The 72,089-nt window shown below is 34.7% G+C and overlaps 6 protein-coding genes across 12 annotated transcripts; 3 read left to right on the forward strand and 3 right to left on the reverse strand.

The window, feature by feature from the left end:
- Window positions 1-11,543: 11,543 nt before the first annotated feature.
- Window positions 11,544-14,615, reverse strand: LOC112696154 (pentatricopeptide repeat-containing protein At2g30780). 4 transcript variants are annotated; one of them, XR_011862203.1, is made up of 3 exons: window positions 14,083-14,615; window positions 12,413-13,810; window positions 11,544-12,031 (listed from the first exon to the last, which is right to left on the reverse strand). XR_011862203.1 is itself a non-coding variant. In XM_025748770.3 (3 exons), the coding sequence occupies exons 1-3, from the start codon at window positions 14,500-14,502 to the stop codon at window positions 11,970-11,972; spliced, it is 1,398 nt and encodes a 465-aa protein (XP_025604555.1). In that variant the 5' UTR covers window positions 14,503-14,592; the 3' UTR covers window positions 11,544-11,969. The 4 variants fall into 4 exon arrangements, 3 of the variants coding, with proteins under 3 accessions (XP_025604555.1, XP_025604554.1, XP_025604553.1); XM_025748770.3 differs by having other exon boundaries at window positions 12,895-13,810; window positions 14,083-14,592; XM_025748769.3 differs by having other exon boundaries at window positions 11,544-12,034; window positions 12,895-13,810; window positions 14,083-14,592.
- Window positions 14,616-16,123: 1,508 nt separating this feature from the next.
- Window positions 16,124-21,458, forward strand: LOC112696155 (LEC14B protein). Of its 3 annotated transcripts, none has more exons than XM_025748772.3 (10): window positions 16,124-16,368; window positions 17,210-17,723; window positions 17,935-18,054; window positions 18,508-18,585; window positions 18,787-18,963; window positions 19,553-19,630; window positions 19,875-20,050; window positions 20,354-20,512; window positions 20,702-20,762; window positions 20,941-21,458. In XM_025748772.3, the coding sequence occupies exons 2-10, from the start codon at window positions 17,295-17,297 to the stop codon at window positions 21,130-21,132; spliced, it is 1,470 nt and encodes a 489-aa protein (XP_025604557.1). In that variant the 5' UTR covers window positions 16,124-16,368; window positions 17,210-17,294; the 3' UTR covers window positions 21,133-21,458. The 3 variants fall into 3 exon arrangements, with proteins under 3 accessions (XP_025604557.1, XP_025604558.1, XP_072052880.1); XM_025748773.3 differs by having other exon boundaries at window positions 16,171-16,676; XM_072196779.1 differs by having other exon boundaries at window positions 16,171-16,368; window positions 17,247-17,723.
- A 1,284-nt stretch (window positions 21,459-22,742) lies between these two features.
- Window positions 22,743-24,529, reverse strand: LOC112696157 (uncharacterized). Its single transcript, XM_025748775.3, has one exon. It carries the CDS (start codon window positions 24,255-24,257, stop codon window positions 23,079-23,081), a length of 1,179 nt encoding a protein of 392 aa, XP_025604560.1. The 5' UTR covers window positions 24,258-24,529; the 3' UTR covers window positions 22,743-23,078.
- Window positions 24,530-28,244: 3,715 nt separating this feature from the next.
- Window positions 28,245-30,762, reverse strand: LOC112696158 (receptor-like cytosolic serine/threonine-protein kinase RBK2). Of its 2 annotated transcripts, XM_025748778.3 has the most exons (8): window positions 30,634-30,762; window positions 30,084-30,462; window positions 29,707-29,958; window positions 29,482-29,636; window positions 29,247-29,326; window positions 29,016-29,151; window positions 28,688-28,840; window positions 28,245-28,598 (listed from the first exon to the last, which is right to left on the reverse strand). In XM_025748778.3, the coding sequence occupies exons 2-8, from the start codon at window positions 30,442-30,444 to the stop codon at window positions 28,491-28,493; spliced, it is 1,245 nt and encodes a 414-aa protein (XP_025604563.1). In that variant the 5' UTR covers window positions 30,445-30,462; window positions 30,634-30,762; the 3' UTR covers window positions 28,245-28,490. The 2 variants fall into 2 exon arrangements, with proteins under 2 accessions (XP_025604563.1, XP_025604561.1); XM_025748776.3 differs by lacking the exon at window positions 30,634-30,762 and having other exon boundaries at window positions 30,084-30,619.
- Window positions 30,763-33,443: 2,681 nt separating this feature from the next.
- LOC112696159 (probable LRR receptor-like serine/threonine-protein kinase RKF3) lies at window positions 33,444-35,888 on the forward strand. Its single transcript, XM_025748779.3, has one exon. It carries the CDS (start codon window positions 33,570-33,572, stop codon window positions 35,574-35,576), a length of 2,007 nt encoding a protein of 668 aa, XP_025604564.1. The 5' UTR covers window positions 33,444-33,569; the 3' UTR covers window positions 35,577-35,888.
- Window positions 35,889-68,251: 32,363 nt separating this feature from the next.
- On the forward strand, window positions 68,252-70,609 carry LOC112805337 (protein FAR1-RELATED SEQUENCE 5-like). The gene has a single exon (XM_025847728.1). It carries the CDS (start codon window positions 68,252-68,254, stop codon window positions 70,607-70,609), a length of 2,358 nt encoding a protein of 785 aa, XP_025703513.1.
- The last annotated feature ends 1,480 nt before the right edge of the window (window positions 70,610-72,089 follow it).

The raw sequence follows: 72,089 nt of genomic DNA on the forward strand, positions 1-72,089 counted from the left end.
TTGAGTGATTACAGTTTTATAGGAAACTGAAATTTAGCCAAGTTACATTCGTATTATGGTAGCAGCAGCTAGCAATCAGGAAACAGAGAAATGGCAGATCGAAATGGAAGGTATATGATCTGTATGTGTTATTACCTGGAGCTGGAGGCGATGAAGAGGATGATCTGAGAAGGAATCAGCAGCAGCAGTTTGAAGCTTAGGCAATGAAGAGGATGATCTTAGCTTTTAGGGTTTTAATGGGACTAGGGACCAAATTGGGTACAAAATTCAGATTTGTCACATCAGCTAGCCGTTGCTGGCTCCAGCGTGGCATTGGAGGTGCCAGATCATCCCTCCGTTTGCTGACTTGGCGCCGGAAAGGGTTGAAGGGCAACTATGGGTCCCGGAGCTGAATGTCAGGGATACTGTTAGGGAATTTTGAAAGTCAAGGACAAGTATGAATAACTCGCCCAATCTCAAGGACTACTTTGGGGTTTTAGTCCATTTTATACCTAAAATACTCTCATTTTAATTAATTAATTCCAATTTTATCCTTTATGTAAATTAAATTAGAGTTTTATTCTTGTTTCAATTTTTGTCTCTCACTTGGCACCAAACAGAATACTAAAACTTATCTCAATCTCCATCTCTTAATCTCTGTCTCTCAGTCTCGGTCTTTCAGTATCTGTCTCTCCACCAAACGCTACCTAAGAGAATGAAGATGAAAATTGAGTGTTTTGGATTATGTTTATTTTGTTTTAGAGATAATATTTATAATTATATTTTGAATTATGTTTATTTTGCTTTGGAGACAAAATTTATAATTATGTTTATTAGATATTTATAATTACAAAGACTTTAATGTTTGTAAATATAAACTTATAATTTTTTTATGCATTTATAAATTATAAGTTTATTAAAATGATTGTAAAATTATATATATTATTTAATAGATAATAATAAAAAAGAAGATTTAGCGGGTTTAGTCCGTCAACCTGCCAATCCGTAATTAAGCGGGACGGAATGAGATTTTAGGACCGCCTCATTAAGTGGAGTGAAACGGGACAGGACGGAGCAAACTTTCCCACTTATCACTCTAGTTTATACAGAATCAAAAAAATATATAGTATATAGTATAAATATATAAAAAAAATTCACAAAATATAATTTATATATTTTTTAAATATTCTCAATATTTATCAGAATAAGTACTATAAGAAAAAGGTGTTGTGATTTGTGAATAAGCTTGGATAAAGTTAAGAAGGCAAACATCCAATAGTAACGAATGGATACTTTATGAATTTAACTAACATATATCCTTATATATTTGCTTTGTATTCATTAAACTAAAAAAGTTTTAAAAAATATACTAGTAATAAAATCCAGTTAAGATTTACTATTTAGAGAGTCGTCCCTTTTTATCGTTTTCATTAACCGCAATTGAAAAAACAACCAACCACGAAACCTAACTTTTTTCTAACCTCTTTAACCTAAAGTGACATTTGTTATTTGTCAATTTTTTTTTGGTGACATGTTATTTGTCAATTTAATTAGTTAGAACTTTTAAAATTTCATGTAAATATTTTTTTTCCAGTAAACCAACAGGGTCAAGCCCCAAAAAAGAAAACTAAGCTATTGTACTTGGGGTATCACTTCTCCCATTTACATCCAGAAAGATCCATTTTCCCAGTTCATATAAATATTAGCTAAATAAAGTTTTAGATTATAAGAATCATGTCAATGAGTGGGCAAGGCCCCCTTGTTTATTAAACCAAAAACACACTAAAATCAAGGAGAGATAAAATTATGATTAATTGTTCATACATTAACCCAACGCTAAGATCCAAATTCAAATAAGATAAAAAAGTCCAATTCATAGATTGGCCTTCCCCTGTAATCGACCTCCTCCAAAGAGGTCGGGTTCAACACAAACATCACTTCAAGGAAGTTGGGACCAAGGATCAGCTGGCAGATAACACTTATTCAAATAGGCAACTGTCCCTAAAATCTCTCAATCCATTTCCATGAGTCATATCTCAACTTTCCTAAAATAAAGGGACGATTATCCTCCTTAAAAGATAGAACTACTCCAACGGTGGTTATTGGTTCACCACTATAAATACACTGACACCCCTCAGGTATCACTAAGTTCCAATATTATCTAAACCTGCTTAGGCCCCTACTGACTTAAGCATCGGAGTGTCTTTGCAGGTACCACCCCCCATTCCTTCACACACGCTAGTCGGACAGAGGCTCCCTGACGCTCACCAAGTGGGAGACTTCATTCTTCAGACGATTGGGCCAACCCAGCGAGTCCAGCCCATTAATCTCCGGTTACCCAACGTAACATTGGTGCCGTTGCCGGGGACCCGAGAGATCAACTAGTGATGGTGGACAATTCACCCAAAGATGGCCACACAGCGTCTGATTCTGAGTAAGAGAATCTGGACATTGGGAACAACGACGTTGACATAGCCACCCACCAAGGGGTGACCAACCAACATAGAGAGGGTACCTCTGGGTTTAAAGATCCAAAGGTAAACTCTTCTGCGAGAGTCGGGAAAGAAAGGGCAACCCCATGCAACCGATTTTATGGGATTGTTTCATGGCCATCAGGGGCGCCTGGAGCAGTTGGAACAAGAACTGGAACGTCAGCGAGAGGCAGAGAGAAATTTGAGAAACGAAATGGAGCGACGAAAAGAGCTAGAGGAAAAGCTCTTAAGGCTGGAGTCCGCTTTTAAAAGTCGAAGTTCTCGCAGCGACCGAGAAGAATTTCCCCTGGGAGGAGAAGATCCGTTCAACGAGGACAACATGAGGACAAAGGTTCCAAGTAACTTCAAAAGCTTTGATATGACCTCTATGATGGGACTTCGGACCCGAGCATCATTTAAGCAATTTTAAAAGTCGGATGTATCTGGTCGACGCTTTTGATACTACTCGCTGCAAGGCTTTCCTGACCACCTTGACGAAAGCAGCAATGAAGTGGTTCGATAGTCTTCCTCCAAGGTCGGTCACTAGCTTCAACGATCTCTCGTGAATGTTCCTGATACGATTCTCCATCCAGAAAGACAAAGTAAAGCACGCACCGAGCCTCTTGGGAGTAAAACAGGAGGTCGGAAAACCTTTGAGGGACTACATGGAGAGGTTCAACAAAACGTGCTTGGAGATTCATGACTTGCCCGCGGAGGCAGTGATTATGGGTCTAGTAAATGGACTCCAGGAAGGCCCTTCCTCACAGTCCATCTCGAAAAGGCATCCGGCCTCTTTGAGTGATGTACAGGAAAGAGCTGAGAAGTACATCAACATGGAGAAAAACGTCAGGCTTTGAGAGCCAAATTGGCGACCCGGGCACTCTCACTCGTCAAAAGAGAAAGAGAGAGAGCCCAAGAAAAAAGAGGAAGTCGGCCCCGAAAGGCCTAGGAGATATCACTCCTATACTCCTCTGAGAGTTTCCTTAGTTGATTTCTACAGGGAAATTTGCCATAGTGAGAGGCTACCTCCCCCCAGACCCATCAAAAACAAAAAGGGGGGAAGTCGTAGCGACTATTGTGAGTACCATAAGATATATGGTCACTCAACGAACGAGTGCTACGACCTAAAAAACGTGATAGAAAAGCTAGCCAGAGAAGGTCGATTGGACAAATATCTCGTCGAAAGGTCGGATCATCATAGGAAGAGGAAGCGAGATGATGAGGAGCGAAGGGACCCATCGCCACATACCCCGAAAAGACATATACATATGATCTCGGGAGGATTCAGTGGAGGCGGCCTCACAAAGTCATCTCGCAAGAGACATCTGAAAGAGGTCTACGAAGTTGGGGTGAAGCTCCCGACCTCCCCACTATCTCTTTCACTAAAGAAGATGGGCAAGGCATCATCCTTGCCAATGCCCATCTCCACAGAACCCCGGTGGATCAGGGAAGCTCAGCCGACATCCTGTTCAAACCAGCATTTGATAAGTTAGGACTGGACGAAAAGAAGTTAAGAGCTTATCCCGATACTCTGTATGGGCTGAGGGACACCCCAATAAAGCCACTGGGATTCACACCCCTCCACACGATTTTTGGAAAAGGGGTGAAATCAAAAACTCTGAGCATCGAATTCATAGTCGTCGACGTGGGGTCAGCCTATAACGCTCTGATAAGCAGGACCACCCTAAATCAGTTCAGAGCAGTGGTTTTCACCCCCACCTGTGCATGAAATTTCCAACGCCAAAGGGGATAGCCACCATCAGGGGAGACCAAAAACTAGCGAGAAAGTGCTACAACGAAAGCCTGAACCTGAGAGGAAATAGCAAGGAAGTTCACACCATAGAGCTCGGTGAAATTAGAGCCAAGGAAGAATTGCGACCGCAACCAGGGGGAAAAACTGAAGAGGTACAGGTGGGGAAAGAGGAACGAAAAAACACCAACATAGGAGCCAGGCTGACGGAAGATTTAAAACAAGAACTTATAAGGCTCCTACAAGAAAATTCCGACCTCTTCTCCTGGAAAGCCTCTGACATGCCAGGGATAGATCCCAAACTCATGTTACATAAGCTTTCAGTGTACCCTGGGTCGTGACCTGTTCAGCAAAGAAGACGGAATCTCGGACCCGAACGGGCTCAAGTGGTGGAAGAACAAGTACAAGCCCTTCTAGAAGCCGACTTCATCAAAGAGGTCAAGTATCCGGCAAGGATGGCGAATGTGGTGCTAGTCAAAAAGTAAAACGGAAAATGGCGGATGTGCGTCGATTACACTGACCTGAACAAGGCGTGTCCCAAAGACCCATATCCACTTCTAAACATTGATACCTTAGTAGCCTCCAGCTCAGGGTATCAATACTTGTCTTTTATGGATACATACTCGAGATATAATCAAATTCCGATGCATAAGCCGGATCAAGAAAAAACATCCTTCATCACGCCTAGAGCAAACTACTGCTATGTGGTCATGCCCTTTGGGTTGAAAAATGCTGGAGCCACATATCAAAGACTAATGAATAAGGTGTTTGCTCCTCACCTGGGAATTTAATGGAAGTCTATGTGGACGACATGCTAGTAAAAACCAAGGAGGAGACCGACCTCTTGACGGACTTCTTGCGAGTCTTCAACACAATAAGGTTGCATGTGATGAGGTTAAATTTCGCAAAGTGCACCTTCGCAGTAGAGGCTGAAAAATTACTGGGATTTATGCTGACACAGAGGGGGATTGAAGCAAACCCCGACAAGTGCAAGACAGTCTTAGAAATGAAAATCCCGACTTGTCTAAAGGAGGTCCAGCAGTTAAACGGCCGACTTGCAGCTCTCTCCAGGTTCTTGACAGGATCAGCATAAGATCCCTATCACTTTTCTCCCTACTAAGGAAAGGATGCCAGTTCGAATGGACACCTGAATGCGAAGAAGCATTTTAGGAGTTCAAAAGATTTTTAAGCCAACCTCCCATTCTAACCCGACCTCAAGTCGGGGAAGAACTCATCCTGTATTTGTTCGTAGCAGACAAAGCTGTAGCATCAGCTCTAATACGAGAAGACGAGGTCGAGCAACATCCTGTATATTTCACCAGCAAAGTTCTACAAGGTCCAGAACTAAGATATCAAAAATTGGAAAAGTTTGCGTATTCCTTAGTAGTAGCCTCACGAAGGCTACGACCTTATTTTCAAGCCCACACTATAAGGGTACGAACGAACTAGCCCATGAAGCAAATCCTGCAGAAGACGGATATTGCGGGTAGAATGGTTTAATGGGCAATAAAGCTATCTGAGTTCGATTTGAAGTACGAAACTCGGATGGCAATCAAAGCCCAATGCCTCACCGACTTCGTGGTAGAATATGCATGAGATCAAGAGGAAGCCTCCACTACATGAGAACTATATGTAGACGGATCCTTAAACAAAGTCGGAAGCGGTGCAGGCATAATATTAGTCAACCAAGAGGGAACACAAATAGAAGTCTCCCTCAAACTTGAATTTTCAGCTTCTAACAACCAAGCAGAATATGAAGCTTTGATTGTAGGGTTAAAACTGGCAGAAGAAGTCGGCGCAACTAGAGTAGTTGTGTGCAGCAACTCTCAAGTGGTGACCTCCCAAAAAATGGAGAGTATCAAGCTAAAGATCCTAACATGAAGAGGTACCTAGACAAAACCTTGGAGCACCTTAGGCGTTTTGCAGAGATCGAAGTTAAGCACATAACTCGGGATCTCAATAGCAGAGCAGACACCTTCTCCAAGCTAGCTAGTACTAAGCCAGAAAGGAACAATAGAAGCCTGATACAAGAAACTCTCCAGGAGCCCTCTGTCTCAAAACCAGAGGCCAAACAAGACATCCTTGAAGTATCCGGATTGGACCTCGGGTGGATGAACCCACTAATTGAATATATAAAATTCACATCCTACCCAAAGAGGAAAAAGAGGCCAAGAAAATCCAGAGGGAAGTATAAAACTATACCTTGGTAACAAATATCCTCTACAAAAGAGGGATATCTACACCTTTTGTTAAAGTGGGTCCCAACCTCAAGGACAATAGAAGTCTTGGAATAGGTTCATAGTGGCATCTGCGGAAACCATCTCGGAGCAAGGTCGTTAGCCAGGAAAGTAATCCGAGCTGGGTTCTACTGGCCGACCTTGCAGAAAGATGCCACATAATTTGTGAAGAAGTGCCAGCCATACCAAATGTATGCGAACTTCCACGTAGCTCCCCGCGAAGAGCTCATTAGTATAACTTCTCCATGGCCTTTTGCAAAATGGGGATTGGACTTATTAGGACCCTTTTTCCAAGCGCCTGGACAGGTAAAATACCTAATAGTGGGAGTAGACTATTTCACGAAGTGGATCGAAGTAGAACTATTAGCCACCATCACCGCCCAGAGAAGCCGGAAGTTCCTTTACAAGAATATTATCACAAGGTATGGGGTACCTCACTCCATCATCACTGATAATGGCATTCAGTTCACCGACTCTACCTTCAAAAACCTAGTAGCCAGTATAAAGATCAAGCACCAGTTTACCTCGGTAGAACAGCCACAAGCAAATGGGCAATCCGAGGCGGCTAACAAGGTCATATTGGCTGGGTTGAAAAAAAGATTACAAGATGCAAAGGGAGCATGGGCAGAAGAACTCCCTCAAGTACTATAGGCTTATCGGACTACACCTCAGGTTGCCACAGGAGAAACACCCTTCCGACTAGTTTATGGCATAGAGGTCATGATACCAATTGAGATCAATGAGCAAAGTCCAAGGGTAAGCTTCTACGACGAGGTCGAAAAAATACAAGGACACAAAGAGGAACTTGAGCTACTCCCTGAAGTTCGAGAACAAGCCCAGATAAGAGAAGCATCATTGAAATATAGGATGACGAATAGATATAATAAAAAAGTCATTCGAAAAAGTTTCGCTCCGGACAATCTGATCCTAATCAGAAACGATATTGGAGTTAAAAAATCTGGAGATGGAAAGCTTGCTGCTAACTGGAAAGGACCATACAAAATTCGTGAGTTCTTAGGAAAAAGGCTACTATAAGGTGACCGACTTAAACGACGCCAAGTTACCTAGGTCGTGGCATGCTTGTAATATGAAAAGGTACTACAGTTGAAAGCAAACTCCACTCCCTGATGTACTCTTTTTCCCGACTTCATGGTTTTTTTCCCAAAAAAGAAAAAAGGATTTTCTTGAAGGGGGATTTAACGAGGCATCAAAATGGAGACTAAGGGGCGACAATTCCTAAAACCTCTTAGTAGCAAAAGGTACCTATGCAAATAAAAGATCTTTCTTCATTTTATATCTCTTTGCAAATTTCATTAAGTTATTTATTTCTACGAAACGCGCCGACTTAAGCTCAACAAAACGTGAAAATCCCATGACCGACCTACGCGGTCATCAGGATAAAACGACGAGGTATAAGTCGGTGTAAAGATGTTATAAAAGCTGATCGTGTAACTCGGACAGATAATGACTAACAAGTCGTAATACCGAGAAAAACGAAATGTATCACGAAAATAGCCTAAGTTAATCCCAATTCAAATAGAAAAATTTGAATTCACAAGGAATACATACAAAAAGAGGTAAAAGAAAGCCATCAAAAAGGCAAGCTGTCTCACGTTTTTTACAAAATCAAAGATAACTCATAAAAAACACAGCCTGCCAAGAGACAGGAAGCTTTCAGCAAAAAAGATAAAAAATGGGTTTTTTTTTTCAAAAAAACCTGAAAGCTAGAGCGAAAAAGCATGCACAGACCAGATATAATTTAAACCTCTTATCCAAAAAAGGGAATAAAAATTAAAGGCATTTTTTGTTAACGATGACAAAAGGCCAGAAAATATCAAAGAACCAACCACCACAGCACCAATAAAAGTGTTTAAAAATAAGGGGCCCACAGGCCGGGCCCCGAATAGCCAGATTCATTTAGAGGGAGGATCAACACCACCAGCAGAAAGAGGACCACCACCACCAGGAGAAGGATCAGCAGGAAGAGAAGTCGAGGTAGCAACAGGGGAGGACGAAGCAGGTTGCTCAAGACCTGGAGAGGGAAGCCCTGAGGAACTCGGAAGGTCCCCTTGTCGTGGAGGAGACTCTATTATTCTCTACCCCCGAGTCTTCAAGTCGGAGTCAGTCTCAGGTCGGGGAGGAGAGACAATGACACCATCCACTATGATCTTGTCAGGATCTAACGAAGAAAGGTCTAAGTTGGGAGCAATAACTCCGACTTGTTCCTTAAAGATCCTCCAGGCCTCCTCCGCACCCTCAGCTATCGAATCCTCAAGATCCTGAAAAGCATCCCGACATCCACACAGCTCCTTCTTCAGATCAAGGTTCTCCCCAAAGAGCCTAATGTAATTCTGCTCCGCCTTTTCCTTAAGGCCCTCCGCCATAGTACATTGGCCCATCAACTTCTTCTCCCTCTCCCGAAGCCGATCCCTCTCCCCCTTCAACTCGGCGACCTCCTCCTTCAGCCTCTTCTCTTTCTCCTGATAAAGTAAAATCCTCCCCTAAAGCTCCTCAACCTTTTGGGCAGAACCCAAAGAGTTAAGGAGAGTCTGTTCCAAAATATCAAGAAGTTTGGTACACACTCCAACCGCCAGAACACTACCCTGAACTATAACATTCAGATGGTTCCTAACCATAGCATCCTCCATACTGATTGATGTATAGGGAAATATATGGTTCCGGACAAATTGCAGACCATCAAATGTAACAGCCCCAGAAGAAGAGCCAGAAGTCTTACGCTTCTTCTTCTCGGGTTCAAGGGAAGATCAGGACGGAGGGGGAGGAGAAGGAAGAGAAGAAGCAGAAAAAGAAGATACCATGATGTGATGAGAGGAGGTCCCCAAGTTGTGAGGAGGAGGAGGGGGAGGAGGAGGAGGAGGAAGAGTGGCAGCAGCCCTTGCCGCGTCCACCCGCGCCCGAGCCCTCTTCTTAGCGTCTTGGACTTTCTGGTAGGAGGAGTTAGAAGCTTTCTTCACCATCTCTGAAAGAAAAGAAAGCAAAGAATCAATTCACATATCAGAAGAAGTCAGAAATAACAACTCATAAAATATTTCAAAGTCGGAAGCAACAAAATCAAGTCGGAGAAATTCAAGAAACAAAAAAGTCTACCTATTTGAGTCCAAACAAAACTCGAGGACCCCTGAAGGAATTTCTTTGTGTCCAAATAAGGGGCCCTCCTCCAAACTTCTCGGAAGAACCCCACAACAAGCTTCTCAACCTCGTCTAGATCATCCGGACCATACTTCTCCACAGGGGAAGCCTCTAACCAATAAAGGGGAAAGCGATGAGAAGAAAATTGATCCAGGAAAAAGAGGTGGTGACCCTCTACGACTTGAACTTTGAAAAAGAAGTTTTTAAAATCATGGAAGGACTCATAAAAAAGGTTGAAAATTCTCTGGCCTTGAATGGCTCGGAAAGACACCCACTGCTGCTTATTGTTTTGCCCACTAAAGGGCTTGGTCATATGAAAGAGATAAAAAAAGAGTTTCAAAGAAGTTAGGAAATTGAGGGCTTGGCTGACTAGTTGGTAAATCTTCAGGAAACCCCAAGATTGGGGTGAAGTTGGGTAGGAGCGACATGGCAGTGAGACAAAACAGCCATCTCAAAATCAGAAAAAGGTAGAGAAACTCTCAAGCGAGTAAAAAGGCTTTCATACATAAAAAAGAAATGAAGGTCCGCATCAGAAGCCCTCCCAAAACAAACCCGGTCTTCTGGACCCGGGACAGTCAATTCATATTTTAGCTCATCCTCATCAAAAACACAGATCCTATGATGGGTACGAAGATCAGTAAGGTAGTCGGTATCTACTAAGGGGTCTTCCCCAAGAACAGTGTCATCCACCCACTGTGAAAGAGACTCTAAAAAAGACATCTTTTTTTTATAAAAGGATGACAACCTACAAAGAAAAAGGGAAAGGATCAAAAACAGGGTCTCTAAAGGGTCTAAGGTAAGTTCCTCAATAAAACAGAGTCACTAAGCCTACTGTCAACACTCCTATAAAAAATATGGAAACAAAAGCTTTCGTAAGAAAAGAGAAGGAAAAAGAATTGATCTTTCGTTTACAAAGAAGGTAGATGCAACGACAACCAAAACGCTCGAAGAAGGAAGGAGTCTTTTCTTTTCGAAGAGAGAGTGCAGACGGAAAAGCTTTCAGAAACGAAACAAAGAAAGAGAGGAAAAAGTATTTATAAAACACGCCAGGGCCATAGTGGTAAATCGACATAATCATTAAAGAGATGCGCCGTCACCAATGTAATTGCTCCCCACGTGTAAATACGAAACCCCTAATGGACGCGACGTTTGATTAGACGCGACTGTTGAGAAATTTTGAATCACGTCGGTTCCTCACCATAGCGCTACAAGCCCGAGTTCAAATACTCGAATCCAACTCTTAGACAAAAGAGATCGGATTCGAGTAGGGACACTGTTCATACCCTGACCCAACGCTAAGGCCCAGATCCAAATAAGATAAAAAAACCCAATCCATAGATTGGTCTCGCCCCGTAACCGACCTCCTCCAAAGAGGTCGGGTTCAACACAAACATCACTCCAAGGAAGTCGAGACCAAGGATCAGCTGGTAGATAACACTTATTCAAATAGGTAATTGCCCCTAAAATTTCTCAACCCACTTCTAGGAGTCATATCTCAACTTTCCTAAAATAAAGGGACGATTATCCTCCTTAAAAGGTGGAACTACTCCAACGGTAATTATTGGTTGGTTCGCCACTATAAATACACTAACATCCCTCAGGAATCACTAAGTTCCAATACTATCTAAACCTGCTTAAGCCCCTACTGACTTAAGCATCAAAGTGTCTTTGCAAATACCACCCCCATTCCTTCACACACGCTAGTCGGACGGAGGCTCCCTAACACTCACCAAGTCGAAGACTTCCTTCTTCAGGAGATTTGGCCAACCCAACGAATCCAACCCATTAATTTCCGGTTACCCAGCGTAACATGTAAAATGTATTTTTTTTCAAATATATAAATATTTAATAAAATATAATGATTGTCTTAATAGTTATTCATAATTAGAAAACAGAAGGAAAGATTAATGAGGAGGAAAAAGTATGACTGGCCAGAAGATTGGAGACTAAGAAACATAGCACTGCGAGGAGTCAAAAATAAGTATATGCAATTCTCTCTTATACAAAAGAATAATATCAACCGTCTGGATTAAATATTTTTACCCTAACCATTTATTACAAGCATAATCTGCCCATGAATTCAGGACATCTACAACAAAATTTAGCTGACAAAAATTTGCAAATTTTAGCTTCGAAACAAATGGCTTTGAAGGGGATAGCCATTCAAAGAATTGATTGTTTGGTGCATGGTAATGCAAGCTCCAATTTCATGAATATGTATTAAATAAATAAAGGATGTTGCCATATCAACTTCTTGCTCTTCCAAACTTCCAACATGGTTTCACAAGTTGTAAATAGACTCAGCATAAAGATCAAGAGTTGCACTCTTCTGTGTATAAGTATCAAGAAAGTGCTATTCAAACTTTGCAAACACAGCAGCACTCAATGTGTTGGGGACCCTTCATCTCCCAAAGACTGCACATGTACAACACCATCTGCAATAACTACTGTCGTAAAGCAGAAAATGTAAGCAATCATTTTGTATATTACCTAAATGGTTGGATTAAAAAGGAGTATCCTGCTATGTTATATTATAAAGGCTATATATTGTCAAACTATCCAGACTTGCATAACAAAGCATAACTTCAAATCATGCATCTTAAACAAAGTATCCTTGTGCAGAACCAGTTCCAGAGGCACCACTCAAACAAATACCACCATCAGAAAATTTCAGAATTATTATTGTTAACAATAGAGGAGTGGTAAAATGTTCATAATCAAAACCCAAGCATGTATCGATTAACATTATTAATGGCATGACAGCAAAATAAGTAATACACCAGAACAAGAATATCTTAAAAGAAGCCTCAAGAAAAGATGCATACCTACAAATTATTTAAATGACAAGCTGCTGAAGATGTCAGTTGCACTAATTTTATTTTTCTAATATTAGTGCATGCTGCCATGTGCAACCACTGGTATAAAACTTGAATGATTTTCAACATAGAACATATGCAATTAACTGCAAGTTCCTTCGTTAGAATTCTAGACAAGTTCAGCTTCGGGCAAGAGTAAGGAACAAATTTTGCAATAATCTGCTGAACCAACATGCTTACAATAACTGAAACAGGTGATATGAATGACAATATAATTTATGATGGAAATGCATGCAAGGGGACTTCATAACCATGCTTGAACATTTGTCCCAGTATTTTCAGAACCATGGATCTCTGACCATGGTTCAGGTAAGCTTTGTACATTATCCACAATGTTTTTTTTGTGCAATTAATTTTAACACCTTCCATTTCATCAAAGACATAACGCATCTCATCAATACGATTATGTGATCCATATAAGACAAGCTTACAATGATACAAGGACCGACAGATTCTCCACCCACCACATTCAGCACGTTTCACAAAATTTTCTAGCCTTTCTATTGCATTACACCGATAATAAGTTGCAGTAATGCATCTCATAGTACTTGCTGAGGCTATCCGGGTTCTGCACTCAAAAGCCTCATTAATTGTAATCTCCATTTCCTCTAACCAGTCCTCCTGGGAATAGAGCTTAATCAACAAGGCGTTCAACCATGGTCTGTAATGTTCTTGTGGAATAAGCTTCAGCAATCCCTCTACCTTCTTCACTCTATCCGAATCTGAACTTTTACAATACGCACATATCATGGCCCTGATCAATGGAATTTCTTTTTTGTTTACATGATCCCTTACTAGAGAATACATCTCTTCCATCTTCTCCAGATTACCTGATTGTCCATAGCCTCGAAGCATTAGCAGGTGGGTTTTCAAGTTAGGCTTGACAGGGCCTCCCTTCATCATTTGAAAAACTCTCTCCATGTCATGCCACATCGAAGCCGAGATATATCCAGCAATCAAATAATTATAAGTATTCTCACTGAGTTGGAGGTCCGACTCTTTTATCGCCTGGTATGTTTCTTCCATGTAATCCACCAGCACCAAGCGAGAGTAAAGAGATATGAGAATATTGTATGTGGCAATTGAAGGAGGACAAGCTGCATGCTTCTTCATATCACAGAACAACTCGTGACACATCTTTGCAAGACCATTGAACATAAAAGCACTCATCAATGCATTGTAAGTGCTGGTCGTTCTCATGCCCTTCTTCACAGCGTCTCGAAAGATCTCAACGGCATGATGAACATCTTTACATCTACCTGCAGCTTTTATGCCCTTAGAATACTCATATACACTCATTGGGGAGTCAACACCAGAATTCTTCTTCTCCCTCCTCCAATCAAACACCTAAATCATGAACCAGCCAATCTAATAAGAAAAAGGGATTACCTTCCATGTCAAACAAGTGCTCTCTGATTCCTTTAACAAACACTACTCCTTCATAATTTATAAAACTGTTTAGGTAAGATTCCAAGAAGAAAAATCATAAAATAAATAGCTTTAGCTTATGAAAAACATTAATTATAGAAAATTCAATCATAACATAGGATTGCATTTTTGTTTTCCTCATTTCAAATTCGAACTTAACACAATCCAAGTTGGGAATCTTTGCAATATACCTGAAGGGCCAAGGAAGGCCACGAATCCAACTGATTCAAGAGCTCGAGCAGCACAGATCCACCTACATGACTTTCAATCAGTGATCCAGAGTTCTCATCGAGGATCTCAATTACCCGATTGGAATCCGAGGCTTCGAGAACCAATTGGTTCTTCAAAACCGATGCTTTATTGATGAGATCCTCTCCGAACGGAAGCCTGCGTTTCTCGATGAAGAGGGGAGTAATATCTTGAAGCGGGTGAGGAGGAGGAGGGGTACCGGAGGTGCAGTGGCGGCGCGTGAGGCCAGGCGATGTGAATGCGGCAGTGGTGGTAGTAAAGGACGGAATATTAGGTTTAGGGTTAGGGATGCCATGGGAGTGGAAGCAGAAGTGTTCGGCTTGCGCTACTGCGTCTGAAGTGAATCTCCAAACTCGCTTCATCGTTTTGGTGATTGAGATTTTGTTAGGGTTTTACACTCAACAAGAAAAATCCCCACTAACCCCTCCTCCATCCCCGCTGACGCAGGCACGAACAACAAGGTCATAGAATCCATGGGCCTTCTTTTTGGTCAATATAGGCTTGGTCTTTCCCTTTATTTTCCTTTCCTATTAGGCTGTCCAGCAGACATTCATTTTTGCAAAGGTCCATTCAAACAATTTCTTTTTGGAACGCTTAAATTTGAATTTAGAGCATTATGCAGGTAAAAAAAATGAGAATTGGGCTTAGGCCCGTATGTTTACCAAAAAAAAGGAATTTATCATAGACAGATAGTACTTAGGTGAATGACCCAAAAAAAAGAAGAAGATAAAGATAGTACTTAAGTGGCTGACTGACCTCTCCAGACTCCACCTGTTCTGAGTTCTGACAAAAAAAAAAGGGTTATATATTGGTAAATAAAATTTGAAAAGTTAAAAACAGAAATTAATTAATTCTTTTGTTTTGTTTTGGTTGAAATTTACATATTATATTTCAAGTTGTGTTTCCTTGCATGATGGTACTCGCAAGCAAAATACTGTTTAAAACAAGTTAAAATTATGAAATTCTCATTGATGTTATTTAAAAATTGTAAATACCTTGTTGAGTAAATTAGAAGTGACTACCAATAAGTATAAATAATAATAGTCATGTTTGACGAAATAATTTTTAAAAATTAGGATAAAATATGTTTTTTATTTAATATTTATGATTTTTTTAAAATACTTCTAACTTTTAATTTTATTTAATTTTGTTATTTTTAATCGCAAATAAAATTGATATCAATTATTTAATTAATAATAAATCAAAATATTATTAATATATAAGATTATATAAATTTTTTAGTTTCAATAAGTATAAACTTGTACAAAATACTTCTAACTTTTTAAAATTATAAGCACAAATATATAATTTTTTAATTTATGAAAAACAAACACTTTTTCTTAAATTTTGTTACCAAACCAAACATATACTCACTACTCACTAACTCACTAGAGATCACAGTTCATCACATCCACATATAACTTGTCTCAACCTCCACCACAAAGCACAATCGCACTAAATGCACAAGTCAACAATACAAATGCCTTCTCTAACATTAGATACATAGATGATAGATCATAGCATTTTTCTAATCTCACTAAGCCCATCCCTTTTATAATAAAATATCGTCTTCACATCACTATTTTTAATTAAAAATATTATTAATATATTAAAATTGGTTACTAAAATTAATTTTAATATATTATAATTTTAAATAACTAAATACACATTTTTTATTTTATTAATTTAAATATAAATTAATTATAATAATAATTATACTTTTATAATAAAATATCGTCTTCACATCACTATCTTTTTATTATATTTTTTATTTTAACTTGAATGTATATTAATTTTTTAAGAACTAAAATGTTCGTTTTTAAAATTTTTAGAATTAATTTGAGTAATTATTTTACCAAAAAATAAATTAAAAATTAATTTATTTATCGAAATAAAACTTTAAAAATTGATCTGTATATTAAATTTTTTAAAATTAAAATATCCGCTTTTAAAATTTATAGAGACTAATTTGGATAATTATCTATTAAAAATAATTTGCCATAAAAGAAAGAAAAAAGTGATTAAAATGTGTTGGTTGCGAGTACATATCTTGGTGCAGACAAATCTCCTTCACCGTCCTTCACTTTATGCACATCTTCATCCCAAAAAAGCCGAAAAATCCGTTCAATTTCACTGCTTTCGTTCCCCATGTAACACAGCAGAATCTTCTGCTCAAGACAAAAGAAAAAACAAGCTCGAAAGATTCTTTGTTCCTTCAGCGCCAAGAGGTATGACATGACCATCAAGCTAGTAAACTCTGTGTGTCACAGACAATTATGCATCAAAGTCGTTACATTTTTCATTCGTATTTTGATTCTTATAAACTTCAACCACTCTTTGAACAACGATTCCATCTATCTAGCATGTACTGGGTTTAATTGTTCAGCTCACTTTTACTTTGTTCATGTCTTTGGTTTGATTTGATCATGAATGGTTCATCCTTCACTCACCGTTTCACATAATGAAGTGGGTTTTGCTGTGAAAAGTTTTAATCTTGAGGTGATTCAGAAGGCGATTGAGGGTTTTGAATAATTGGGTATGATTCCTTTTAGTTCTGATTAATAATTTAATCTGAAGATGAATCACTAGCTGGGTGAAGGGTATGCGTCTTGTTGATTATTGTTCGTTTAATTTTTCGTCCTGCTTGGTTTTATCTGATTTTTTTTTTTATACTGACTTTTTCTCTGAACCTGAGGAATGTCTTTTGGTTTATCAAGTGGAGTTGTTCTGTTACCCTCTTGTATTAAACACTGAAGAGAAAAATTACAAACATGATGATTCATATTCTTCAGATTCACGGAATTTGATGCTTTGCCGAATTTTGCATAACCTTTATATAGGTCAAAGGAAGATTCTGGTATTTTTTTTTTTTTAAATATTCCATACATCATCAACATAAAAGACAACAACACTACTAAGTAGATTCTTTTGACAAACAAAGGGTTTAGCTTTATTGGCAATGCATTCACTTAAAATATAATATCTGTTTGATTGCATACTGTTGAAAGCTTTCTACTTTGCCATTATGCTACTTAATGCTTCACACATTTATTATATTTTTTTTTGTAGGGTTGTAATACAAGGATACGTTATGAATATTTTGTAGTTGATAAGATGCTTGGGCATTGCAAAATATTGTCAGTTGCTGTGAGTTATGTATGCTATATCCCCCGCGATTCACGCTGAAGAGATGGGTTATGCTATGAGTAGACTGGAGATTGATTCTGACGTCTCCGACGATGGAAGTGCCATTTTTGAAGATTGTACTAGTCAACCGACCAAAAAACCCTTGAACTATTTAGACAATGAGATTTCTCAGCTCACAAAGTTGAAGTCGACGCCTCATCAATTGCTAGGCCAAGTTGGACCTGGAAGGCCTGAGTTGCCAGTTTCACCTGTAAAGTTGCTTGCAGGTCGGGAATCCAATTATTCAGGGCGAGGAAGGTTTTCGTCGGCCGACTGTTGTCATCTTTTAAGCAGATATTTGCCGGTAAATGGTCCCTCACTTATTGACCAAATGGCAAGTCGAGCATATGTCTCGCAGTTTTCAGCCGATGGTTCTCTCTTTGTTGCTGGGTTTCAGGTAAACTAAATTCTCCTTCACACCTTATTTAACTCTTTCAATGCTCCAATATTTTCCTAGTTTATGATCTGGTTCTTAGTATGTTGTGGAAACTACAGAGGAAGGCTTGCTTTATGGTCATATGAGGCATAGTTCTTTGTTGATCTCTTTAAACAAACATAAGGATGCCATTGTTTCAACTTTAATTAAACCAGGGATATTTACTTTGCAGGGAAGCCACATAAGAATATACAATGTGGATGAAGGTTGGAAAGTTAAGAAGAATATTCTAGCCAAAAGTTTGAGATGGACAATAACTGATACATCTCTTTCTCCTGATCAACGCTATCTTGTGAGTTTTCAATTTTTTTTGTCTATCTTATTGCATGGATAAAATTTATCTAAATCGTTCTTATCTGTTGCTTTCCTCTATGGTTATTTGATATCATGGAGGAAAAGGAAAAGAAAGGAACATGATTTGAAACAGAAGAAAATATAAGGAAATAAATGAACGGTGAAGTGGTGGAGGAGTTATCCCTCCCTTGCAAATGTAAAAGAAGGGAGGCTTTGCTTTCTTTGGTCAATATTACCATCCAAGAGGAAGAGGATGCGAAAATAGTTGGTCCCATCTAAGTAGCATTACTCTAAATCCTTTCCCTTCAAACTAGGGACAAAGTCCCTTCCTCTAGCACTTTCCCTTCCCTTTAGAAGACGAAAACATCTGCTACATGGAGGCAGGGGTGCTATTGTACATTGCTACTACTGTTGGTCTTTTTCTTATGACATCTGTACTCTTTGATTTCAGGTTTATGCCAGCATGTCACCTATCGTACACATTGTAAATATTGGATCTTCTGAAACAGAGTCTCTAGCAAATGTTACGGTATTGATGATGAATATTGCCACTATTTGAATTTAAATGGTTCTCCTAATTCCATGAAATCTCCTATTATCTTGAAAACTCTAGAAGATTACTGTGGATTAGCTATTCGAAAATTGGATCTTTCAATATGGATGTTTTATGCAAATATTATGTTTTAGTGCCATTATTTTCTATTTGTAATTCATTTCTGAAAATATGCAGGAAATCCATGATGGTTTGGATCTTTCTTCAAGTGATGATGGAGGTTACTCTGTTGGGATATTCACTGTGAAATTCTCAACAGATGGGAGAGAATTAGTTGCAGGAAGCAGTGGTGATTCTATATATGTTTATGATCTTGAAGCAAATAAGCTTTCACTTCGAATTTTAGCTCACACGGTATTGTTTCATGGCACCAACATTATGTTTATTTACCCTCATTTCCCCTGTATTCTGATTTCTGGTTCTATGATCCCAAAATCTAGTCCTCTCTGGGTCTGTTGTGTATGGTACAATTCATTTTGCATAAAATGAAGGACCATGTTTTATAACATATGTTGTTGAATGGCATGGTGGTTGGCTCATCTATAATATTGGCCATCCTTTTACATTAGTGCTTGTGAAGCTCTATTTGAAAGCTTGTCTTTGTTCATATATTTGTTAAAAGAAGTCAAAAGTGTATGAATATCTTTCAAGGATGTTGCTAGAATTTCCTGTCCCACAAGAGACACAGTTTTCTTCCTAGACTTTGTTTGAACTCACTATTCTATGACTACTATGCTTTGTTATACACAAGATGTGGTCTTTTGATAAGAAGCTTTGTATTATTAAATACTGATTACTAGTTTAATGAGAACTTTCCAAAATTAATTTACTAAAAGTCGTACAATCTGGTCTTTGATAGAAGAAGAATAAAGGGGTCATGTACTTATGTGGCTTCTAGTTGGCCTGGAATATTAATCAGTGGATCTAACATTTTTTGCTTCAGTCAGATGTGAACACCGTATGCTTTGCTGATGAAGCTAGCCATCTTATTTACTCCGGTAGTGATGATACTTTTTGCAAGGTATGTTCTGCACAATAACTGCAACATGGATTCTGTTAAGATTTATGTCCCATTTTCCTGCATCTCGGTAACTGCTGTTTTACATGTGAAGTCTTTGTTATTACTCGATACTCATCATTGGTTTTTACTGCATAGTTTCTTAACTCTTGTATTTGGCACTTAAATTGGAATGCAACCATAGCAATTTTGCCCTTTCTCCCTGTTCTATTGTCAAGGACACATTCTGACTTTCAAATTTGTGTAGGTATGGGATCGGCGTTGCTTAAATTCTAGAGGTAAGCCCGCAGGGGTCCTCATGGGCCACCTCGAGGGGATCACATTTATCGATAGCCGTGGGGATGGGCGTTATTTCATTTCAAATGGTAAAGATCAGACCATCAAACTTTGGGATATACGCAAAATGTCATCCAATGTTACGTGGTATGCTCATTTTAGCTTCCAATATCTTTCTAATGATCCAAAAGTTACAAGATATGCAGGGTTTTATATATAGATAATGACATTTCTCTTGTAGTATAAGTGAAACATACTAGAGACATTTCCTTTTTATCCCCCCCCCCCCTCTCTCTCTCTCTTTTTTTTTTATTTAAAAAAAATGCTAGAATACTCATTAATATGTTTGTTGTATGAAGTTCTTTACCTCTCTGCAAGTATATTTCATATTTGATGAAATGGTTGGCTACAGAATAGCATGTTCTAACAGAAAACTTTAATTTGTTCTAGCAATCCTGGCTATAGGAGTTATGAATGGGATTATAGGTGGATGGATTACCCACCTCAAGCCAAAAATTTGAAGCACCCTTGTGATCAGTCTGTGGCTACATATAGAGGCCATTCAGTCTTGCGCACTCTTATCCGCTGCTATTTCTCCCCAGCATTTAGGTAAGTACTATGCTTACCTTACTTTTGTATTGATCATTTTCCTTGTGTTCTCCTTTGATATTCTTCTTCCTTGAAACCTGTCATTTTCTCCCCTGGAAGTATTGGTCAACAATAAGTGCTGTTTTCTAAATCAGCCAACTCATCATCTTGGAATATTTCAGTTAACTTTTTTCCCCTTCCCATTTGCAGCACTGGCCAAAAGTACATCTATACTGGATCACACAATGCATGTGTTTACATATATGATTTGGTATGTATATCGGTTACTGCTGCTTTATCTTTGTATATTCCTATAGTAACTACAATTTTTCGCGGGTTCAAATAGTATGAACGGTAACTGCATATTATGTCGCAGTCATGTCAACTAATTAACATGCATCAAATCAGAATTCTCCTTTATCACACACTGAATCTGTGGTAATATTCAGGTTAGCGGAGCTCAAGTTGCAACACTAAAGCATCATAAATCACCTGTAAGAGATTGTAGTTGGCATCCATTCCAAACTACACTTGTTAGCTCTTCTTGGGACGGTGACGTTGTCAAATGGGGATTTGATGGCAGTGCTGAAGTACCTCCCCTCTCCGCGAAAAGGAGGGCCTCCAGAAGGAGAAATTCTTAGGTGCTTCTGAAATGCATCGCGCGCCATGTTTATTGGTTGTAACCAAATTCACGCGGTGCTTCATGAGTATCGAAAAATCTCATCATCCAGGAGATACCTAAGAAGATTAACTATGATGTCCATCAAATGAACTATCAAATAATCTGAGAGATCTATGTTGATGAAGATATTTTGTTAGCATAATAAGGTGCAACATGTAAGTAGCACAAGATCTTGTACATAAATAGCCACTGGTATGACATGGAGGTTGATTCTTTGATAAGCTGTCTGTGCATGTAATAAATTTTATGTGTAATTATAATAATTGTTGTCTCGTTACTTTTGTAGTGAATCTAGTCGTTGCTTTTGTGTTTTTCCTTAAAGCAGAATGCCATGGTACACCCCAATTATTGTGTATGCACATTTATGGAAGTTCCAAGAATAAAGCCAAAATGGTTCTAGCTTCTACAAAGGGTTTGCGTCCTACCACAACCCAAAGCTTAAAAAAGAAGCAATCAAATAGCATGTTTGTATACTAGTGAAAGAATAAAAAAAATAAAGAAAAGAAGCAAAAAGAATAGCATGTCTGCAAATTCTAGTTCCAATATTGCATTGCGTGGAAATTATTTTGGGTTTTGCGATCGATCCTTATCTAATAATAGGTAAAAATTTATGTGTTGTTAACTTTATGTGGAGTAGATAATTAATTTCATGCGAAATTAATAACTGAAGATTGTTAAATAATTTGACAGGTTTGACTAAATTGTCATCTAACAGCTATCCGTTATCAACTTTTGAATGAAGTAAGAAAAATGAGTAGATAAAATAATTTTTATTTAAAAAGAAGTAGTTGTAGTTGACAAAGAAGTTTGGGGCCTCCAGTGTTACAGTTGACAATGGACCAGAGAGGCAGAGATGTTCCCCGAAGGACCCAACTTAAATTATTGGATTATGTAACGTAACGATTATGTGTGCAAAATGATTAAAATGTCGACTAAATTATTTACACTCAGTACAGAAGATAGAAACAAGAGATGGAAGGATGAACATGCCTTTCATATACTGTGATTCCATATAACGGTAATATAATATATAACCACATATATAATGCTATTAAGAATTTAATTTTGTTTATGATCAGTATAAAAAAGTTTTACTACATTGCTATAAATTTGGGTTACAATAACAAACATATCTATGGAGTAAAGAGCATTGAAGTGATTATAAACGTGTAAAATAAAAGAAATATGTTACCCTGGGATTAACGAGGTAACAACTACTTAACAAACGGATATGAGAAACGACAAAAATGGGGAAAGCCGCCATTTGAGGGACAAGTTAGAGCATAGTTGTTGAACTGCCGTTTATGGTCATGTGCTTCTCAACTGCTTAAGCCTACTCGTTACAGACACAAACCTCAGTTTCTTATATACTTACAAGTCAACACCTATCTTTTCTTTCACAGTTTAGTTTAGTTAACATGAAGATTAGTTAATTATCAAATAGTATGATTTGCATTGCTAACTTTATGATAGGCATCTCACAAATCATAGTCGAGTTTGTGAATTCCACATACTATAGTATAGAGACAAACACACAGGAAAAAACACGTAACAGTGACACAATGCCAATAATCAAATTTTGGTCCTTTCTTATTCATATTACAATATGAGTAATATATAGAACATTGTTGTAATATAGAACCTCGACTATTCACAGTTTCACACTGCTCACCTTATTCATCCTCATCAATAACGAATAAAAAATGCTAATTTGAAAAAAAAAAAAAAAAAAAGGGGAGAGATTAAACAAAAACTGGCCTATACGATCAATTTTCATTTCAAAAGCTTCAACATTCCCTATTAGTTGAATGTATTATGAACGATAATAATATATATCATATAATAAATTCTATATCATATTAATATTAATATTATATTATATGATTCTTTTTACTCAAAAAATCATCATCCCCTCCATTGATTGCACTCCTCAGCAGGCCGAATCTTCTGCGTCCCGGACCTCACCGGACACCCCGTCTGCACCGGCGGCACCATACAGTTATACTGAACGCAAAGCGAGCTGCTCACCGGGATCTCCGCCGTGGGACTTATCGCTATTCCGGTCAGGTAATTATGCTGCAGATAAAGAATCTCTATACTCGCCGCCAGCAACCGGTCAACGAAGCTGGCAGGGACCTGCCCGGAAAACCCGTTGTTGTTCAGGTAAAGATACTGCACGTTCGCCAGCATGGGCGATATCTCACCGGAGAATCTGTTATAGCTAAGATCAACGGTCTGGATCGAAACGTCGTTGACCGGTTGGACCGGACCCGAGAACTGGTTCCTCTCGAGCTGGAGGTTTGTGAGGGGGTACGTAAAGAGTTGAGCTGGAATTGAACCGGTGAACCGGTTCAGGCTTAGGTCGAGGTAGTTTAGCTGGTTGAGCCTGCTTAGTAACCGGTCTACCGGTCCAGTGAACCAATTCCATGAGAGGGAGAGGTAGTGGAGTGAGGGAGGGAGGGAATCCGGTTCGATCGAACCGGAGAGAGTGTTATGTTTCAGATCGAGCCGGGTTAGCGTTTGAGATGAGAATTTGGGAACCGAACCGGTGAGACGGTTATGGCAGAGGACGACGTTGACGAGCTCCGGGAGGTTTCCAATCACCGGGGGGATTGTTCCGGAGAGCTGGTTGTAGCTGAGATCGAGAGTTCTGAGGTTGCGAAGGTTGCCTAAACCTGCCGGAATGTCGCCGGAGACGAAATTACGACTAATGCCAAGGAATCGGAGATTGGTAAGTGCAGAGAGAGAGGGCGGGAGATGGCCGTAGATTCGGCCGGGGACGACTGTTAATTCGGCGAGAGCGGAGAGCTTTGAGAGTGCGGGGTCAAGTTTTCCGGTGAGGCCGGGGGAGCCGGCGCGGGGATCGCCAAGGTTTAGAGCAACAACTCTATCGGCATGGCAGAAGACGCCGGAGAATGTGCATGGATCAGAGGTGAAGTCCCAAGAAGAAAAGAAGTTAGAGCCGGGAACATCGTGAAGCGATTTACGAATAGATTGAAGAGCCAAGAAATCATTGGGATCCAATATAGCATGATGCACTCTGAATATGAAGAAGAAAATTAGGAAGATGAAGGGCGATGCCATTGTGTATAGTGAAAATGTGAAGGTGTTGGGTTTTATAGAGAGAAGAGAGATAGAGTAATGAATTCTTTTGAGCTGGAAAAAGTTGGGTATTCCGTGAATGAGAGAAAGAAGAGGATCGGTTTTTGGGGTGTGAAGGTCTTAAATATGGCGGAGAATGTGTAGGCTTGGAGGAGAAGCAAGAATATCTCCTTGCTCAATCCACAATGTTAATCACCTCTTTATCTTTTCAATCTCACACAAGAATATCTCCTCTCACTCACTTGTATTAGCTACAATACAAATCCAGTATGGGAATCAGTAATATTAGTATATTACTAATTTACTTGTTTATTCTTATTTTAATCGTATTCAGGATCGTAACAAACGGTTGTCCGAGCCTACGTGGCTTCCGTACCTGACACCTCACACCTCCACCTAGCTCTACTGTACGTTTTACGTGTACAAAAGTACTATTATTATTTGCTGTTATAGCAAGATGCGCAAACATGAAGCCCGTTATAAGGCTTAAGTATTTTTGTATGCATGTGACACCATGTATATGTTGTTGTGGTTGAACCATAGTTGATGTAATTGGTCAAAGAAAAGAGAGGTGGACTGCACGGGGATTCAGTTTAAGCCACCTGGGTGTTGGGTTCCACTTCCATGTTTGAAGGTGGTCAACTTAGCCATCTTCACATGCTTCTTGTGTTCTGCACTCTTCTTCTTAGCTGTCTTTTTTTTGTCTTTACTTTTATTTCACTCATTTTTTATACTTTTACAATTAAACTTTACTAATACCTACAATTTTCCAGATCTTGACTCTCAGTATCTATTTACTTTGGTATTCTTCAACTAAATGACTTTATCTATCAATACCTACAATTAAACTTAATGTCATTTCCAAAACAGCATTTTAATATAATTTCAGTAAGACAGACTCACTTTAATGACTTTATTTGAATGTCAAATAATAACATCTCAAATATAATTATATATAAGAATTTTGCTGCTCTAAAGAATTTTTTTCTTTTGAGTTAATAAATTGAAGAGTTGTCAGTGAATGAATTGGGGTGCTAGCATTGCATGATTTCTATTATTACTATACCTGGCTACTGGCTAGGGATACATAGCTTTCACTTTAGGCCTCCATTATGTCTAACTTGGAACACACTACAACTGCATATATTTTTGATTGCCTATCATATTCATGTACCACATACCGTGTCAAAATAGAAACAAATTAAAATAAGATAATCCTTTAGGACCATCAATTACACTACACTTTTTATTCCTTCTTGGGAAAGGAACAAACATAGAAGCTTTTGAATGAGACACCAGAAAATTACAAAGGAGGAAAGTGGTTTGGGACACAAGCTATGTGTATGTCAGGGGTAGATTATGCATAGCCATATCCACATGGCTTCTTTAGCAATTCAAATTATGTTTCACCAATTACTTAAATTTAATATGTGGATTAATTAAGGAGTAGACGAAGATTACAAGTCAACATATATAATATATAGGAAAATGAAATTATCTTTCTTTTCCTGGGGGGTCAATTTCTTTTTCTTGCGTATGGCCAGGGTCAAAACTCAAAAGGCTTGCAGTAAAAGGAACAATAATAGGACTGCAATACGATACCATCACCTTGGATAAGGTATTCTTCCATCATTTCCTTTTTTATTGGCTTAGAATAAGACAAAACAAGACATTGAGAACAAGATATAAAATTTAGACAAAACACAAAAATTATCATTCATATATTTTGTTTAGTGATAAATTAGAATAAATTATAAAAGTTAAATTTATTCTCATTTTTTTGCATTTAAAAATTTTTAAAGAAAAATATAATAATAAAAAATATAATTATAAAAAATTAATAAAATTAATGAAAAAAAATGAAAATAAATTGTGTCTCTATTTGTTAGTGTCTTTGTATTATTTCTCTTAAGATAAACATAATATTTCTGATTGTATCTCATCTGTCAAATACGATTTTGTTTCTACATCTCTGTTTCCTCCTATTTCTGTAAACAAATATAACCATAATGTCATGCTTAATTAAGAACTAAACTAACGGTAAAAATACCTAATTAACAAAATTTGGATTGTAGAGTCTGATTAGATAATTAATTTATTTTAGCTAATGTCAATCAATTTTATTAAAATTATTCTTTTATTCTAAATTTTAATCCTAAATTCTTCAAGAATTAATGATAATTAAAAAAATCTTATAATAAAAAATTAATTAATATTAATTAATTAAAAATTAATTCTCTGTCATTTTTCATATATATATATATATATATATATATATATATATATATATATATATATTGCAAAAGAAGCCTAAATGATTGTTATTATTAGCTTATTGCCACTCTTATACTCTATACTCTGCACTCTGCACAGTGAAAATCATTTTTTCAATAGCAGTCTATTACGTCAACAAGAAGTTAGTTTGTTAACCTCTCTCTTTTTACCAAACCCAAAACATTTTCAAAATTGTATTACTTAATTTTCAATAAGGTCACTGATTATTTGTTATGATAATTCTTCCATTATTGCTGCATATGGGATATATGAAGAATCAGAGCATAGAAAAGGACATGTCCTTATAGAGTTATATAACAATAAGCATATTATTTATTTATTTATATACGGTTGTTTGGTTTGGTTGTGTATATACATGCAAAACAACCGTAGCAGAGTATTCATATCTTCTTTCCTTTGAAAACAACACCTCTCATCAATTCAGAAGCAGTAACAAGTCTAAACATTAAACAAATGGCCCCCCAGCTAAAGGGGGCATGTGTGAAGACTAATTACTAACTCAAAACACCCACCTTTTTAAATTCGTCCTATGAACTTCCATACCACGACTTTAAGGTGGAAGATTATTTTATGTTCCTGTTATGATTGATGGCACTGTTATTTAATGATTTCTTTTGTGCTGTCTATTTCATCAACTACTCTATTGTCTCTATGTATATAGCATGGTATCTTCTTCTACTACTCCTACCATGATTTATAATATCTTTTCTACAACATTTTTAAGCCTTTTTCTTTAACCATTTCACCCATTGTCTGAATCATATTCATCTTTTTCACTTCAACAAAATTTATTTTCTAAAGAAATTAAATATATTTGACGAAGACATTCCATTTCTCCAACCATAATACATATTTTGCATGTCTTGGGCCCACAATTCCATCAGTTCATTTAAGAAATATGGATATGTGGTGGCGACCAAACAAAACTAAGGCATTCATGGGTGCTTCAATTCGATACAACCATGACACCCAACACTATTATTATCTTCCACGTCCCACTTGCTCATTACAGACCGAAACTCGTTATAAAAAAAGAACCTCCTGACCAAAAAAAAAAGAAGATATATAAAAAAACTTGTTTTTGATTTGTTTTTTGGATAGGGTAGAAAAGAAATGAGACCAAAGTTGGTCCATAAATAAAAATTGAGACCCATGAGAAAAACTGAATTTATTTTGGACTGAACAAATATTTTTGTACTATTGGGCTAGTTTAAGATATTTCGGTTCTTAAATAGTTTGGGCGATAGGGTCCAAGTCCATATATATTTAATAAGACTTTTAATAAGACTTTCTTTGCTGTTTTGGTCTTTTGGTTTTTAAATTTTGTTTTTGTTTTTTTTTGGGCTTAAGCCCCTTTAGTTTACCAAAAAAAAAGGCTTTTAACAAATCTGCTGACCCTAAACTTCTCCATAAAAAAATGCTAATGCACTTTAAAAAAAAATAATAAAAAATACAACCCTCTAAATTTTAAAACTTAAATCTCAGATTTTAAACTATAAATTATGAATTTTAAATTTAAACTCTGAATCTAAATTCTATATCATAAATTTTACACATTAAATTTTAAATTCTAAATTAAAACTGTTGATATAAAATACAATAAATAAAGAGTAAATATTTTTTAATTAATAAAAAAGACAACACTCTTCAATAAAAAACGATTTAAGAAATAACTTGAAACAAAAGATTATTTTTTCCTAGACCTTGCCAATATTACATTTTTAAATTTTACAACCAGACAATACTAAAATAAATAAATAGGAGCAGCTTGATATATCTAGAGTTCTAAACAGATATAAAAAAAAATGAAGCATTTGATTATCTAGTAACAAAAATCTAGCATGTGTATCATTTATATATGGTGTTAACTGTTAATGCACAATAATCACAATTCCTTCTCAGTGCTTCCTCTGATTTGAACTAATCAGAGTCAAGAAACTCGTTTTGAAAGACTCTTGTGAAGAATGGAACTCGAGATTTCTTTGCAAACTTGATGCAGCTAAGATTCCCTTTCAGAAGCTGCACAATCTGCACCCAACATATCAATATATATAGAGTTCAAAACTTCAAATAAATCTGAAGATGAAATTAAAAAGGTAGAGAATGAACCAACGTGCCTGTCTCATAGAGGGACGACGAATTGAAGATTGTTGTATGCATAAAGAAGCTGCCAAGAGCATAACATTAATCTGTCTATAATCAAAGTCATCACCTCCTAGTGAAGGATCAATCAGCTCCCTAATTTTATTCTTCTTCAGCAAAGGTTTTGCCTATAAAAAACCATCCATTATTATAGGTCGTTACTCAAGTAAAGATACTTTTTATGCGAAGATAATAGTTAAGATGTAAACATGTGTTATGTTAAGCAGTCTAGCTAGAGATATCAATATCAGACTATTCAATGATTCTCGACTGTCATCTTCACGTAAAAAGTCGCATACATACCCATAGGACAAGACTTTGTTGCGAGTAATCAAGCGCTCTCCGGCCAGTTACTAATTCTAATAGCACAACACCAAAGGCAAATACATCTGTTTTCTCGTCCACTATGCCATGGAGTAAGTATTCTGGAGCAAGATATCTGTGTCACCCATTTCTAAGTTACTATGAGGTTACCAAAATTGTTTAAATATAGATTATAGAGGATTAATTTATTTATTTCTTAATGTTACAAACCCAAATGTTCCTTCAAATCTTGTAACACTGTGGTGAGTCCAATTCTCTGGTAGCCATTTTGCCAGCCCAAAATCACAAATCTGTGAAACAAAAACATAAAATTCAAATACATGAAGAGACAAGTTTCATAATTTCATAGCTACAAAAACCAGGAATCTTCCAAAATGAATATTTGTCTTTAGTGCCTTTAGAATCACAGAATCCAAAGTAAGATATAGCTGTATAGTGTATATACCTGAGGCTCAAAGTCATCAGTGAGTAAGATATTTGCAGCTTTTATATCTCTATGGATAATTCTTCTTTGACAACCTTCATGAAGATACAATATTCCCTCTGCTGTTCCTAATGCAATTCTCTGCCTAATAGACCAGGGAAGCTTCTCCTTGGACCCTAATAACAATCACAAGAAATTACAACACATGAAAATTTTGAAAAGGTTAAACAATTAATCCTGCATTACCATAAAGAACTGAAGCTAGGCTTCCTTTTTCAGACAATTCAAGAACCAGATGCATTCCACCTTCCACACCATAACCAACCAATTTAGCAGTGTTGGTGTGGCTTACATGCGCCATGATTCCAAGTTCTGATAAGAAGTCGCCTATAGTTTCATCAGCTGTTCCTCTTGTTAGTCTTTTAACTGCTACTAACTGATGATTTGGCAAACACCCTTTGTAAACCTCAGCATAACCACCCTTCCCAATCAAATTCTCTGCACAAAAACAATGTACAATTACTATAAATTCTAAGAAAAAGAGATATATTGCTATTCTGAAACAATTACTAAACATTGGTATAAGCAGAAGTTTAATGCAAAGCAAGTTGCATAATGCATACCTTGGCTGAAATATTTAGTAGCAATTTGTAAGTCATGGTGAGTGAAGATCTTCCAGGGTGAAGTATGCAATAATGAGGAATGAGAATCCATGGTAGCATGTGAAGTCTCCCTCATGCTACCACTCATTCTTCTTGAGAGCTTGAGAACACTAAGAGGATGCAATGTGGCCAAAGGCTTCTTTGACTTGGTTCTGAGCAATTGCACAAAAGTGTGCCACTTAGAAACATGTTTAGGCTTATCTTGATGAGACTCAGAATCCAAAGTGTGCTCTTTGGAAGAATAAGTGCTTGATTCTGATTCTGAGGTCCTTAGGAAATCCTCAAGAACACAAACTGGGGAATCCACTAACAAGTCCTTCATTATCTTTCAGAACAGGTGCTATTCAATGATACAAAGTTGAGAATAAAAGAAGTTAGGTAGCTATAATGGCAGAGAAGATTAAATAACATTTCAAAGTTAAAACATTATATGGTTGTATCTTTTTGTATGTATTGGGGACATGTAACAGAGAGGGACAATGAGACCAAGAAACAGTGAACAGAGACGCACTTCAACAAACAAACAAGTAGCCATCACTGCCCTTTTTACCATATGTTGCTTTCAAGTTTGCAAAATATGATTGCAAAAGGGAAGAGTTTGGTGATATGCCAATAATATAATGTCACATGTATAAGATTGCTATCTTGTTATTGTATACCCATAATTGTGGATTATACATTAATCATCGCTAGACGTACAAAACAAGAAAACCGCAAGCTTACACACTAATACTATTATATTCATGATTTATCTATTATTCAGGGCAAGTTACATATATAAATTATTTGGAGATTAAATTTATCAAATTATAATTTTTTAATATCACAGACGAAATTGCAACTTTTCTATATCTATAGAAACCGCTACATGGTGTAGAGATTTTCAATGTAACCTTAATTTTTTACGTGAAATTTTGTATTGGGAAAAAACCGCTACACCCTCTAAAACAAATTTGCTGAGCAAAAACCACGAATGAGAAGGAATACTGTCTTGCATAAACGGTGGTACACAGTAGCGATTTAAGGATAAATAACTTTCAGAAACCGCTATAGCCATTCAAAGTTTTTGGTCAGCAGAATTTTGTCAACTACATCTTGTAACGGTTTTTGGCCAACATAAAATCCCACCTAAATCACTACATCCGGGACGGATTACATTTAATTAAAAATCACTATACCCTGTACTTATACAAAACAATATTCATAGATGGCTCAAAAATAATAAAATAAAATAAATATAAATTTATAAGATTGGTCTTTTACCTGTAAGGTTGAAAAATACCGTGGTAAACTAAGAAAAATGAATATTGTATTTTGTAAAGAAAATTTTATTTTTTTGGGATTAATTAATATTAGAAGTAAAAGACTACATTAAAAAAAATGACATATTATTGAGTGTGTCACCAAAAATACAATATACAGGTATATATAGATGTTAAAAGAATCAAAGTAATAAAAATATACAATCTTATCATTAATATACAGATATTTTATATAAATATAAATGATATTAATTCATCTAAATTAATTCTAATTATTTTCTAACCATTGTTATTCACAACTCTGTCTTATGAATATCAAATGCCGTGTCAAAAGTTAGAGCCACCACAAACAAACCAACAAGCTACGCAAGTACGCAGTATATTTATTTCAAGATTTGCGTGTATATTTTCTTTTAAGTTACGTCATACTCATGCATATTTCATATTTCTTTTGAGATTCTATCTTTAATTTCACTAGATCTTATATCTATCATTCGTCTATTGTTACGTGTGTGCTCAGCACACCATGTGATTATTGTTATGGGTGAGACTTGGAAGTTGAAACACCTGTTTTGAGGTTTATTCTTTTCAATTTGGTTTTTATGATGAGAATTTTATTACATTTTTTTTCATTCATTCATTCCCCCTAAGCCGTTGTGTACATGATCTCCAAATTCCGCAAATTCAATAACAAATTCACAAAAACAATTTTCAACACAAACAAATAAGATATATAATTCTATTATCAGTTTTTAGTTGTTATGTATTATTATTGAAATAATCATAATTTTTTTTAAAATTTAACTATTAAAAATACATTTGATATAAATAAAAGTTTTCTAGAACAAAATTAAAATAAAATAAAATTTAAAAATAATTTTAAAACTTTTAATAAATTTTAAAAATAAAAAATATAATCCTAATCATTAATGTTGGAGGTATTATTTTTTTAATCCTAATAGATTGTCTTGTTCCATTGTCAATTTTGGAAGTGGCTGGAAGCTAAGGTAGTTGGGCCTTGCGGAGCATTGGGATGAAATCTTCATTGGGCCCAATAAGTACTAGTGTGCGATCTTTGACTAGTAATTTATTATAGTCTTCACCGAGAAATTATTATAGTCCTAATTTTTCTGACCCCAAAGGCCTAAAGGTCTCGCATCTTTGAATCTGTTGTCACGTCACGACAAGACAAGGAACTAATTATCACACAATTAACAGTAATAAGGAAATCTATGCATAACTAATTACCAGTGGAGTGGTCATTATGATTATAAAAATAATTTAAGGATAGAACTACCAACTAGCAGTACTCAATATTCAATAATGTTCCATAACTGAAATATTTAAAAAGTAATAAAAAATCAATTTCAATAATTTTATTTAATATTTATTAATTATTATTAAAATATTTGTATAATTTAAAATATAATAAATATATAATTTATAAATATTATATAAAAAATAATTTTAAATATGATCTCTTTAATATTATAAGTGTACATAAAAGAGCATGTGTTAAATAAAGTAGAGTTGAGAGGGGTTGCTAAAATGGAAACAGTTTCTCGTGGTCATTGGTCAAAAGCACGTCAGCAGTTTTTGTCACTATTTCTGTAAATCATTATTTTTATTGACTATGTTAAGATATATACTAAAATTAATTATTAATATAAAATATATATTAAAAATAAATTAAATAATATTTATATTTATATAAAAATATATTAATGATTAATTTTAATGTATAAATAATATTTTTATATTTTTATCGGTATAAACTAACTAACCTCACATTTTGTTCTCGTTCCTTAGCAAAATCAAATATTCATCCCCTTCAGTCTTACATCGCGTTAATAATCATAAAAATTTAGAAGAAGATAACTAAGAGATGGTTTAGAAGAACTCATCTTTTCTTTTTAAATATAATAATAAAAGTATACATTCACACGATGTATATATCTAGTAAACTTTTTCAAGTCAAAATTAAACTGCAGTATATATATTAGTAATGCAAGAAAAATGTCACTAAAGAATCTTAAATTTGCTGAGCTAGTAACGAACTTGTTATTATTAATTTATTATATAATCGTAATTAGTAAGAATGAAAGGAAAGGTAAACGGTGGCTGGCTGTTGAGTGTTGACCGTTGAGAGTCTCACAGAGAGAAAGAAAGAAGAATGATGTGATGAATGACGATGATATATTACTCAAATCACAGACCCACTTATTCTCTTTCTTTTCTTCTTCTTGGCAAATTATCAAACACCTACCAGGCACCTCCAATGTCGCTCTTCATCTTCCTCTTCTTTCTCTTCCTCCTCCCGCCGCCATCGCTCTCCCAAAACGACAACGTAACCTGCCCACTCAACACCACCCTCCTCACCACCCTAGGCGGCGGCTCCGAACCATCCTTCGACTCATCCTCAACGTGTCACAACGTCCTCCAAACCCTCCACCTCCTCCAAGCCGACTACCTCCGCCGCCAATCCCGCTTCGTTCCGCCGTTAAACTCCTCCGCCTCATGCTGGTCCACCTTTCAATCCTACATCACCAAATACGAACCCAATTTCGACGTTCGCTCGCGCTGCGGCCTCCAAACCTCCTGGATCTCCTATGGCTGCATGAACATCACCACCCTCCAACAATTCGAGTCCGTCGTCCCCGCCGCAACCATCCAAAGCGTTAAAAGTAGCTGCAACCAGTCTTTGGATAACAACGCACCCTGCGCCAGCTGCACCACCAGCTTGTCCAACTTGCAGTCCTACTTGAACGGCTCCACCGTCGGCAACGTCTCCGATTGCAGGTCCTACACTTCTATCTACGCTGCTTATCTTGCTGACCCTACTGATACCGGCACCGCTAAGTGCTTGTTCGGCCTTGATTTCTCTTCCTCCGGGAAAAGCAACAACGGTAAGAAGGTTCTTATTGGTGTTGTTGTTGCTGTTTTCTTTGTTTTGGGGTTGGTTTTGTTTGGTGGGTTCTGCGGTTACTTGAGGTGGAAGAAGAAGAGGAACGAGATTACGAAGAAAGGTGGGGTTGGCATGGATCAGATTGGTTTGAGTTCTTCTGGATTGGACTCCATGAACCAGAGCACTACCTTGATTAGGTTCAGCTTCGATGAAATCAAGAGAGCCACCAGGAATTTCTCAAGGGATAACATAATTGGGAGTGGCGGTTATGGCAACGTTTACAAGGGTTTGTTGAACGATGGATCTCAGGTTGCTATGAAGAGGTTCAAGAATTGTTCTGTTGCAGGTGATGCCAGCTTCACTCATGAGGTTGAGGTCATTGCCAGCGTTAGGCATGTCAATCTTGTTGCTTTGAGAGGCTATTGTACGGCCACAACTAATTTAGAGGGTCATCAGAGGATTATTGTGACTGATTTGATGGAAAATGGGAGTCTCTATGATCACTTGTTTGGGTCAAGAGGGAAGAAATTGAGTTGGCCCCTTCGGCAGAAGATAGCTCTCGGAACTGCTAGGGGTTTGGCTTATCTGCATTACGGTGCGCAGCCGTCAATCATTCACAGGGACATTAAGGCTAGCAATATTCTTCTTGATGAGAAATTTGAGGCCAAGGTCGCAGATTTCGGGTTGGCAAAGTTCAATCCGGAGGGAATGACACATATGAGTACTAGAGTTGCCGGTACCATGGGGTATGTTGCTCCTGAGTATGCCCTCTATGGGCAATTGACAGAGAGGAGTGATGTTTTCAGCTATGGTGTCGTGCTTCTTGAATTGTTGAGTGGGAGGAAGGCTCTGGAGATGGACAGCGACGGACAGCCAAATGCACTGACTGACTTGGCCTGGTCATTGGTTAGGGAAGGTAAATCATTGGATGTTATTGAAGATGGAATGCCGGAACAGGGCGCGCCGGAGGTTCTTGAGAAGTATGTGTTGGTTGCTGTGCTGTGCTCACATCCTCAGTTGTATGCTAGGCCTACAATGGACCAGGTTGTTAAGATGCTGGAGACCGATGAGTCTGTGCCTTCGGTTATGGAAAGGCCAATACCTTTTACTGCTGGGAGGATTGATATTGAGAAATCTGCTCTAAGCAACTCAGGGCAGCTTTGTAGTCCAACCGGTTATCAGGCATTCACAATGCAGAGTAAACACCTTTCGGATCCTAATAAGCAAGAAGAGCTTAAGGAAGAAGAAGAGGGAAACTCTGAGTCCGGGACCATGAGCGTGGATTGAGGGCAGGGAAGTTGTTCAATCATCTACTTATACTGGTAATTTAGAACTTTGGACAAGAAAAAATCATTTGATTATCTTGAACTAGCTTAGTCTCAGCATGATTTCTTTGTACATTTTGATTTTGTAGTTTATGATTGTTTAAGCACGATTTCTGTTTGTAAAGTAAAATATTGAGGTTGTACAAAATTTTGATTCTTTCTTAGAGTTGGGAGTGATGGCAATTGAGTATGATCAACTTTTGTTGCTGATTTTGCTGTCAGTTACTCAAATTGATCCTTTAGAACTAATAATACACACTAGAAAATTCTTAAACTTACAATGTACAATTTGAGCAAGCATGTTCTAAATTTAGGTCAAAGCTAAGTTAAAGCTAGTATATTAATTTCTACTGTAACTGTGGATCACCTTAGTAGTTCCTTAAAGGATAGCATATGGTTCAAGAAGTCTTTTTATCCTATGTTACAAAGTAATGAACTTACTCCAGCAGAAAGGATATCAGAGGAAATAGGAAAGTTAATAATCAGATAGGGTGCAACTAAACAAGTGCTATTATGATGCTTGGTTGGATTATTCTAGTTGTTCATAATTTGGTAAGTGATCTTTATTTTATTCGTAAAAAAGAATTCCATTATTAGCCATAAAAGAAGTGCTGGCAGGGGTATTAGTTAGGAACTCCATTATCAGAAAAAGTATGCTGATTCCCTTGTTTATTTAATAATAGGATTATAATTGATCATGTCGTTAACACAACTATAAATTAATGCCTTGGTTGTTACTTGTTAGACAATATAACTACTACTTACTTACCAGGCTGATGATAATAAATTAGGTAGAGGTGGTGACATTTTGGAACATTTAAGTGGTGTGTAATATAGCATATTTGACTCCGGGTACATTTAATAATAATTAAAAAAGAGAATTTAATAATAATTAAAAAAAGAGAGGCTGCCATGAATAATCAAATGAATCAGTAATCTCTGACCTCATTCCATATTCTATTTCCCTGCGAATTTTATGCCAAAATTAGTGTTGAACAGATCTTGAACTTGAAGGGGATTTAGTTATGATTGCTGCCAACAAATGGATGAGGATTGAATAATATATGAAACTGCGGTTAGTGAAGCTTTTGAAACTTATGGGTATCCTTCATTCGTTTTAAAGGCAAAACATACTCACAATATATATTATTGAATTAACTATGGTTAACACTTAATCATTTTAAGTATATTTTATCAAAATAGCAGCAAAAAAACTCATATTGTTGACAAAAGTAACTTGCAAATAAGTCTTCAACAAATTTAAAAATTTGACAAAATAACTATATATTTATATTTTTTTTAAAAAAATTAAAGAACAGATTTTAATATAGTATTTTATAAACATAATTAGAAAAATAATACTTTTTTATTCTTAAAATTCAGTAAATAAAAAAATTATTTTTGTTAGCAATATAAATTTTCAAATACTATTTAATAATCCTAATTTTAATTAAATGAAATATGAGGGATCCACAATAATGATAAAAGGGTTGAAGTTCTTTTCTCGAGTAACCTAGGCTAATAAAGCATCTTGTCTTTATCTCTTAACTTTTTATGGTCTTTCAAGTTTCAAAGAGACAAGCTGGTAAAATTAAATTTAACTCAGCAGCCGTTAGATTGGATCTAAATCCAAATTTTATGAAATTCACACATGGTGGACACAATTGATCATTTATTAGTTACTATTATCTATAAGAAAAAAAACAAACAAATAAATAAATAAACGGACAAACACATATATACTCAAGTGGCCACTGGCCACCAAACATTTATTTAGGATAATACAAAGAAATTTGTACTTGAAAAACATAGATAAAGGCCACAGGTTTTATTAGTTTTTTTTTTTTTTTATCAAAGATAAAAAATTTTATTAGGTGGTTATTTAAAATGCTATTTGTACATTAAAATCAGCCATTAAAATTAACTATCAATGTATTTGTATATAAATATATATGTGATTTAATTTATTTTTAATATATATTTATATTTCAGTATATATTTTATACTAGTAGCTGATTTTAGTAACTAATTTTGGCATACATGTATAATGCTTGGTTGTTATAATAGGAGAATAAAGTGTTGTAAAATAAATAAGAAAGAGGTAATAAAATAAAGTATAAATAAAAAAACATCAGTATCACTATTTATCAATACTATTGTACTACTATAAAAATAATATATTAATATTATATTAGTAGTATGTGAAGGAAGAAAGTAAAAAAGTGTTTTATATAAGAAAGAGAGAGAGAGAAAGTATTTGTTTTTATTATTGCTGTGTGTATTGTCAGAGGCAAAGCCTCTATTTATATACACGGGCCTGCTACACATACAAGCAGTTAAGGCTACAAGCCTTACAAGTTGCCCCAGCCCAGAAATAATACACACGCACTCACTCCTTAGAATGGAGCATCAATAGCACGCGCGTCACACAACGGTTACGCTTTGCAAAACGCGCTCATTATGACTCACTCTTCCTCTTCTCCTTCAAAGAAAACGCAAAGCGTCAAGTTTCAAGGCACATTCCAAAGAAATTACAATTCTGAAGAGACGTTCGAACTCGTCGCGAAGATTAGAAGAAACCAAAAACAAAAGATAGAACTCTCCATCAACAATCTTAAAAAAAAACGAAGAAATATTATTCAAGATAAGTTACTGTTTTATTGATCTTGTAGATTTTCCACATTTTTGTTTCTGATTTTGAAATCGAAGAACTAGGTTTTACTGTTCTTCTAAGTTCTTCTAGGTTTTACTGTTCTTCTTGTTCTAAATCTCATATTACTGTTTTTACTGTTCTTCTTGTTCTAGGGTTTACTCTTCTTCTAAGTTCTTCTAGGTTTTACTATTCTTCTAAGTGGTTCTAGATTTTACTGTTCTTCTTGTTCTAGTTCTTCTCCTAACTGATTTTTCACTGTATATTGTGTAATTTATTGGGTGTATATGGCGTAATTTATTGGGTGTATATGGTTGATTGTTGTGTGTATATGATGTAATTTGTTGGGTGTATATTTCTGAACCCATATAATGTAATATAATCAACTGTTGCAACTGTTCTAATATTGCTAGTCCTTGGGTGTATATTGCTTGACCTTGTAATATTGCTCGACCTTGTATATTTATCCATGTTTGAGTGAATTGAACATCATTTTGAACTAATTTAATTAAATACTTATGAAATCGGTTTGGGTGTAAGGCTGATCTATGGGTGTATTTCTAATATATTGACAGCATCTCTTTTTCATTGTAATAAAAATGGCAAGCAAAAACCAGGTTAAAAAATATGTAAGCACAAAATATATGTCTTAGATCAAATCAGTTTTTCATTATAGAAATATATCTGACTCTAATTTTGCTTTGTTTACAGCAAACCAAAGACCTGAAGTGTGCAATTCATTTGTTGAGTGAGAAATTTGAAAATATGAGCTAGGAGAAGAAAGAAATTGTTAGGGATTTGGGGTTTCGTGGCCTGACGCACATCCCGCTGCTAAGGGTGCATCACAAATTATTAAAGGAGTTGGTTAACTCCTTTAAATTAGGGAAAAACACACTCGAAATCGGCTACGGTTCGTTTAGGGTAAGACCAAGCACAATAGGAGTTGCGCTTGGCCTCAACACGACAGGTAACTCATTACAGACATAGGTGTATATGAGCTATATTGGGGTGTATTTCAAGTGATGTTTGGGTGTATTTCAAGTAATTTTCATGCTATGTTGTTTTCCTTTTTGTAGGAGATATATTTCCTCAGAAAGTCAGTTATAAGGAACTTTTTAAAGAGAACAAACAGATTTTTAGAAGATTCTAGGAGAAGACTCTAAAAAATCTGACAGATGAGATGATGGTTATTGGTGTTGAAAATGAACAGGATCACCTCATGTTCAAGAGGATTTTCATCCTCTATATACAGATGGCGTTCCTGTTACCAACCACAATAAACAAAATCCCCCCTATGGACCTGGCACCAATTTTTAAGATGGACACAATAAAAGAGAGCAACTGGGGAGGACATGTTCTGAATTTCATCATTAAGGGCATAACAGATTACAATCTGAAAAAGAAAAAGTCAATCGACGGCTGCCTGTTTGCCCTGATGATAGTCTACTTCCATCTATCAAAAAATAAAGATAAGAAAGGAGAGGAAAGACCTCCACAACCCTGGATTGCCAACTGGACTAGAGAGCAGTTGGTTGAAAGAATGAGAGAAGAAATGGATGAACATATGGTAAGTGAAAAGAACACCTTGGGTGTATTTTATTTAAGTGAATGCTGTTAGCTAACATTTCAACTGTTTCAGGGAATTGTAAAGATGGCTGAAACAAAGGAGAAATTAAAACAAATGAAGAAAAAAGAAAAGAAAGAAAAAAACAAAAAAAAAGGAAAGCAAGTTCACCATCATCATCTGAGCCTGAAACAACTGAAAGTGAAGTCTATTCTACCTCTGAGTCTGAGACTGAAGAAGACTCAGAGGAACCAATAAGGAAACAACCCACCCGAACAGCAAAAAAGTAAGTAACAGTCTGAGACTGAATCGAATGATGAGTAATGTTCTGAAATATTATTGCTTTCCTTTCGGTTTATTATCAAAATTTCATGTATTAACGGAGCGTCTCTTATTAACTTTCAGAAGCGAAGAATCATCACCAGTAGTGAAGCAAAAAATAAAGAAAAAGACTCAGAGAACACCCCAAAAGTAAGCACTTCTTTAGATAGTATTTTCTGATCAATTTTATTTTATATTTCTGATTCATACTTGTTTTTTTTTTCTCTAAGAGTCAATCCAAAAAGAAAAAGGTTATTGTTGAGGATTCATCTCCTGAACAAGCTCAATCCTATCATGGGTAGAGTACTTTGTAAGCTATATTACCGTTTATCATCAAAAATATATTTGTTAACATGTTCTTTTATGCATGTACTGTCAGATCTGAAATTGAAACTGAAGAATTAGAAGAATTCTTAAGGGAATCTAAGAAGAAGAAAAACAATGAAAAATCTGCTGCACAGGGGTATGTCTTGTTGGAGTGTATATTTCCGATTTTAAGGTGTTTTCTTTGCTAATAATTGTTTCTGGTTTGCTAGGGAGAAGGAAGCTGACCTGCGATCGACAGAAGGTCACTATGTCTCATCTGAAACGTAAGAACCTTTATTTCATAAAATCTTGTTATCCTGATTTAACAGTATAGTATTTTTACTGAATAATATCTACTCTATGTTTAGAATATCGGAGGTAAACTTAGGAAGTGATGATCCTTTGTCTTAAGGACACACAGATCAAAGTAGTGTAAACAAATTGGCGGAAAGCATGTAATTTCTCTTTCTAATAACCGTTGCATTTATTCTTTTATTACCTTATACTTCTAATTCTATATATATTTTTTTTAGAAAAAAAAAGTCCTTTAATGTTTTATTAAAAAAAAAAGGCAGAAAAAAAAAAGCAAAAACTAGAACTACGTAAGTTCTCAAAAAACAAAACATGTCTTTCTTTTGAATGCTTCGGGTGTATTTTTGACTTTCTTAAGGTGTATTTCAGGTTGAGTCTTGTAGAAGAATCACCCAATGACCAAACTGAGGAGAACATGATGGTTGTGCAAAAAGAGACACAGTCACAGACAGAAGCGCTTTCGATGTGAGTTTTCCGAGTAAATTTCAATCTTATAACCATTTTATTTTCATTGTTTTTCTTAACCTTTTATTTTTGTTTTGTTTAGAGTTCTAATTTAAGTTTGTCTACCTCCGTCCCAGACAACTCCAGTGCCACAAATTGAACAAACCCCTATAACAGAAAATAAACCAATTTCTATGCCAGAAAATGAACCAACCATTGTGCCAGAAATTAAACCAACCCCTACAAAATGTCCAAATAAAAAAAATAACGAAGGAACTACAAAAAGGTAAAAAATAATCTTAAAGTGTATTTGGTTATAATTTAGGTGTATATTATTCCTTTTATTACATCCATTCATTCATAGAATTCAATAACAAATTCAATAAAAAAAAAGATATCAGCAGAAATAGAAAAGTTAATAATCAGATAGGGTGTAACTAAATAAGTGCTATTATGATGCTTGGTTGGATTATTCTTGTTGTTCATAATTTGGTAAGTGAGCTTTATTTTATTTGTACAAAAGAATTCCATTATTAGACCATAAAAGAAATGCTGGCAGGGATATTAGTTAAATTCCATTATCAGAAAAAGTATGCTGATTCCCTTGTTTATTTAATAACTAGTGTATGTTCCGCATCAGGAATAATACATAAAATTAAATTATATAAAAAATTTTTATTAAAAAATTAAACAGAAAATATATGTAGTAATTATTATAAATATTTTATAATTTAAAAATATTAAAAATAATTAATATTTATTTTAATCAATTTAGATTAGTTAAATAGTCATCTCATTTGTTCGTTTAAGCAATTACTTAAAATTTAAATTTTATTTTGTGTGTAACAATTCATTAGTTAGTGATAGACCCTTAACAATAAAGCATTAATACGTGGTGGATTAGTCCTCAATTGTAGAATTAGAAAATTCGTACAAAAAAAAAATTATATCTATTTTTAAAATAGATTAATTTCTCATTAATAGCAATACTTATAGACTTTCGTCTTTGTTAAAATTTACCTAGAACAATTTTATTTGGGTGGATACTACAATGAAAATGGCAAAAATATCTTCTCATGAAGATGCTTTGGTTAAAAGTGTGGTTTATTTATTTAGCCACACTTTAAACAAAAACAACACTTTTATAACTATCAAAATCTAACCATACAATCCATCATCCAAAGGTCAAAAAGAAATATACTCATATGAAGACAATTATGCCATCTTCATTGTAGTATCCACCTTTTATTTGTTGGTACTATATTCATTCTAAAAATCAAAACAATATAATCAACATTGTTGCTTGTTAAGATTTCACATTTTATGATATGATTTTTAAATTTTTACACTTATAGATTTATGTCATTAAAAAAGTTATTAGATTAATTACTATTTCTTAGTAATATGGTGTACCAAAACACTATCGTTAAGTATTAGTTAATGTGAAGAAAAATCAATAATAATAATCTTTATTATTCAATATATAATTAAGAAAGTTTTCAAATATACCCAGAATATTGGTGTTTCGATAACCTTAACGGTTGATTTTAATAAATACATATTATATATATTTTTATAATTAAGATAAACAGTTGGTAATACACTTGAAATTCTTCCTATAATTTATTCTATTGAAAATAAATTAGTATTTTAATTTCTTTTTAATTAGTATTTATCCTACAATTATTCCCTTAAAAAACGCAAATCTCCTCGTATCTACCAATATTCTTTGAAAATTTTTAGAAAAATAAACACAAAAGGGCATAATATAATTATCATACAATAATCAATTCAATATAATTCAACAAAATTCATAACATATTTATTATAAAAAATAGCATTTCAAAAGAAAAAACATAAAAATATATTTCAATATAATAATATAACATAATGTTTTGGAATGATACTGAACGACGTAGTGATAGACTTGAAAGGTAGAGAAAGTGAGTTAGAGAGAGAGAGAGTTTGAATTAGAGGCAAGAATTAAGGTTACTAAATTCAAGAAATAAATTTATGTATATATAAATTAAAATAAATTAAATAATTTTATATTCGCGTGTATTTAATGGATCACATAGGGTGGATACTTATACCCGTGTCCCCATCCATTTTTGCATGGCGGGTCATGGAGATTTTACGAGTCTCTATCTAGTCCTAAAACACAAATAATTCCCACAAATACTTGTTTCTGCTATTTTTGTAATCATTTCTATTGCTAGCAATTCATTGGTTCGTGACGTGGAGTTATTCGAGTCACTTAGTAATTTTTTAAATAATCAAAGCCTAGATTATATCATTTTTTAAAGTTATATGTATTCTTGTTATAACAATATATCATTTGTGTAGCAACTGAAATTTAATTGTCAATAGAAAAGTTATATATAATATCATATCGTAATCAAATAAGTGTTTAATCAAAGAATTTAATATTTATATAATGTGATAAAATAAATTGAAATTTGAACTTAATCATAGTAAGTGTTTAAGTTTAAATTTTCATAAATCAAATTTTTTTTGTCAAAGTGAATTATGCAATAAAAAATTCATAAAAACATTATTATGCTCAAATAATAGAAATAAGATCATATTAATTATATTTATATAATAATCTAAAATTGTAAAATTAAATATTCATCTCATATAATATATATATATATATATATATATATATATATATATATATATATATATATATATATATATATATATATATATATATATATAACCTCAAAATTGATTTTTATTACAAGTTTTCTTGATAAACCTCAAAATTTTATAGTTACAACTTTGAAGTAGCAGTGAAAACTGTTAATACGTTGGTCAGCCCAGATCATAGTCCCAGTTGTAAGTCCTAGTAAGGCAGTGAATCCGTTGATTAACGAGGGTGGTCCCGTAACTCGCAAAAATTCTAACTATAAAATGGCTAGTTTATTGAGAACGATGAGTAGTTTAAATCTAGGAAAAAATAATTCTTTAGTGATAAAAATAGATAATGATGAAGCATCCACCTCTGGAACTAAAAATGAATTAAAAATAGCTAAATTAGAAGAAAGTTTTCATAATTGGAATATACCTATAATAGATAAAGATAAAGTATATAAAAAGAGAAACTTTTGGGAAGGAAGAAATTATGAAATTCATATGTTAGAATATTGTAAACAAGGAACAAGTAATAATAAGATTATTACCATCTTAGAAGAGGATAAGTTGAAAGAACATAGCAGTAAAGGATATAACTTCATCCATATAGGATTAATACAAGTAGTCATAAAACCTAATTTTAGAATAGGAATTAATCTGCCTATATTATTAACCTTAAGAGATACCAGATTCCAAAATTTTAGTGACTCATTAATAGAAATATTAGAAAGTAACTGTCATGATGGACCAGTTTTTTTTAATTGTTACCCAAATTATGCTATGAATTTAAAAAATGAATACACATGGCACGCCTTAAAATTGCAAGTAAGATATGATGAAACAATTATAATGAGAAATATGATCCATTCGAAATAATTTATAGGATATATTATAAAATTACTAAGGTTAATTATGACTTTAAAGCATTAAGACAATCCTCAAAAGAAGAAACGATAATTATGCATGCAAATCTAAAAAGATCTAATATACAAACACCTAGAAGATTAAGACACGAAGAATTAAAAAGTAGAATGCCTGAAGAATAGATAATATCTGATGGTATTGAAGAACCACAAATACAAAATACCAGAATAAGAGAAATAATAAGAGAAGGACCTGATATTAGAATTAGGATGAATAGATCCCAATCATTAAGAATTCCTGATAATGTTGAAACTATTAGTCATAGAAATTCTATATATAACTCATCAATAGGAAATATGGATAATATTGTAGAAATTGACAACAGAAGGCCAAATATAGCCACTGCTGTATATAAATCACCTTCGGAATTTGATCCAATGAAATCACAAGTTTTATCAGTAATTATAAAGGAAGAACCATTTGAGATTGATAAAGAATGGATAAGACAAGATTTTAATGCTGATTAGAATAAACCACTAAGAGATTGGTATTTTACCAATCATTCAGAAAATGAAGTTATTAGACTAAGAGAACTATTCTATGATTTTATGAAAGAAAATAGAATTAGTTTATACTTCTTTGATTGGTAGGTTAATTATTACTCTAAACTCGATAAGAAATTATGTCCTTTAACAAAACAAACTGTTGTTTGGAAAACAAGCTCAGGATCAGTAATAGAATCTGAATATCCTCCTAAAGAAACTATTAAAATACCAATTAAAAAAGACCTAGAAGTTGAAGCAACACCCTATAAAGATAGCAATGCAGAAGGAAATATAGAAAAAAGAGATATTAAAAAATTACATCAACAATTAAACTTTACTAATATCATGTTAGATATAATGAAAAATCAATTAGGAAGAATGGAAAATATGGAAAAGGTCATTAAGGTAGAAAAACCCATAGAAGAATCTATATATAAATTACAAAGTTTAGATAATATTAGCTTAAAATCTAAAGTAGAAACAGAAGTTGAAGAACTAAAAGAAAAACTTAGGAGTATTAGTCTAGGAAAATTAACAATTAATACATTATAAAAGGAAGAAGAATTAGAACTAAATAAAATATCCCATAAAAGAGATTATCCTAAAACAAGAAATTATTATTCTAGACCATCACCAGTAGATGTAGGCCTAGAAGAGCGAACACAATTAGTGCAAGATAGTTTCTCAGGATCAGACTTAATAGAATGTAATATAGATGGATTAAGTGAGCAGGCCATTTTAGATTAAATGTGTAATATGACTATGGCTGCAACTGCCTATAAGATGAGAAAAGCTTCTGATAAAGAAGCAGCAATTATGATAACCCAAGAATTTACAGGACAATTAAAAGGTTGGTGGGATAATTTTCTCAGCATCTAAGAAAGAATTAATTATTAATAGTATTAAACAAGAAGATCAGTCACCAGACGCTACATCCACATTAATATATACTATTATTAAAAATTTTGTAGGAGATCCCAGTATTTTTAAAGATAGAATACAAACTCAATTAATGAATTTAAGATGTCCAACCATGTCTGATTATAGATGGTATAAAGATGTTTTTATGTCAAAAGTCATAATAAGAGATGATGCACATGCACCTTTTTAGAAAAAAAGATTCGTAGCAGCCTTACCAAAATTATTCTCTGAAAAAGTATTACAAAAACGAAAACACAGTTCGGGACCCAGATTCCCTATAATTCATTAACCTTTGGACAATTGCATAATATAATAGTACAAACAGGTATAGAAATATGCACAGATACCAAGATACAACAGAAAATAAAACAAAAAAGTATCACGGGAAAAAGAGAGCTTAGCACTTTCTGTTATCAATATGGAATAACTCCTGAAAAGGCACCTAGTGGACAACATAAAATTAAAAAAAAATTATAAAAAACCTAAATATAATATAGACAAACCCCTTTATTATGAACAGAAATATTATAAAAAATTTCATAAGACTCCTAAAGGAAAACCTAAATTTTCTAATAAGAAGAAACAAGTAACATGTTGGAAATGTAAAAAATAAGGACATTATGCTAACAAGTGTACGAGAGAACAAAAAATAAATAAAATAGAAAATAAAAAGATTAAACATGCTTTGACAGCTATACTAATCAATTTAGAGTCAGAAGAAGAATCAAGTTATGAGGGTTCTTCTAAAACTGAAGACTATTTTATACAATAATTAGACCTTATGTCAGAAGAAGAGAGCTCAGGAGGAAATAGTGGAAAAGAGGAACAGGATAATAATAATTGTTTAGGAATATGATTATGTAACTGTGGAAACTGTGAAAAAATTGTAAATGTTTTGACTAAAGAATAAACTTTTACACTAGTCAAAATAATTGACAAGTTAGAAGATACGCCATTAAGGAATGAGTTCATAAGACAATTAGCTGAATTAGTTAAAAAAGAAGAAGAAAGTAAGAAAGAAATAAGACCCATAGAAATAAAAAAATTTATAATCGTTTTAAAAACCTACAAGAAGAAATTTTTCTTAATTCTCTCAAAGAAGAGATAAAAAAGTTAAAAAGAGAAGTTTCAGAATTAAAACAACAAAATATTAATATGGACTATAAATTACTAAAAATAGAAGGAGAAAACACAATAAAAATCCAAGAACAATCTTTGCAAAATAATGTTAGTCAAATAGAAGGGACTAGTAACATAACAATTCCCGAGAATTATATTAACCTGGGTACAGAAAATTATATAAATATGCTAACTTTATTAGTAAGCCAAAAATGGTTCACTACAATAACCTTAATAGTAGGAGAAGAAAAATTTGATTTAATAGCTATAGTAGATTCAGGAGCAGATGTCAATTGTATACAAGAAGGGTTAATACCTACAAAATATTATGAGAAAACTACAGAAAGAGTCCTAATGACAGAAAATGACAAAATGACTATAGACTATAAGTTATCTAAAGTAAAAATTTGTAAAAATAGGGTATGCTTTCCCACTACATTCTTTTAGCAAGAAATATATCTCATCAAGTTATATTAGGAAATCCTTTTACTTTATTATTATATCCCTTTAATGTCGACATCGACGGAATAACTTGTACAAGAATCTCCAATCATCCTATTCATTTTGAATTTCTCACCAGACCAAAACAGCATGAGCTCAATATGTTACAACACCTATCTACACAAGTTAGTGTTATGGAAACAGAAGTAAGACAAATTAATTGTTTGGGTCAAGAGAAAATTTTACAACACTTACCGCGTCAAGTTAATATTATAGAAAGGAAGACAAGATAAATTAACTACTTAAACCAAGAAGTTACACATAAAAGAATAGAAGAACAATTACAAACTTCGGAAATATAAGATAAAATAAAAGCAATTGAAGAAAAAATTAAGACAGAATTATGTAGTTTAAATCCCACAGCTTTTCAGCATAGGAAATTACATGAAATATCTTTACCATATGAAGATGGGTTTAATGAAAAAATTATACCAACAAAGGCAAAACCAATACATATGAACAAAGAATATCTAGAATATTGTAAAAAAGAAATACAAGAATATTTGGATAAGGGACTAATAAGGCCTTCAAAATCACCCTGGAGCTGTACAGGCTTCTATGTGATGAAAGTATCTGAAATAGAAAGAGGTGCTTGATGATTGGATTTTTGACGGTATAGAATTTCACTATTGAAGTCTCGTTGCAAGTATAGTTTCTAAACCAATCAAAAATCCTTTCATACAAAAGATTGTTTGTCACAAGTAACAAACCCCTAATTTTATAAGCCGAAGTATTCAAACCTCGGGTCGTTCTCCCTAGGAATTGTAATGAAGTGTCTTGTTATTGGTTGTGAGTTATTTTTTGGGGTTTTGATAAGAAACATGAAAAATAAATGGCAAAAAAGTAAACTAATGGCTAAAAAGGTCTTGGCAAGGGTTGGTGGTCAAGGATCTCTATCCTAATCACTAACCACAATATGAGAATTGGCAAGGATTAATCTCATTAAATCATCCTCTAACTAGTAGTAAAGGAAAGTCAAATGAGCTATATCAATCCTAGTCCATAAATCCTAACTCTCCACTAATTCAATTAGTGGGAACTAGAGTAAATGGCTCCCAATCATCAATTACTTGGACATTAGTAACTCAAGACTTCCTAAGTTACCTTTCCAAGCCAAGAGTATAAAATTCTACTCTAAAATCCAACCAAGCATTTCATCAAACACTTGGAAGGCATAAAAGGAAAACATAGTAAATCAACAACAAGAACAAAATCTAACAACAATTATTGAAAGGAATTAACAACACAAATCAAAAGGAACACAATTATTATGATTTACCTTGAATTGAATTGAAAGAGAAAGGAAGGAACAAAAGTGGATCTACAATCAAAGTATAAGAACAACATAAAGGAAGTTACAACAAAAGAATAGAGGAAGATGAATGTAACAACAAAGAATTGAAAGGTAGAAGTAGAAGAAAGCAAAGATTAAAACCTAGATCTAAGAACTAATCCTAATCCTAATCCTAATTCTAGAGAGAAGTGAGAGCTTCTCTCTCTAGAAACTACTTCTAAAACTAAACTATCACTAATGGTCAAAAGTATGTTGATTCTTCTTCAATCCTTGGCTTAAATAGCATCAGAAATGAGTTGGATTGGGCCCACAAGGCTTTAGAATTCGCTGGCCACGTTTTGCTTTAAGTGAACCAGGTGGCAGCAACGGCGCGTGCGCGTACTATGCGCGTGCGCGCCACCATACGTGTAGCAACTATGGCAAATCTTATATCGTTTCGAAGCCCCGGATGTTAGCTTTCTAACCCAACTAGAACCGAATCATTTGGACCTCTGTAGCTCAAGTTATGGTCGTTTAAGTGCAAAGAGGTCGGCTTGACAGCTTTCCGGTTCTTTCATTTCTTCATGAGTTCTCCAACTTTTCATGCTTCTTTCTTCATTCCCTTGATCCAATCTTTGCCTTCTAAACCTTAAATCACTTAACAAACATATCAAGGCATCTAATGGAATCAAGGAGAATTAGATTTAGCTATTTTAAGTCCTAAAAAGCATGTTTTCACTCTTAAGCACAATTAAGGGAGAAGTTATAAAACCATGCTATTTCATTGAATAAATGTGGGTAAAAGGTCATAAAATCTCCTAAATCAAGCACAAGATAAACCTTACAAATGGGGTTTATCAACCTCCCCACACTTAAACCAAGCATGTCCTCATGCTTAAGCCAAGAGAAAGCAAAGGGCATCAACATTTATTCAATGGAAACTAACTAAATGCAATCTACCTTCATGCAACTATCTAAATGAATGCAATTGCTTGGTCAAAATAAATCAATTTCCAAGAAGCATATATGCATAAGGGCTAAGGACTAGCAAGTCTAATCCATAATTGAATTGAGTTATTAAATATTTTTACAAACTTGCATGAAAGGAGATGATCATGGGTGGAAACATGTAATTGAGCATCAAACCCTCACCGGTAGTGTTTGCACTCTATTCGCTCAAGTGTTTAGGGTCGATTCTCTCAATTCTCTCCAAATCATGCTTTCTAAGATTTGTTTTTCTTCTAACAATCAACAAATATTTCATGCATGCATACATATATCATGAGGTCTTTTCATAGGTTGTAATGGGGCTAGGGTCAAGGTATGATGCATATATGGTTAAGTGAGCTTGAAATTTGAATCTTTGATAAGCTTAAACTTCCCACCTAACCTATGACATCCTATACAATTTCAAAGCTAGCCTAACTACCCATTTTTCACCTTTTCACATACTCATGCATTTTCTTTTTCATTTCACAACACTTATGCATTGATCTTATTGAGCTTCGCTTTGGGGCATTTTGTCCCCTTTTTATTATTTTTCTTCTTTTTTTCTTTCTTTTTCTATTTTTTTCTTTTTCATATTATTTTTCTTTTCTTTTTCTTTTGTTTTTCTCATTTTTTTCTTTCTATATACAAGAACCTCAATGCATAAGGTCTATACATTTGATCAACACATGAGCATGTACCCAATTCCCAATATTTCCAATAATAATACAAAACTACCCTTTTATTCACCCAATGTCCCAAGATTCCCACACTTGAATGATACTCACACACAGTTGCCTAAGCTAATCAAAGATCCAAATTAAGGACATTTATTGTTTTCTATTTTAGGCTTGTAATGTGCTAAATTAAAGAACCAAGTGGGTTAATCGTAGGCTCAAATTTGGCTAACAATGGAAGATAAAGGGTAAGGCTTTTTGGGTAAGTGAGCTAAATGAAATGATGGCCTCAATCATATAAATGCATGAATACACAAAATAATGGACATAAAGAATCAAACAAATCAAAGATTACAATTATAGAAAGAGAATAATGCACACAAGAATGGAAAATAAGTGGTTATAAGATGTAACCACACCATTAGGCTCAAAACTCACTTGCTTGTGTTCTTAGCTCAAAAAACATGATCCACAAGATATATAATTCAAGCAAGTTTGATGAAAAGTTTTCACTTAAATCAATTGAAGTGCCCTATAGATAGAAATCTTGAAAATTTTCATTATTTTGACTAAGCTTATTGTGTATACATATGCAAAAATTAAGAAAATGCAACAAAAATCCTAAAATCCTAGAATGAAATGCAAAAGTGTTGGAATTAGAAACTTGTCACCTAAAATCGCCGACCGGTCGGACGACCTCCCCACACTTAAAAGTTTGCACCGTCCTCGGTGCATCCAAAGATGAGCAAGTGGGTACGGCGAATCTCCGGATTGCTGCGTGTTCTTTCTTCCGCTTCCATGTTTGCTTGTGGTGCATTCATAATGAAAATAAGAAATATAACACCATAAGATGAGAAGATATAAAATCAAGGAAGCATATATTGTTGGAATGAGGTAATTCACTAGAATTGAGTGGGTAAATTAGTGTGACATTAATGACAAATAAGTGTGTGAATTCTAAATTGCGCGGTTTAGAACACACATTAGCATAAAAGTTATGTCACAAAAGAAGCATGCACTTCACTTATCCTAGTGTGCTTGAGATGCTCTAAGTAAACTTGTAAGGTAGGACAAGCATTAAAGAAGCATGAAAGCATTCAAGCCAAATATATATGGATGCATATAATCATGAACACAATGCATTAAGGTAAATGCTCAACATCCATCAAGAAATTGCCTAATTACAAAATAAGGCTCAAATCACATGGTGGCCAAATCATGCAATTCAAAAAGAGTTACAAGTTCGAAGGCAATTCTCGTCACTTGGTATTCTTAAAAGGTAAGCGTGAAAAACTCAAAACCAAGTAGCAAAATATAACCTCAATCATAGAATCCAACAAAGATTATCTAAAAACATTCATGCTAAAATAGTATTTAGGCAATAAGAGGCAACAATGTGTAGTAAACAAGATCAATAAGCCAACACTTATAATGAAAATGGAGAAAATAAAATGAAAACTAAACTAAAGCTATCTAACAGACTAACTAACTAACTAATTAACTAACTAAAATAAATGGGTATCTATGGTGTTTGGAAGTGTTGGATGAAGGGTAGGAGAGGGAAAGAAGAAAGGACGAGGAAAGAAATGGAAAGAGGAGAAGAAAAGAAGTGGATTGAAGGAAGGGCATCCACGCGTACGCGCACATGGCGCGCGCGCACCGATGGCTTATTTCGAGAGTGGCGCGTACGCGTCATGTGCGCGAGCGCGCAAATAGGTTTGTGCCTCAGGCCCAATTTCCGCACAGTGCATGCCTAACTCTCGGGTCAAGGTATGGAAGGTGGAACTTCTCAATCCACGCGTACGCGTGCATGGCGCGCTCGCGTGGATGGTCCAAAACGCTTGATGCACGCGTACGCACGCAGTGCGCGTACGCGTGGATGGTGCTCTGTTTTTCAAAAATTTTTGCTATGTTTTGCACCAATCCAAGCATTCTAATCCTCCAAACAGCTACCAAAACACCTTAAAACCTTATTTAACATACTAAACTATCAACTATACTCAACTAACTAAACAAAATATGAAATCAACCAAATTCTACACTATTTACAAAAGAGAAAATGAAAAGATGTTACCATGGTGGGGTGTCTCCCACCTAGCACTTTTGTTTATTGTCCTTAAGTTGGACTTATGGGGAGCTCCTCATCAAGGTGGCTTGTGCTTGTACTCATCTTGGAACTCCCACCAATGCTTGGTTCTCCATTGTGCCCCAAGATCCCCTATTTGTTGCACCAAGTGTTGATGGAGTTCTTCACAAGCTTGGGGCTCCCAAAATTGATTCTCCTTGTGCGATCCGGGATCCCACACTTTATTTTCACACCCGTCTTGAAGTTGATCATTGTTATTAGTCCATCCAGGTGGTGAACAAGATGAATTCTCTATGAAGTTCCCAACAATCCTCCTAGACCCATCTTTTTGAGCACTATTCCCACCTTTGTATTCAACTCTTGAAGTATCAACCAAAATGAGCCTTGATTTGCAATGCCCACCACAAAACCTTTTCCGCTTATGCTTCATCCCACAAACTTCCCTAAGTTGGCCATCCGTTTCAAGCAAACAATATTCAAGTGGGATAATAAAACTAATAGAAATGAATTTCACCCACTCAAATGAAGGTGTAGATGGCAACCTAGGCAAAGATGCTTCCAAAGATCTTGACAAAGCATAACAAACCCTCGTTCTTCTATTTCTAGGGACTTCCACCTCTTCACAAGATCTTTTGATCTCAATCCTTTGTTCAACAATTTTATCTAAACCTTTTCCTTTACTCAAATAATAATAGGGAGGGTGAGAAAAATTTACCTCCTCAACGCTTTCAAATCCAACCGGAGAAGGTTCTTCATGCCCAAAGGATTCTTCACCACTAAGACTTGATGCTTGATATTCATCACCAAGGGAACTCAATCCTTGCTCTATCCCATCCAAGTCTTCATATGGAGTATGCCTTGGAAGGTGTGCACTTTCCTCCCTAGCATCAATTTCAATCATCTTGGAGGGGTTTTCTTCAACTCTATGTTCCTATGAAAGGCTCCGCATCTCCTAAGTCTTCTACCACTTCTTCCTTGTCTTCAACAATTAAAGCTTTCTCCAATTGTTCCAATACAAAGCAACTTCCTTCATTTTCCACCGGAGTTTCCAATCTTTCCTTCATGCTATGTTCTTCAATTGATTCTCCACATGTAGCCATGGGAGTTCCTTGAGTGTTCAAGCATTGGGAGGCTAATTGATTTGTTACCGCATCCAAGGCGGCCATGAAATTTTGCACATCCCTTTTCATCTCTTCTTGCTCTTGAACAAGAACACCAAGGGTTTCATCCATTAGAGGTTGGGGTGGATGGAAGGGTTCATAGTAGGAAGATGGTTCTTCTTGGTAGAGTTGTGGTGGATCTATGTTTTCCACTCTTTCCACTTGTTGCACAACACACTCCATGGTTGCTTGAAATTGATCCAATGCTTCCTTGAGATGATCTCTTGACTCTTGTTCCTCTTGGATAATATGATTAGGATCATGTGGCTCTTGGATCAATGGATATGAGTATTCTTCCATGGGAGGTTGTGGTGGGAAGTAGTATTCATCTTGTGGTTGAAAATTTTTATATATTGGAGGTGGTTCATCTTGGTAATAATGTGGAGGGGGTGGCTCTTGAAAATATTGATGTTAGAATGTTGGTGGCCCTATATGTGGTTCATATGGCTCATATGGTTGTTGGAATGGTGGATATGGATTAGGGTCATATGAAGGTGGTTGGTAAGAAGGGGCTTGTGAGTATGGTTGAGAGTTATGTTGAGGATATGGTTCATAGGCATATGGTGGTGGTTCTTGAAAGTCACAAGGTGATTCACCATAGCCATTGGATTGGTATACATCAAAGAATGGCTCTTCTTCGTAGTGCATTGGTGGAGGTTGTTGCCAAGAAGATTGATCATATGCATATGGCTCTTCCCACCTTTGGTTGTCCCATCCTTGATACACATCTTCATTGTACTCTCCACTTTCTACAACATAGTTGTAACCACACTCATAGCCAAAATGAGAATTCATAGTGAAAAGAGAAAATAAAAACAAAACTACTAAGAAATAATGAAACAAAGTCCTAACTAGCAAGCAATCCAAAAAAAAATCAAGCTATTCACAATATTCACATATATACAATAACCAATAACATAACACCATTGCAATCCCCGGCAACGGCGCCATTTTGATGATTGAATTTTTGACGGTATAGAATTTCACTATTGAAGTCTCGTTGCAAGTATAGTTTCTAAACCAATCAAAAATCCTTTCATACAAAAGATTGTTTGTCACAAGTAACAAACCCCTAATTTTATAAACCGAAGTATTCAAACCTCGGGTCGTTCTCCCTAGGAATTGTAATGAAGTGTCTTGTTATTGGTTGTGAGTTATTTTTTGGGGTTTTGATAAGAAACATGAAAAATAAATGGCAAGAAAGTAAACTAATGGCTAAAAAGGTCTTGGCAAGGGTTGGTGGTCAAGGATCTCTATCCTAATCACTAACCACAATATGAGAATTGGCAAGGATTAATCTCATTAAATCATCCTCTAACTAGTAGTAAAGGAAAGTCAAATGAGCTATATCAATCCTAGTCCATAAATCCTAACTCTCCACTAATTCAATTAGTGAGAACTAGAGTAAATGGCTCCCAATCATCAATTACTTGGACATTAGTAACTCAAGAGTTCCTAAGTTACCTTTCCAAGCCAAGAGTATAAAATCCTACTCTAAAATCCAACCAAGTATTTCATCAAACACTTGGAAGGCATAAAAGGAAAAGGAAAACATAGTAAATCAACAACAAGAACAAAATCTAACAACAATTATTGAAAGGAATTAACAACACAAATCAAAAGGAACACAATTATTATGATTTACCTTGAATTGAATTGAAAGAGAAAGGAAGGAACAAAAGTGGATCTACAATCAAAGTATAAGAACAACATAAAGGAAGTTACAACAAAAGAATAGAGGAAGATGAATGTAACAACAAAGAATTGAAAGGTAGAAGTAGAAGAAAGCAAAGATTAAAACCTAGATCTAAGAACTAATCCTAATCCTAATCCTAATTCTAGAGAGAAGTGAGAGCTTCTCTCTCTAGAAACTACTTCTAAAACTAAACTATCACTAATGGTCAAAAGTATGTTGATTCTTCTTCAATCCTTGGCTTAAATAGCATCAGAAATGAGTTGGATTGGGCCCACAAGGCTTTAGAATTCGCTGGCCACGTTTTGCTTTAAGTGAACCAGGTGGCAGCAACGGCGCGTGCGCGTACTATGCGCGTGCGCGCCACCATACGTGTAGCAACTATGGCAAATCTTATATCGTTTCGAAGCCCCAGATGTTAGCTTTCTAACCCAACTAGAACCGAATCATTTGGACCTCTGTAGCTCAAGTTATGGTCGTTTAAGTGCAAAGAGGTCAGCTTGACAGCTTTCCGGTTCTTTCATTTCTTCATGAGTTCTCCAACTTTTCATGCTTCTTTCTTCATTTCCTTGATCCAAGATTTTCCTCCTAAACCTTAAATCACTTAACAAACATATCAAGGCATCTAATGGAATCAAGGAGAATTAGATTTAGCTATTTTAAGTCCTAAAAAACATGTTTTCACTCTTAAGCACAATTAAGGGAGAAGTTATAAAACCATGCTATTTCATTGAATAAATGTGGGTAAAAGGTCATAAAATCCCCTAAATCAAGCACAAGATAAACCTTACAAATGGGGTTTATCAGTGCTCCAAGATTAGTTATTAATTATAAACCTCTAAACAAGGTATTAAAATGGATTAGGTATCCTTTACAAAATAAAAGTGATCTAATTAAAAAATTAAATAAAGCAATATCTTTTCAAAATTTGATTTAAAATCAGGATATTATCAAATTACAGTAAAAGAGGAAGATAGATATAAAACAGCTTTTATAGTACCCTTTGGACATTATGAATGGAATGTAATGCCTCAAGGATTAAGAAATGCTCTAAATGAATTCCAAGAAATAATGAATAATATATTTTGCCCGCATATAGAATTTACTATAGTGTATCTTGATGACGTATTAGTATACTCAAAAGGAATAAAGCAGCATATATATCATCTAGAAAAATTTATGGATATTATAAAAGAACAAGGACTAGTTTTATCAGAAAAGACAATGAAAATTTTTACAACTAAAGTAAGGTTTTTAGGATATGAAATTTATCAAGGAACTATAGTACCTATTAAAAGAGCTATTGAATTTGCAGATAAATTTTCAAATGAAATAACTGACAAAAAACAACTACAAAGGTTTTTAGGATGTTTAAATTATGTAGCGGAATTCCTACCTGGAATAAGAATCACATGCGAACCTCTTTATAAAAGATTAAAAAAAAATCCACCTCCATGGACAAAAGAAATGACTTCTATAATAATAAAGATAAAAAATGCAATAAAAGAAATACCTTGTATAAGTATATTAGATCCATTGGCTAAATTAATTGTAGAAACAGATGCATCATAATTAGGATATGGAGGAATTCTTAAACAAATACCTCCTAATAGCTCAAAAGAACAAATAGTAAAATATCATTCAGGAATTTGGAACCAGGCTCAAAAGAACTACCCAACAGTCAAAAAAGAAATACTTGCCATAGTATTATGTGTTTCAAAGTTTCAAGAAGATTTATTCAATAAAACTTTTTTAATAAGGACTGATTGTAAAGCATCACCAAATATTTTAGAAAATAATGTCAAAAATTTGGTTTCAAAACAAATATTTGCAAGATGGCAAGCTATTTTATCATGCTTCGATTTTACTATTGAACATATAAAAGGAGAACTAAATTCACTCCCTGACTTTCTTACTAGAGAATTTTTGCAGGGAAAGAATGGAACAAAAAGCAGCCTCCAGTGAAGATTATGGTCAACCTTTTGACCAAATAAAAGAAACGAAATTACCTATTACTGCTGTACCAGCAAAACAATTATCATTAAGACCTATGACAATGTCACAGGTTCTAAAAGCCGCACCATCATCGTCATCACCTTCTAAGAGCCGTTTAATTACTACCAATAATAAATTCACATTATTACAACCATCTGACCTCTATAACACTCAACTCCTGAAAGAACAATTTCCTTACTATGAAAAATCCAATCCTATAAAAATATTAACCATAAAAAAAGAGTGGTTCAAAAAAGATAGGAAAACCCTATATAAGACTATTTTCCCAAACACTTTCCATTACATTCCTATTAACCCACAAAAAACCCAAAAATTCTATGAATTCATATTAGTAGACACCGGATCAATTGAATTAACCCATTATAGGGATTCGAACACCAAACAGCCTATTTATTCAAATATAAAAATCATAAAAATATTATCTTTACAATAATGGAAAATACCTCCCTATCAGTCTAAGAGTTTCTCACTAAAATTCGAACCCTAGAACTATACCTACTATGATTATCAAGAAGCCTGGAATCATATATTATTTCTATCACCAAGTCCCCATTCGTGGTTCATTTGGTTTAGAAAGGGGATATCATTACAATTTTCCAAATGGTTCCAAGCATGGTTCCAGAATTTTGGACCAATGGAAGCTTTCTTCCCAAAAGAAGCCAGTATGGCGTATGAATATTTTAAAAGCAAGTCATCATTCTTACAAGAATATAAATTCATTTCATTCATAGCAGCCATGGGAATAAGCTGGATTATGACATGGGAATATGATTCAGCAGCATATGAAGAATCTCCAAGCATACAATATTTAGTAAGAGTAATAAAAATAAAATGGTGGAACAAATATGATATAAATTTACTAAGAAGAGCATCTATTGATCAATGGTTAACAACATCACAAAAGCGTCCAGCAATAACAGCCTCAAGCACCACCAATGAACAAATAGCTTATAAAAAAGAGACCCAATTCTTAGCACAGAAGCGACAAATTATGGCAGCTCTAGCGGCAGCAACCTCAGAGGAAGATATTCAAAGTTCTCTACAAGCAATACAAACCGTACCTCTTGGAGAAGACGAAGAGGTCCAGTCTAGCCCAGCTCATTACGATCAAGATTCTCAAGACTCATTTGAGATGTAATAAGTACTGTATATGCAATCAATGTAAAAGCCCAATCATAAAGAAAAACGATCTCTGTAAAAAAAAGAGGTAAAAAGGTAAAAAGTAAAAAGTAAAAAGTAAAAAGTAAAAAGTAAAAAGTAAACAGTAAATATCGACAAACAGTAAAAGCAAACAGTGAATGTCGGTAAAATAGTAAATGTCTGCAAACAGTAAAAGCAAACAGTACTGTTGGTAAACAGTACCCAAATAGTCATCATTTGGGGTCTATAAATACCAAAGGCCTCACTCATTCAAGATCATCAAATACTTGAAAGCTCAAGAAATCTCTCTACTCTTATATCTTCTTACTTCATATATTCTCTAAATATTTGTAATTATCTTCAAGAAGTGTATCAACTTTACAAGCAATAAGAGTACAAGTTCATCTTTGTAAGCTTACTATCTTTCTTTTCTTTATTCTCTTAGTTATTATCCCTGTTCTTATAACATGAAAGAGTTTCATAAAAAGTTTAAATCTTTAAAGTTAGATAGAAGAAATATGAAAATAAGAGTAATGGCAATAGAAATGAAAGTAAGAAAACTAATAACTGAATCTTTTGAATTGAAAGAAGAAATAAAAAAAGTGAACAAGAAAATAATTAAAACTAAAAGGTTTTTACAACAAATGAAAACCATAAATCAGTAAAAATCGTTAGGCAAAATATTAAGAATAAACGTATTTATCATGTTAGAAGAATGCATTATCTTCATGTGCAAAATATGATGCGTTTTTATGATATACAATCAAGAATACAAGCCCTTAGATATTTACAAATAGAGTCTCAATCTCAACAAGATCCTTCTTTACTAGAACAAGCTCTGAATATACAGCTAAAAAAATAAATTATAATTTATAAAAATTATCTCTAAAATTTATTACATAAAAAGCAAAATTGTAAAAGTTATGTATTTATATAAATTAAATTATATTAAATTATAAAATATCTAAATATTTAATCAACCTAATTAATTAGTTGTAATTGATTTTATTTAATAATTTGAAAAATTGAATAGCATTTTTTTAAAATATGCCAATCCAAAAAATCTAAATTAAAAATAAAAAATATAACTAAATTATATAACGACAACATAATATGTCCAAAAGTTTTTTTTATAGTAAATCTAATGCCAATATATTTATCATCAGTGGTGTTCCTGTCTAATAATTTGAGCCGAGGTATAACTCATTCTTCCGTGTGTATGGAGTTTTCTGTCCTAAAAGCACAGATGCCGAATTATACTTCAGCTGTCAAGGAACACCGGAGGAGGTTGGGACCTGCAAAGAGACTCCAACGCTCAAGTTAGTAAGAGTATAAGATGAATATCAAATGAGTGAGAATGAGTTCTGTACCTCTTTCATATCAAGAGTGGATGTATTTATAGAATTGTATGTGGTACGATTACTCTGATATTATGGAGCTGTTATTTAGTGGGATAACTGCTCTTTAGTGAGCTTGTTTAGAGAGATTTGTGCTGGTTGACACGTAGTTATTTGATTGTATAGGATAAATTCGTTAGGAGAGCAAAACACATACTCTCTACGTACTCCTACACGTGTGTATTTAGTTTTAACCAGATTGATTCCGATTTATAGTCCTGAGCCGAATTATAGCCAATGAACGGATCAAGTGGTATAATAATTTAATTTCACAATTAATTAAATTTTGTTTTTGTAAAAAAATGCGCATTATTTGTTTTAAAAATATTTATTCTAATTTAAATAGGATATAAAATATTACTATTATTATTCAAATTCCCACGGTACCCACTTTAGGAAAACAAAAACTTTTCGCCTAATTCAGCTTTTCTGAAAATGTTCTAGATTTACAAATTTTTTCAAAAGTTTTCAAGAACCCTAAAAGATCAAAGAAGTTATTGAGGATGGAAATGGAAATCAGCGAGCATTTGGGTTGTGTTTGGTTGTTGTCTCAATATAAATGAGATATAGACATAGATACATAAAAGTACATAGACATAAGAAGACACTATTTGGTAAGTTAAACATGACAAAAAAATTATAAAAAATTAGTGCCTCAAGTTAAAAATTAATATCTCAGCATTTTAGACAGAATACATGTTTTAATGGGTGCCTCTGTATGACTGTGTCTTTCATAATTTTCGTCTCCGTAAACAAACATCATACATATATTCCCGTGTACTCCCGTGTCTATGGACATATATACCAAAAAGGCAAAAACAAACGCTGCCTTGAGAAAGATCTTCGGAAAGAATTGCAACTTTGCTGAAATAAATAGTGAAATTCAACTGAAGTCACAGAAATTGGAAACGGGGTTGTCAATTCTTAAACCTATTCGAATTCAACCTCCTTCTTCAAGTAACACATTGTGGGAGTGGGAGAATCTGAAGTCACGTAAATTTACAAGGGAGGTGATGATTCAAAGAATGGTTGCTTATAGTTGGAAAATAGTTTAATTTGTAATATTGATGTCATTTTGATTCGTTGTAATTCATTGTGAAGAAATGGTTTTTTTTTTTATTTTTTTGACAGGGAAGTGCACTTTACAAAATTGAAAAAGTACAAAAAGAGTACGCAAAGATAAAGAATACTTTGGTATGTATTTTTTTATTGATTGAATTATAGGAATAAAACTAAATGGGCACAGGATTCGGTGGTCCAGAACCTTTGGACCACTTAGTGGTCCAAGTAGAAAATATGTTTTTAGAGTTTTTTTATCAATTGCTACGTAGTCCTTGAACTAATTTTAATTACAAATCAACCCCATATATTTATTTAATTATAAAAATAGTTTTTTATTTTATAAATTATTATTTTATCAATTATCTATTATATTTATTAACAATCAAATACAAAAATAACAACCAATTATATCCTCCATTCATCCTAATAATTCCAATTGATTAAATAATTAACTTTGATCTTGTTACGTTCGTCCATGGCTTCCAAATCGTGTTTCCTTGAAATTCAATCGATTAGTTTTTCAAAACAATCGATTGAATGATAACTCAATCGATTGGTTTACACTATATCACAAAACAATCGATTGAAAGTTGTAAGGTAGAATGATAAAAAGCTTATACCAATCGATTGTTTATACTTTCCAATTGAATGAATGTCTCAAAACAATCGATTGTTGTTGTTACTCCATCGATTGAATTCACGAAAACAACATGGATTTGCCAAATACAATCGATTGGAAAGTGATGACATTGAAGTTTTAGCCAAATTCAATCGATTGGTAATGTAATACAATCGATTGGAAGGTGATGAAGTTGAATGTTTTGCCAATTTCAATCGATTGGTAATGGTACCCAATCGATTGAAATGAAACTGTACACTAAAAATTTATAAATTCACCTTTGCTTCGCATGCTGCAACTAATGCATGTTACATACAAGAAACTAAAAAGCACATAAAATAAAAACAGACAATTAATTAAATTTAATCTGTTTGTCCTTTGGTTTTGCGCCACTGAAAGAAAATAATCCATGTTTAAATCAAACGCAGGACCAAGATGCTCAACATCCATAATGCCTAATGAAATAAATTATAATACATGGATCACAATAAAATAGCAATAGTCCAAATAAAGTAGTATCAAATGAGTAGTAGCAGAATAAAAGAAAGAACCAAAACCAACATTAACAAAAATATAAATTTGATAATAAAAATAAAAAATTATAAAAAATATTTTATGGTTAATCTTATGTACTCCTTATGTACTTTTGTTATAATTAATTATCATCAATATTAAACTAATAAAAAAATAATCTAAATAACAAGCTCATCCTTTCTCTTCTTTCAGTATTTTGTTTTGGACATCTTCCTTAAGAATGAATTGAATAATCAAGAGTTTCAAACCATATAATAAAACAAAATTGACATAATAAAACAAAAATTGAACTTGCAAGTAACCAACAACGTAATCAAAGAAGGAATCAAAGCGAGGCTGATGAATTCCTCCTCATACAAGTTCATACCATATAGATATTCCTGCTACTACCCATTTGATACTACTTTATTTGGATTATTGCTATTTTATTGTGATCCATGCATTATAATTTATTTCATTAGGTATTATGAATGTTGAGCATCTTGGTCCTGCGTTTGATTTAAACATGGATTATTTTCTTGATTGTATTTCAGTGGCGCAAAATCAGAAGACAAACAGATTAAATTTAAAATAGAACAATCATGTAATTAATTGTCTGTTTTTATTTTATGTGCTTTTTAGTTTCTTGTATGTAACATGCATTAGTTGCAGCATGCGAAGCAAAGGTGAATTTATAAATTTTCAGTGTACAGTTTCATTTCAATCGATTGGGTACCATTACCAATCGATTGAAATTGGCAAAACATTCAACTTCATCACCTTCCAATCGATTGTATTACATTACCAATCGATTGAATTTGGCTAAAACTTCAATGTCATCACTTTCCAATCGATTGTATTTGGCAAATCCATGTTGTTTTCGTGAATTCAATCGATTGAGTAACAACAACAATCGATTGTTTTGAGGTATTCATTCGATTGGAAAGTATAAACAATCGATTGGTATAAGCTTTTTACCATTCTACCTTACAACTTTCAATCGATTGTTTTGTGATATAGTGTAAACCAATCGATTGAGTTATCATTCAATCGATTGTTTTGAAAAACCAATCGATTGAATTTCAAGGAAACACGATTTGGAAGCCATGGACGAACGTAACGAGATCAAAGTTAATTATTTAATCAATTAGAATTATTAGGATGAATGGAAGATATAATTGGTTGTTATTTTTGTATTTGATTGTTAATAAATATAATAGATAATTGATAAAATAATAATTTATAAAATAAAAAACTATTTTTATAATTAAATAAAATATATGGGGTTGATTTGTAATTAAAATTAGTTCAAGGACTACGTAGCAATTGATAAAAAAACTCTAAAAACATGTTTTCTACTTGGACCACTAAGTGGTCCAAAGGTTCCTGGACCACCGAATCCTGTGCCAAATAAATGTATATAGAGTATTGTCGGCTCAGGATTCGGTGGTCCAGGAACCTTTGGACCACTTAGTGGTCCAAGTAAAAAACATGTTTTTAGAGTTTTTTTATCAATTGCTATGTAGTCCTTGAACTATTTTTAATTACAAATTAACCCCTTATATTTTATTTAATTATAGAAACTATTTTTTATTTTACAAATTATTTATTTATCAATTAACCATTATATTTATTAACAAAAAAAAATACAAAACAACAACTAATTATATTCCAGTCGAGTAAAATATTATGTTTGATCTCGTGAAGTTCCTCCATGACTTTCAAATCGTGTTTCGCTGAAATCCAATCGATTGGACTATCAAACCAATCGATTGAATGATAACCCAATCGATTGGATTTCAGTTTATCACAAAACAATCGATTGTATATTCCTGGTAAGCATGGTTTTGCATAAATCAATCGATTGGTCATAGTAACCAATCGATTGAACAATGAATTAAATGTGAGATTTATGTAATTCAATCGATTGTTTACGATTTTCAATCGATTGAATTCTTCCAAACAATCGATTGGTCTTAATATTCAATCGATTGTTTCCGGCTAAAAATCGATTGAACTTTGCACGTAACTTCTAATTCAATCGATTGGTTTGAAACTTCAATCGATTGGGAAGTGTCCTAAATGTGTTTTTTTCAGCATTCAATCGATTGGTATTGTAATCCAATCGATTGCAATTTCAAAATCGCTATATATTAATCCCAAACCATGCGTATTGAATTAGAAGTAACGTTTTAAAAGATTCGAACCCCCATTTCTGCACCGCTCTCTTCTCTCATCGAACCAGAAAGCTTCATCTTCTTCTCTCTTCTTCTCCAATCTCACCAACATCCACTCCGTCCTACATACGTATTATTAAACCTCAACCAATTCCTTACAAAATCCACCAAATCAATATCCCCAAAATGGCCAGAACTAAGAACACCAAAAGAGCCAGGGTTGAGGGAGAAAGCTCTGCTTTCGCCAGACTGGTTGCTTCATCCCACTACATGGCAAGGTGGCTGCCATCTCAAAGGGCACTGAAAAACTATGTGGAGAAGTTCGATTCAAGGCCAATTATTCCTCCCAGGTACATAACAGCCGAGTTCCTTCAGGATAGACATTTTAATTTGGTGTTGAATGCATTGCAAACACAGCACTTAGTTGATTTTGTACAAACTAGGGATGAGTATTACCCGCACTTGGTTAGAGCTGTTTATAGTACTTTGAATTATGTTGTTCCTGAACCTGATGAAGAGGGTGAGGTAATGCCGCTGATTGAGTTTGATTTAGGGAAACAGCATTATAGAGTTACTTTGTAAGAACTAGCTGAACAATGGAGTCTAGGTTATCACGGGGCAAAATTTACTGGAGGTATTGCGGCAGATGAGCAATGGGGAGAATACAACAGATTAGTTAGTTTGCAGAGTTTACAATATGAGAATCCACACATGGATGCTAGAGGTAATATAAGTTGCAGTGGGTTGGGGATTGAGCAGCGTATATTGATGTATTTGTTTTCATACATGTTGATTCCAAGAAAACATAATCATGGAATCTTGTTTAACGAAGATATTTTAGTGCTTTGGGCTATGGTGACTGGAAAGGAGATAAACTGGCCTTATTTTATGGTTCATCATATGCTTGAGATGAAGAAAGGAAAATCAAGTGTTGGTTTAGGATATGCTTGCCATTGGACCAAGATTTTCAAATGGCTTGGAATTGACTTGACTGAAGAGAAAGTTGTTGTCTTGACTAATGTAGCCAAGATTGATGACAGCACTCTAAGTCAGATGGGAAGAGATCCGGATGCCTAAGAACCTCAGGCCCAAGGACAACCACAAGACCAGGTGCAAGCACAACCACAGACACCCCCACCACCACCCCCTCCTTCGCCAACAATGCAAGATTTGATGGATGAATTGCGAAGCATGAGAGTATATATGGAGGAGCAATTTTCTGATATGAGGCAGCGTCAAGACAGGCAAACGGAAGCTATCAATCGTCAAGGAGAAGCAATTGATAGTCTATGCACTAATCTGGGCATCACAAACCCAAGGGGCATCATCCCAAGGCCTGGACCATGAAGAAATTGTTTTATAGCAATATTCTTGTACAAGCATGCCTTGCTTTGATTTTTACAATTCATATATAGAGTTCTTAAAGGTACTAGGTTTGTTTGAATTGTAAGACCTTCTTGGATGATGGAATGAATTTAGCTAATGGTTTTTTAAGTTTATCTATATTCTTAAGATGCAATCAGGTCTTGAAAACAATGTGTTTGTATGGATTCAATCGATTATTTTTTTAGTGCAATCGATTGTTTTGTTATTTTAATCGATTGGAGTGCACTTAATTACTGTATCAATCGATTGTTTTCTAAGTGCAATCGATTGAATTATCATCAATTTCAATTTCAATCGATTGCATATAAAACCAATCGATTGATACTGTAATTAAGTGTACTCCAATCGATTAAAATAACAAAACAATCGATTGGAACATTGTGTTTAAGTATACTTCAATCGATTGGTGGGGGCTTGATTTCGCATAGTCTATCTACCAATTTTGAAACTTTTTCTTTAAATATGATCCGTCTAAGATTATTATTATTATTATTTGCCAAATGCATGGTTTTCGCATAACTCAGTTGATTGGTCATACGATCCAATCGATTGAATGATGAAAAAAATTGGTTTTTTGTAATTCAATCGATTGTTTAGAATTTCCAATCGATTGAATGCTTCAAAACAACTTGGGTCTCACCAAATTCAATCGATTGCTTTTGTGACTCAATCGATTGAATTTACCCGAACAATATGAATTTGCCAATTTCAATCGATTGTAGTGTGTGTGAAATCAAATTCAATTGATTGTAATGATCATTCAATCGATTGGAACGCGATGTATTACGCCTATGTCAGTCTTGTTTTCGTTTTTAAAAATTATCTTCTTATTCATCTATCTTATCTTTAAAATTCTATCTTCCTTTTTTAAGGTTTTATTTTGATTTAGATACTCTAATCTTATCTTTTCCTTAAGATTAACATTATAAATTGGTGAATAATCCATCACCAATTATTCAATCCCACCATTAAAATCGTGTATCATTCTCTTTATAAAAAATTTCATTGTTTTTCTTTCGAACATCCATCCATCTACTGAATATCCATTTTTTTTTATTTTTTATCCGTCTATTTAATATCTACTTTTTGTTCATCGTTAATTGACAATCACCGTTGCAGCAATCAGCAAAGGTCCAATCAATTTTTTTCATTGTAGTGTTCAGAAAACAATCCATCGTTTGGATTACAAAATCGAGGTAAGTGGATAGAATCTCTAATTTTCCAATTATTCGTTTCGATACTTTATTCGTAAAATTGATTGTGTAATGAAATTTTTTTTTATCTTTTATTAACTGACAAGACATTGAGAATTACTAAAAAGTAAATAGATGTTATTATTTTTTATTACTAATTAGCTAACAATCAAGGGACGGACCTAGAAGGGGCGAGTAGTGGCCTGAACCCCCCAAAATTTTAAGAAATTATACTTATATATAAAATTTGTGTTTAAAAAAATAAAAACAAATGTTAGGTAATTTAATAGTTTTATGTGTATTATTTTTCACTATGTAATAGATTTATGTCTTAATTGTTAATTCACTAATATTTTTACCTAACTAATTTAATATCATACCCTCAAGTCTTTGTACCTTTCCAATTAGTTTTTATATAATAATTTCTATATTTATTTTTTTTAAAATCATTTGTTTTTTTATATTAATATATTTAACATTCATATTTTTATATTAATAATAACTTAAGTAGTTATGTTTTGGTAATCACATTATGTACTGTAGATATTATTTTCTTGTAAAAAATATTAATTCTTCTTCTAAATTCACATTGGTAAAAGAAAAATTTTATAAAGATATCGTATACATTGTATTCTACAATGGTACCGTGTCTTTCAATTAATTAATAATTTATAATTTATTTTTAAATTTTTTTAAAACTTTTGAAAGAATGAATTTTAATTAATAAGATATGGGATCATTTTTAGCAAATTCCGTTATAAATTATATGGTATTTTATAAATTTGTAATGTACAATTGTTAAAGTTATATTTTATTTATGTAATTATCATATTAAAACTAAAATTGTTGGAAAAAATTATAATGATATGTATCTTAATAAATCTATTAAAAAACTAACTCCAATAACTATATGTTAATTATTTTTATAGATTTAAATTAATTATATAAAAATTGGCACCTCAATATTAAAATCTCTGGATCCGTCCCTGCTAGCAATATATGAATCTATCTATTGTATGTAATGTTATAAGATGGAGTGTACTGATTTTTTTTTTCATTGGACATTTTAAGATGTCAGGTATATTTACGGACACTGAGATGAATGAGCAATACCAGGAGGACGATGACTTTAACCAACAAGAAGAGCTAGTAAGTGACCAAGATATGATGGATGAACAGAATGAATTCGAACAAGATTTCAGAGATGAATTTACCGAGGGAGCGTTTTTTTCTGAATCTGATATGTCAGATTATATCATTGAAGCCGCTTATGCGGTTGACTCCGTGCAAGACATTACATCTTTGAAATTAAGTGAGAACTTTGCGAAGGAAATTGGCAAATACCACTTTTCTACTTTGCAGCTTGCATTTGATTTTTATATGAAGTACTCAAAGTCGAAGGGCTTTAGTGCAAGGAAGAGCAAGACCTTCAAGAATAGTAGTGGCGAGATTTACAGACAAATGTTTGTATGTCATAGGCAAGGATTCAGGATGGAGAAATATTACACGATGGAAAAAAGGAAGAAGGAGCCTAGATTGGATACAAGAACTGGATGTGAAGCCCGAATGGATGTTAAATTTGTACCAGAAATTGGAAGGTGGCATATCTTTTATTTTTCTGACGAACACAACCATGATCTATTGGATACACAATTCAGTGCTATGTTGCCTGTCCACAGAAAAATGTCAGAGGCAGATATTATGCAAATGATGAACATGCTAAAGTCAGGGATCAGCACCTCACAGATATTTGGTCTTCTAGCTAGTCAAGCAGGCGGGTACGAATTTGTTGGCTATGGTCCCAGAGATATGTACAATGAGATTGCTCGGCAAAGGCGTCAAATTCCTGGAGATACAGCACGAGTGTTGAAGAAGTTGGAGGATATGCGGTTGAAGGATCCACAATTATATTTCAAGGCATGTCACGATTCAAGAGGTTTGTTACATAATTTGTTCTGGTCTGATGGGATTAGCCAACTAGACTACCGACTATTCGGGGATGTTATTGCTTTTGATGCTACGTACAAGAAGAACAAGTATAGTTGTCCATTAGTAATATTCAGCGGGGTTAACCACCACAACCAAACAACTGTTTTTGCTGCTGCGTTAATCGCGGACGAAACAACTGATACATATGTTTGGCTCCTGCGTCAGCTCATGTTTGCAATGAAGGGCAAGACCCCGACCTCAATCATAACTGATGGGGCCATGGCGATTAGGAATGCAGTGAGAGATGTATTTCCCGAAGTCAGACATAGATTATGCGCTTGGCACCTTATTCGAAATGCAACTAGCAATGTTGGAAATCCATCGTTTACACCTAAATTTAGAAAAATCATGACAGGAGACTACGAGATTCCCGTGTTTAAGCGTAAGTGGGTTCAGCTTATTGAAGAATTTGGCATTGAGGATAAGCCGTGGGTGATCAACATGTACGAAGAGAAGCATATGTGGGCTACTGCATATCTAAGAGGAAAATTCTTTGCTGGCTTTAGAACTACATCAAGATGTGAAGGTTTACACTCAGTTGTGGGAAGGTATGTGGGGTCGCGGTATGATTTGACGAGTTTTGTAGAGCATTTTCAAAGGTGTGTAGCACACATGCGCTTTAACGAATTTAATGCTGATTATGAATCTACATGTGGGGTGCCCGTCATGCAAACTTGTATAGAGCTGCTAGAGAGATATGCTGCTGAGTTATACACTCATGAGATATTTCTTTTCTTTCGGCCATTTTTCTCCAGAGCTGGATCAATGCGGGTTCTGAACATAGATAATACCGATGATTGCATAAAGTACATTGTGTGTAAGCATGGGAGGCCCGATTTTACGTGGACCGTTGATTTTCGTCAAGAAGAAATGATCTTCATGTGTACCTGTTTACGAATGGAGTCATTTGGTATTCCCTGCGAAAATATTGTGAAAGTTCTGGTTGATAGAGACATCCGTGAGATTCCCCGGTCATTGGTATTGGATAGATGGACAAAAAAGGTTAAATCAGCACTCAATGATCCGTGTGGGTTCACCAGGGATGCTGTTGTTATTAGTCGTCAAAGTGCTTTAGTGGAATTTTCTAAACAACTGGCTGCTGTTGCTGCTAAAGTACCAGAGAGATATGAAGAGACACGTGATTTAATTATGGGATTGTACTCATCTTACAAGGCTGCAGACGAAGGAGATAATCAACCTCACTCAGGTGTAGCTAGAAGTAGCAATCCGTATGTGCATCCAACCACTGGAGGCTCAGGACAGCCATCTAAGAAGAAGAAGCGGCAACGTTGTAGTGTTTGTCAAATGGAAGGACATAAGAAGACAACATGTCCTTGGCAAAAGGACATTGACAACAACGTTATAGAAAATGAAGCAATCGGTTCGGACGATGGCGACATGTGTACCGAAGCGACGGTTGAGTTAGATAGTGATAGTTAGCAACCTCCATAAACTTTAATGTTTTTGGGTAGAAAATCAGTTCATATTTGTATTTTTTCTTTTTCACTATATTGATGAGATTTTATACATTCTTCCAATAGTCGTGCTTATGCTTTCTAGGTGTAATGAGATTTTATTAATATTTTTTGTCTATTTAGAATTATCGTAATTAGTATTCAATTGTTGTTTAGTGCTGCCGTGCTGGCTACTTATATATATTAATTATATGATGACTCATAATCAAAGTTTTGAAAATCGGACTGGACCGTCCAGTCGATTTCGGTTCAATTGAGAACCAGCAATGTAAGCGATCTGGTCCTTCATTTATAACCGTTCGAAACAAAACCGTTGAAAAACCTCTGAATTGGCCGAGAACCGGTCGGGTGGACCAGACCGGTAACCGGCCGGTTCAGAAAAAACAACGCGGTCTCTTAATTAAAAAAAAAAGAAAGAACCGGATCCACTCCACGTCTCCACCCAACCCCCCTTTTTCCCAATCATTCATTTATTTCATTTCACTACTCACTCCCTGGAGAACTCTGAAGCAAAGGAACCCTAGCCCTCCATCGTCGCCGCCGTTTCCAGTTCCTCAGCGCCGCCGCCGTCTCCAGTTCCTCAGCACCGCCGCTTCTTCCTCTTCCCCGTGTCCGGAACCCAGTAAGTCGACAGGTCCTCGACGGCTCTTCATCTTAACTCACCAAACCAAAACCCTAGGCTCTCTCTGCATTTTGCAACGGTTCTGCCGCAGTGCTGCCGCTGTCCGTGCTGTCGGCGCCGTCCGTGGCCTGGCCCTCTCTTGTAGCTCGGCGTCCTGCTTTCCCGTCATCCATCCGACCTCCGTGGCTTTTCTGTTTTGTTGGCTTGGAGCAACTTGCTGCCGTATCGCCGCTCGCCGTCGTCTCCCGGGTAGCCGTCGTCTCCCTGGTCGCCGTCCGTGCCTCCATCGAAGGTTAGTGTCTCTGGCTTTTTTGTTCGTGTCTCCGTCTTCTCTCCCCAGAGCCTCTGTTTGTTGATTTTTAATGTGAAATTGTGAAATTGATAATTTTTTATGATTTTGCTGCTGCTCTTTCTTTGATTTCTGAAATTTTGGTTAACATTTTCTTGCTGCTGCTAACAGTGAAAATGAAATCATTATTGGAAATTTTGTTTAGGGATTAGGGATTACTTGTTGCCGTTTGTAATGTTTGTTGAAATTTCAAGTTTAGTGTGATTAGGGATTACTTGTTGCTGTTGAAATTTCAGGTTTAGTGTGATTAGGGATTAGTTGTTGCTGTTTGGTACTTGCTGCTGCTGATTTAGTGTTTTTTAACTTGACTCAACTGTTTTTGAATTTTTGTTGATAGATTTATTGATTTTAGTATTTAGGGTGATTATTTGTTGCTGTATTTTAATTTTAGTTGCTGATTGTTCGTGATTTATGGCTCTTTTTAGTATATTGTGCTGATTGTAAGTGATTTCTGGCTGTGTGAATGTTCTTATT

This window comes from Arachis hypogaea, chromosome 6 (assembly GCF_003086295.3).
Source record: "Arachis hypogaea cultivar Tifrunner chromosome 6, arahy.Tifrunner.gnm2.J5K5, whole genome shotgun sequence".
In the NCBI taxonomy this organism is placed as follows: domain Eukaryota; kingdom Viridiplantae; phylum Streptophyta; class Magnoliopsida; order Fabales; family Fabaceae; genus Arachis; species Arachis hypogaea.

Excerpts from the sequence above, each read along its gene's own strand:
- LOC112696155 (XM_025748772.3), top strand. The coding sequence starts at position 17,295 with ATGTATGCTATATCCCCCGCGATTCACGCTGAAGAGATGGGTTATGCT. Across the intron at positions 17,724-17,934 it reads TCTTTGTTGCTGGGTTTCAG|GGAAGCCACATAAGAATATA; the intron begins GTAAACTAAATT and ends TTTACTTTGCAG. Across the intron at positions 19,631-19,874 it reads GTGATGATACTTTTTGCAAG|GTATGGGATCGGCGTTGCTT; the intron begins GTATGTTCTGCA and ends AAATTTGTGTAG.
- LOC112696157 (XM_025748775.3), bottom strand. The coding sequence starts at position 24,257 with ATGGCATCGCCCTTCATCTTCCTAATTTTCTTCTTCATATTCAGAGTG.
- LOC112696154 (XM_025748768.3), bottom strand. The coding sequence starts at position 14,502 with ATGAAGCGAGTTTGGAGATTCACTTCAGACGCAGTAGCGCAAGCCGAA. Across the intron at positions 13,811-14,082 it reads GGCCTTCCTTGGCCCTTCAG|GTGTTTGATTGGAGGAGGGA; the intron begins GTATATTGCAAA and ends TTCATGATTTAG.
- LOC112805337 (XM_025847728.1), top strand. The coding sequence starts at position 68,252 with ATGTCAGGTATATTTACGGACACTGAGATGAATGAGCAATACCAGGAG.
- LOC112696159 (XM_025748779.3), top strand. The coding sequence starts at position 33,570 with ATGACGATGATATATTACTCAAATCACAGACCCACTTATTCTCTTTCT.
- LOC112696158 (XM_025748778.3), bottom strand. The coding sequence starts at position 30,444 with ATGAAGGACTTGTTAGTGGATTCCCCAGTTTGTGTTCTTGAGGATTTC. Across the intron at positions 29,152-29,246 it reads AGATTTGAAGGAACATTTGG|ATATCTTGCTCCAGAATACT; the intron begins GTTTGTAACATT and ends TGGGTGACACAG. Across the intron at positions 28,841-29,015 it reads AACAAAGTCTTGTCCTATGG|GCAAAACCTTTGCTGAAGAA; the intron begins GTATGTATGCGA and ends GGTTTTTTATAG.